Source organism: Pteropus alecto, unplaced genomic scaffold (genome assembly GCF_000325575.1).
Source record: "Pteropus alecto unplaced genomic scaffold, ASM32557v1 scaffold103, whole genome shotgun sequence".
Taxonomy (NCBI): Eukaryota; Metazoa; Chordata; class Mammalia; order Chiroptera; family Pteropodidae; genus Pteropus; species Pteropus alecto.
In genome coordinates, this window is record NW_006436288.1 from 876,287 (window position 1) to 948,143 (window position 71,857).

Below are 71,857 nucleotides of genomic sequence, written 5' to 3' on the forward strand. Positions count from 1 at the left end.
GGGCATATGAAGTCTTTGGACCATCAGAACAGCTATTGATCACAACCGATATATTTCAGGTTTGAAGGAGGAGTCAAGCAAGCACCAGGCTGGGTGTCTATCTGCAGATGGGCGGGGCTGAACAAGCCGGTCTCACCACGTCTGCTCCTCCTCACCACCGGTTTTAGCTTGCAACCTCTTTGCATTGTCATAATGAGCCGATTGCTTGTGTCATTTTAGGAGCAGCCCATGTTTTGCCCTTTGCCCGCACAGCTGATGTGAATCTTCTAAGCAAGTGAACAGCTTAGGGATGAAAACTGAATCATTTTCTTCAAAATAGCTCAGCATTTTAGTCTTCATTTTTACTGAGCAACTGGATTTATTGGTCACGAACACTTTGGCCAAAGGATTAACTATTTATTTGGTTTTGGGAAGAGACTTCAGAAGAGGGATAATAAAAATAACCCACAGGGATTTTTTTTTAAATTGAAGATTAGTAAAAGAGCGACCTCTGCTGGGTACAGTGGTATAACGACCTAGAGTTGGTCTGTGACCCAACCAGAAGCTGTCCTTTAAGTTAGCAAATCGATTGCTCACTGTTCATTTCCTCACCTACCAACTCATATTCTTTAGAGCTAATCTAAGTGACCTGTAATTCCCAAGCCTAATGGCAGTTGTTTCTGTCTTTAGGAAATGTCTTAGTTTTTCATATTTCTCGAAAATTATAACTCTAAATTATTAGCCTCGGCCCAAACAAGACCTGAAATAACTCTTGCATTTTATTTTCTTTGTTTCTTTTCTCTCTTCTGCCCTTCACCTCCCCTTCACCAGTAAAAGCAAATAAAACAAATCTTCACTCAAAAGAGAGTACTGCTGATAGAAAGGAAGGAGAGAATTTAGCGCTTATCTCTAGCATCTCCTCAAATGGATATCCAGGCTTGGGGCCCAGGGTTGGGGTCATATACCTGAGAAGAGCTATAAATTATATTAATCTTAATGATTAGTACAGCCATGGGAATGTGGGTGCACAATAGTAGAGTGAGAGTCGGTGAACGGGAGACTGAATGCTTGAGAATGTAGAGGGTGGTTAGGTAGGAAGAGAAAGGAGAAAGTCTCCTTGTGACCTTATGTTTGTCAACGGCGATGATGATGAGTGTCTACCATGTGCCAGGACCTGGGCCAAGCACTTTATATACTTTTCTTCTGCTTCTTGCTTTGCCTCTCACTTCACAATCTTAAGAACATCTTTGGGAAAAAGTGAACGTATGGTAAGAACTGAGAGCAAGGCCTGCATAAAAATAATGGTTATAAAATAATAGTTCACTATTTTATGATATTTTTTACTCTGGAGCATGCTCAACTCCTACACGTGAGAAGAGGCCTTCCCCAGGCTTGCTACAGTTAAGTCCTAAACTTCTAAAGCACAAGTCCTGGCCCTCTGGAGCAGAGCAGCAGAGAAGCCACTTTGGTTTGGCACATTGTTTCTGCACAATGGCTCCAACGTCCTGCCTTCCTGTGTCTAACGGACTCTTCTTAAATGTTCATTCTCATATTTGCAACAACCTCTTCTGGACTGGCTAAAGCTTGAGCTATTAGTATCAAGCGATGATCTTTTTAATACTGTTAAGAAACTTGAAATCTTAAACCCCTCCTTTAAGAAAATAGGCCCAGAGAAGTTAGTGGCCCAAGGTTACCCACCTAGGGGGCTGCTGAGGCAGGACTGGAACCTGGAGCTCCTGGATTTTTGATGTAGCACCTTCTGTATGGCATGCATACTGTCCTTGGTCTGCATTGTGCAACCAAGTACAAGATGGTTTTTACTTGTACTTCCTGCCCTTCTTGGGTTGCCTGTCACCTCCCTTTTCTAAGCCCTCTATCCCTTCCTGCTGTGCACAGGTAACCTGGGCCCATTAGTACAGCCGCCAGGCAGCTTCTCTGACCAGCCCGAGCAGCTTTTCCTCCCTCTCCTAAACTTATTTATTCTGTTTGGGCCTTGTTAGGGCACTAATAAATCACTTGACTCACAAATTTACTAAAAGATGTTCATAGACTTCTATCCTCTGAAATGACTGTCGATCTTGGCATTTCTGTGCTGTTTAATTGTGTTGAGTATTTTCGTGTATGCTTTAAGTTTGTATATGCCTTATACTTACTTGAACTCTCCCCATTCCCTCAGCATAATACAGTGCCTTTTTACTGGAAATAGTTTCTTAACCCAACAGAATAAATCTCTAACTCTGGGAATTTCTGGCACTATGGCAAGCTGATTATATAGATATTTTAAAGCAGGATGTCCTTTAAGAGTTTCAGATTATATCTTATAGTTTCTTATATGGCACTGTGGGTATATTATTAAAATTTACTAAAGTTTTATGGATGATAAATCACCCTACTTCAGTAAGGCCACAGAATTAATTCGTTCATGGATCCAGCAGTTATTTAAGGAGTGCTCATGAAGTATGCTGGACTGCGTTGGGCCTTGAAGGCATTGGCAAAGAAGTTTGACATCTGCCTGTCTGTCCCCTTCTGGCTCCCTAGAAGGTAGATAAGATGGATGCAACTTGAGGAGACAGCCTTTGTTCCTAAGGATAGACAGTGCATTGTGGAGCAGAAAGATACAGGAACTATAGGCGATGCCACATCAGCTCTGCATTGCTTATCTCCAGAATTCTTTTACAGAAAAGAAAAATAAACTTTTATCTTGCTCAAGCCACTATTATTTCTGGGCTCTGTTACTAGCTGCCAAATGCAAATCTTAACTGATATAGAAGTCCTTGAGGATTTTTGAGCAAGGCAGGGATTCTGATTGGTAGCTTTGCAAGAGACGGAGTCAGAGAGGGGGGTGTTCCGGGGCATACAAAGAGATAAAGTTGGCTTGGCAGGTGGGGACAGATAGTGTGGGGAGACTTTGAGTGAGAAGAATGTACATCTTGCACAGGGTCATCGATTTCAGATTTTTTTCCCAGGACACTTCTGCTAAACTCCTATTATACAGTGGTTATTTAACTATGTAGTTATCGAGTAATTTGCATTCTGCTATTGTCAAGTGACATGAAAGCTAGGTAGTTTGAGAAAATGAGTACTCTTTGTGTCTTAAAAAGAAGCAGGCAAAAGCTGGAAGAGAAGAGTATCACTATTACAGGAAAGTGAAGTTGTTATGTGTTCTGAACTCTTGCAGACATTTTCAAGGAGAGGAATTTTTGTCACATGAGATTGTCTAATCAAGATACATTTGAAATGTATCTTTTACTGGATAGCAACTGTAAATAATATTTTTAAAATATATCTTGGAGTAACTTGAAGGGTAAAAATTTCTAAAGGGAAAAAATCTATTTTATTAGCTTATACTAAGCTTCATGTAATCGGATTGAGTAATAGCTGTCTCTTCATGATGAACTTTTTTTCTTGAGATAGGGCAGGTAATTTCACACCTCTTAGAAGACATTTAATTATTTACATGTGTTATAAAACATGATAATATCGCTATAATATAGCACAGCTTTCCTCTGAACTAGATGTGCTAACTCAATATGTCAGTCTCTCTGTGTCCTTAAGAATGGGTTGGCATTTCCAAAGTTCCTTCCACGCCTGTCTCAAACAGGTCATTAGAAGCCTTAACATGGCTACAAATTTCAAGGTCCCTTAAAGCAGTGGCCTTCAGCCTTTCTTCCCCCTGCACATGGAAGGGCAAATGTACCCAGTATTTCCTGAAAAATTCTCACTCAATAATTAGGTCTCCCCACTCTTCCCCTCATTTGGAAAAAAATATATTAGAATATAAGCAACTGAACATTAGGTCATAACCTGGCCTATCTGTTGCAAGCTTCCATACCTTTCATACCAATTCCATTTTAATAGTCACATATAATTGTCCTCAATCATAGTGGGAAGAAACATTTTTTAAAAAATGATTCCAAATATTAGGTTTTTAAAAAAATTACACCTCCCTGAAGTGCCAAGGTGGCATTTTCCTACAGTCTGCACAGAGGGGGAAAAAAAAACTCACTAGTCTGATAAGCAGAAGTTCTCTTTCTACAGTTAAACAATAACAATAGCCAACATTTATGGAGCACTCACTCAGTGTTTGCTAAGTCACTTATCTTCATTATTTCTTTTCATCTTGAAGCAAATTCTGAGAAGTTGCTATATCGATGAGGAAACTGAGCCTTGGAACTATTGCTGAAGGTCACAGTAAACCGCGGAACAAGGGCTTGGATTTAGGTCTTGCTGACTCCTAGCCTGGGTTTAGAGCCTGTCCTGTTATTGTAAATAATCTCAATGAGAACAAGGCCAACTGGCTCAGTTTGACACTGGATCCCAAATCATTCTCTTTCACTTTCTGCCAAATTGGAAGACAGTATAGTGATTAAATATTTGTGGTCAGCAATATCTTGCCGTTTATGGAAAAGTGATACCCCCAATCTTTAATAATTGTTTCATTAAGAACAAAAACAAAGCCCCTGGGAAACTTTGACAGAAGTACAGGAAAATCTCTGTATTGTGCACCTTCGTCTCCTCAGGGAAGATAGAAAGAACAGTACCACTTTCGAAGTTGCTTTGGGAAGGAGACAAACAGTAGATTACAAACAGTATGATTAGTAGACATTTTTTTTTTTGTGGCAGACTGCAGCTAACATTTTAAGGTTAGGAAACCCCTTCTTAAGAGATGAAGGCCATTTTATGGTAAGAGAAACTTGGAAGGCCCGAGGAAGGAGTTTTTAAAAATATGAGCTTGCTTCTGAACTTCTTTTTATGTGTTTTAGTTCCATGTAGATTCAGGTGTTTCTCAAAAGCCACCTTCATGCAAGGTAGGTGAGAGGGCCTGCTCAAAAGCTTTATATTTACTAAATTTGTGTTGGTTTTCTACCTTCTATATCACTTGCTTGGGATGGGTGACCCAGCTTACTTTGGGGAAGATATAGGTAGATCAAAGCCAAATGATGTTTGCCAATTTGTTTTGGTGAGGGGTCTCATTAAAAAGGTCATTTCCTTTGTGCGATTAAAGAGCTCCCAGGGAAGTTTTCTCATTTATCTGTTTTTCAGTTCCTATTTTGGAGGCAATTCTGTAAAGAACATTTGGGCTCTAGCCTTCTTTTCAGCCATCATTTAGGCCCTGGAAAGGCCAGTTGCTTTTCTGGTGGAAATATACCCATAGTTGGGGGTGGGTGGGAAGATGGTGGATCTGATTAGTTGAAATCAAAGGCAGGCTTCCTCAGTGCGACATCTCCAATGTCTCCATCAGCTGAGCCATAACAAACTTGTAGGTTGGGTTATTATTTTTGTGTAGGATGCAACCCTAACCTCTCTAAACTATGAGGGAAAAGAATAACCTCCTAACAGGTTGTCATAATCAACTGAAATAATGTATCCGAAAGTGCTTTATAAATATATTATTATAATGTATGAAAATGGTGGGTAATGGAAGTGCTACAGAATGTCAGCTATTAATAATAGAAGTGCAAGTCAATGTTACACCTGATTTTACACACGTTCTTTTCCTACCTGTTCACTGATATTCTTCAGCATCCATTCCCATCACTCCCTGTTCTCTGTTAATTTTCATAATATATTCATATAAACATTCTTCCATTCAGTTTTAGCAGCTGGAGCATTGTATTTGTTTTCCTTGGTTGTTCTGTTCTGTGCAAAGTGAACCCTGACTACACATTATTCTTTACTTCAGGAACACTGAGAACAATTCAAAGCCAAGGGCATGTGGTAACACTACTTAATAATCTGATGTAATTTGGCCCATGCTGGGAATAATAGGTATGTTTTCTTCAGAGCTGGTGTATTTGACCTGCTTCCTATGGCCTGTGCCTCATTCCTAAGCACAATTTATCTTAATTAATCAAATGAGAATCAGGCCATGTAGGTATGGTCAGAGAATTGTGGCACAATTCTCTGTTCATCTGGCCAAGTCATTAGGATAGCTATGTGGCTCTCGTTATACCTGGTTTGAGGAAGAATTATGTAACTAAGTAACTATGTGGCTCTCGTTATACCTGGTGTGAGGAAGAATTACATAATGTAGCTTTGAGGATGCACATTTGCACAAAGTTCAGGCAAATATCTATCTGGGATGGAGTTCTGAGTCAGTCAGTTTTCTTTTTTCCTTCTCTCCTTCCTTCCAATAAATATGTATTGAGCTCTTACTATATGTTAAGTATTAGGTATGAAAAATATTATTCTTGCCCTCAAGGAGCTCAGAAGTATGTATACATGTTCATGTGCATGCGTGTGTGTGTGTGTGTGTGTGTGTGTGTGAGAGTGTGTACCCTTATGATAATACTTAGGAAGAAAGTATATGACACTGACAGATCGCAGTACAATGAGTTATGAACAATAAAATAGGTTTGAACAACCTTCCGTGAGAGAGTATACACAGGAAAAACAGTTTTGGGAAGGCTTTTCTGAAAAGAAGTGATTTTAAGTATTGAAGGATAAATAGAAATTTGCCCCGCTGAAAACCAACAAACAAAAATACAGAAGGTGGGTCATCTTAAATGAACAGAATCAGTTAAGGCGCTAATGAGTTATGAACAATAAAATAGATTTGAACAACCTTCCATGAGAGAGTATACACAGGAAAGACAGTTTTGGGAAGGCTTTTCTGAAAAGAAGTGATTTTAAGTATTGAAGGATAAATAGAAATTTGCCCCGCTGAAAACCAACAAACAAAAATACAGAAGGTGGGTCATCTTAAATGAACAGAATCAGTTAAGGCGCTGAGGTATGAGGTACGATCTATGGTCTGGCATTACTACCGCCTGGATGCATGTTCACAGAATTAGACATTTTGTGGATGTGCTGAGTTTTCTCTATGGCTGTGGATGTGCTGAGTTTTCTCTATGGCTGTGGTAACCATCTGCTAAAATCTGCTTTTTGTAGGCCAAAATTATTTTGTTTTATCTCGTAGTGTGGAATTTTACAGGCTTAGTAGAACTCTTCTGAGTCAATTCTCTGTTTGGAGACAGACATGAGTGAAACTCTGAACCCTTGAAATCACTGCTAGATGCCAACTGCCACTAAATGGGAAATATGCAGAGAGCATACTCCAGGCAAAATCACTTTATATCATTTGAGTTTTCTGTTTTGGTAAGTAATGCTGGATTTCAAGAGTCACACCAACTCCTTTTACTTAGATTAGAGTAGGTCCTCAGTGGTTTTCTGTGTCTCTTTTCTCCTGTATTTCAAGGTATTTCCTACTGACTGCCTAGAATAGAACCCTCCCCATAAATGAAAGCAGCCTCTGGACCATTTTACTGTGGGTTTGAAAGGATACACAGATGGGAAGTGCAAAAAGTAAGAGATCTAAGATGAGAAAAGCCAAGATGGAGTAAGTCACATTGAAAGAACAGCCAGAGGCGTCTCATGGCTCTCAGGTATTGTCTTGCCTTAGTGTCACTGTTGCACTTGCATACCTGTTAGGAGCGGCCTCTGGAAGCATGGTCTTAGCACAAACTCAGTGATGGAGTGCAGGTGACTTGCGGACTCCCCAAGGCCCTTGCTGAACTTTCTCTAGAACTACATTGCATTCTAAGATGCTTTCACTCCATCTTCCTTCCTTCCTTCCCTCTCTCTTTCACTCAAGGTCAGACCTGCATGTGGTCTGATGGCTATCCCAACCTTCCTTTGCGCCTCTTCATTTTCTGTGTAGACATTTTATCTAATAAATTTCTTACATGTCCAATTTCATCTTGGCGGCTGCTTTTTGGAGGACTTGGAATAATTTTTATTATTCCAAGGATGGAAAAGGCAAAAGAATGTGCCCTGTAAGAAGAAGATGCAGATCCTGGAAGAAAGGAGAAGTGCTGGGGAAACAAAACGAGTAATGTTCACCACCATGCCCGCCATTCCTGTCTGGCCAGTCCCTGTAACTGCTCTTTCACATAGGTGCTGCTAACATATTATTTTTATAATTGAGAAAATTGAGGTTAAAAGAGATTATATAACTTGCTGAGAATGACACATCTTGAGTAATGGAGATTTCTTAAATAATAGATTTATCTTTTCAATAAAGCAACAGTAATCAAGAAAGTGGTATTTATAAAGATAGACGCAAAGATCAATGGTACAGAATACAGAGTCCAGAAATAGATCTACCCATATATTATCAACCCATTTTTGACAAAAGTGCAAAATCATTTCAATGTAGGAAGGATAGTCTTTTCAATAAATGGCATTGGAACAAATAACCATATACAAAACAAAAACAAAACAAAAAGAAAGAGAACCTCAACTTATACCTTTTATCTTACACAAAAATCACCTCAAAATAGATAGTAGACATGAATACAAAATGCAAAACTTTAAAACTTCTAGAACATAGGAAAAAAATCTTTGTGATCCTGGATGAGGTAAAGAGTTCTTCAAGATGACAATGAAAGCATGATCCATGAAAGAAAAAAATTGATGTTAGACTTCATCAAAATTATAAAATTTTGCGTTCGTGTGAAAGACACTGTTAAGCACATGAAAAGATAAGCCACAGACTAGGAGAAATATTTTCAAATCACATATTTGACAAAGGACTTATATGCAAAATATATAAGAACTTTCAAAACTTACCGATAAGAAAACAAACAACCCAATTATAAATAGGCAAAAGATTTTGAACAAATACTTCATGAAAGAAGATATATGGATGGCAAATAAGCACATGAAAATCTACTCATCATTACTAATTAGGGAATTGTGATTTTAATTCACAATGAGATAATATCAAATACCTATTAGAATGGCTTAAAATCCAAACCAAACCGAAGCAAACCTAACCAAAACAAAACAAAAACTGTCAATACTAAATGCTAGGAACTGGAACACTCATACATTGCTTGTAGCAATGCAAAATGGTACAGCCACTTTTAAAGAGAGTTTGGCAGTTTCTTATAAAGATAAACATACACTTACCATATGACCCAGTAATCCTAGATATTTACCCAAGAGAAGTGAAAACTTTGTTCACACAAAAAACTGCATATGAATGTTCATTGCCACTTTATCCATAATCACCAAAAGCTGGAAACCCAAATATCCATCAATAATAGAATGGATAAACTGTGGTACATCCATGCAATGGAATACTACTCAGCAATAAAAAGGGAAGAGCTACTGATACACACAACATGGGTGAATCTCAAGTGCATTTTGCTCAGTGAAGGAAGCCAGATCTAAAAGACTATATACCATATGATTCCATTTATATGCCGTTCTCAGAAAGGAAAAAGTAAAAGGATGGAGACAAGATCAGTGGTTGCCAGGGTCTTTGGGTGAGGAGATGTGTTGGTTACATAGAGACAACACTAGAGACAACACTTGGGTTGATGTAACTATTGTATATTGATGGTGGTGGTGGCATCATATTGCTGCTTCACTTCCTAATCAAAAGAAGAATAAAGATGCACATATTTTTTCAGTCTAGGGAGCTAATAGCGAAAAATCTTAACCGGCTTTCTGACTAAATTGAAATAATCATATCTAAGTTGAATTCTCTGCAAGGGGTTTTGACAGAGAACCAGTTGGAAATTTCAGTCATTGACAAGCTTAGGTGCCTAGAAAATTCAATCATAGACAAGATGTGGTATGCAGGATAATGGCTCCCCAAAGATGGCTACACCCTAATCACTGGAACCTGTGAATGTATTACCTTCAGTGGCAAAAGAGTCTTTACAGATGTAATTAGTGTTAAGAACCTTGAGATGGGGAGAATAGTTCAGATTATCCAGGTAGGCCCAATCTAATCAAATGGATCCTTAAAAGGTTCTCCTTAAAAGAGAGCTTTTCCAGCTGTGGCCAGAGGGAGACATGACCATGGAGGAATAGTCCCTCTTTCTCCCCAACCCCTGCTTTGTTTTTCTCCATAGTACTTATCACCATCTGATAGGCAGAATACTGGCTTCCCAAAGGTACACACATTCTAATCCCCAGAATCTGTGGATATGTTATATCACATGGCAGAGGAGAGTTAAGGTTGCAGATGTAATCAAGTTTGCTTGTTTGCTGACCTTCAAACAGGAAGATTATTTTGCATTATCTCAGTGGACCTCATGTGATCACAATGGTCTTGAAAAGTAGAGGAGGAAGGCAGAATAGGTCAGTGAAGTGATGAGAGGACTCAACCTGCTCTTGTTAGCTGAGAAGATGGAGGAAGGGGCCATAAGCCAAGGAAAGAACATGTCCTGTAGAAGCTGGAAAGGGCCGGGGAAAAGATTCTCCCCTGGAGCCTTGAGAAAGGAATGCATCCCTGCCAACTCCTTGATGTCAGCCCAGTCAGACCCATGTTGGACTTCCAGCCCACAGAACTGTAGGATACTAAGTGTGTGTTGTTTCAGGCCACTAAGTTTGTGGCAATTTGTCACAGCAGCAGTAGAAAACTAATCTATGAGGAGGATGTATTATTCTTAAGTGTGAGGGGAAAATAGTAGGAGTAGGGAACTACTCGCTTTCCTGGGTCCTTAACCCTGGACACCAGGCAGGTGATCTGTCTGCTTTCAGAATCAGTCTCATTGCCACGGGGATCAGCTCTGATCCCGGCGGGAAACTTGTGAGGTTGTTTATTGAGTGTATATTCACTGAATATTAAACTGCACTCCTCTTGCCCGTGCCCAGTGTTCCTGCAAACCCTTTTCCAGCTCCTGGTCTTCTCTTGCACAGGTGATCTGGCTTCATTTGAACCCAGTTTTATGTAGTGTCTGCCCCTGCCTCAAGATCCATGTTCCCGGTCTGCTTTTCCTTCACCAGATATCATTCCAAACTTGTGCTTCTCTAGATCCTGTACTTGCTTCATCCTGACATGGCTTTTTCTTTCCTCTCCCTTCTTGTCTGCTTGGGATTTTGTTTTATGCCTGTGTGACAGAGGGAAAATGTATTAAAATGATGTACTGGCAATACCTCCCTTCTTTTCTACAGGGAAGAATGAACGCTTTGTGTATTCAGCTCACTAGAGGGCCTTTGTTGAATTAAGCAGGGTACTGGCAGTGAGGAGAATTAAAATGCCAACAGGGGACCAAATTGCTCTACCCACCACAGAATGAGGGCGATACTTGGAAGAAATTTTTGTGAGAAGATTGAAGAGAAGGGAAAGTAAAGATGGGTGAGCTATGAGCCGTAGAACCTTTAAGGAAAGAGAAAACTCAAAGAATATTTAAAAGGAAGGTTTCCTATATAATGTGTAATGTAATATTCGATTTGCCTCCCTGTGGATTTGTGGGAGATTGGGTGCATTAATTGCTGAGGTTGGCTTCAAGGCGAGAACAAGATGACCCCCACTCAGACAGTTTCAGGTGGTAAGAATGAGGGAAAGGAGAGGGAAGGATGCAAAGTTGGCTTTCCAAGAGCAGGTGTTTCAGCAGGTTTGCTCAGCACTCAAGATTTCTTCAGAAAAGTTGCGGGAAGAAGCTACACTTCGAAATAATCCAAAAAAGAAAGAGGAGGGCATTTATCTGCCTTTTCTCTGCTGTCTCCTTTCCCTTGGCCAAGGTTTATCCTACGTAGAGCTAAATCCCCTGAACTCCCAGGTGGTGTCATCTCGCTACTCTGTGACCATTCAGATTAACTTCACACTTTGCGGTGTGGCCATTTCATTCAAGTCTGGAAGTGGGGAGTGGCTCCCATGGGTGGGGCAGTGACAAAAAGAAGGAACGGAAGGGGCAACAGAAAGCATCTGAGAAGGCTGGAAACATTTGTCTCTGTGGTTGAGAAAAATTGTTATTTAAATCTTGCTCCAAATTTTGAGTCACGTTTTTTAAGTGCATGGCTAAAAAAAGTATGAAATTAAGTGTGGGTTTTTTTTTTTTTTTTAATAAAGACCTATGGAAAACTATTTAAAAGAGTAGGAAATCATTCCCTAATGCTAATTGATAATGCCTGAGAAATCTTATCTTTAGACCTCTAGATTATAACCATAGCACAGCAGTCTCATGGGGTAGCAGCTACCATCTTGGTTTTACAAAAATCAAGTTATTTAATTACCCAAATAATACCTACATATATTTTACTTGAAACAAACAAACAAACAAACAAACACTGACCTTTCAGGTGAAGGGTGTTACATTCAAGTAATACCTGCTTTTTCTCTGCCCTTCCTTAACTCTGCCCTGATCTGAGGAGGGCATGATTTAATTGGCAAATTTGGGGAAAATAAAATGAGCATGCTCAGCTCATTCCTGTCCCCTTTCCTCTTTGGAATCTCGCCAGTACAAGGTCTGCTCTAGGGGCAGGCTGACTCTCTCAGCCCCAACAAGGCAAGTCGACTTCGGACGAGAATCGTTGCATTTTATTCTGCAGCTTAGTGTTGGAAAATTCTTCTGACTCATTATTGCATCCTGCAATCCAGCTTTATCAGGAATTCATTAATTATTTGGCCTTCTTCTATTCCTTAATCTTATTTCTTAATTTGTTTGGGCTCAGAAAAGGAGGAAGGGTGCTTTTTATTGGATGCCCCTTCAATGTTCCAACACTTGATGCATTTGGCCAGAAAATTAATATGTAAGAAATAAGGAGCACAATTAGGGAGAAGCAGATGAATACACATGGAGTGATTGAGGTTTCTGGAGTGGCAGGGATTGGCCTTGGCCTTGGAGTCTTGTTCTTTAGTGTGTGTACAGGACATTTCAATCTTGGGAATTTGTGTAGGTTTATATTGAACCAGGTAGGTTTTTTTGGTAGTGCAGTTGGCTCTTAACAGCTGTAGTCTGGGGAAAAAGACCTTGGAAAAGCCACTCAGAGGCTGTTAAGAGGGCCTTGGCACAGGCACAGGGGCCATGAGAGGGCTTTAGCAGGGGCTAGCAGGCTGAAGAGGACTTAATAAGCCGTTAGAGCTGAGGCAAGGATTCAATTATAGGGAGAAAGAAATAGCCTTTTCATATACTGTCCTTTTAGATATTAAAGGAGTGGAAAAATATTTGCTGTTTTTAAACTGTGGGGCAGCTGGGTTCTCTCTGGACCACAGAGCATTAGTGAGAGATTAGTTCTCAGTGTGCTAGTCCTAGGTGTAGGTGGGCATTGTAAACAAACAGCCCTAATTTCAATTCCTCTTTTAAGTTATTTTGAACTTACTTGAAGGGTAAACGAGGGCAGGGTGGATGGACGAAGTTTGCATTCATATGGCTCAAGGATCATTTCCTCTGCTTGTCCTTGAAACTGGTTATTTAAATATGATAGAGAAATCCTCCCCAGGTGATGGTTTTCCTAGACCTAAGGAATTCCACAGAAAGAGGCAGTGAAAAAAAGCCACCGCAGCTCAGGAGTAATAATGCTCACCAGTTATTGTGAGAGCTCTGTTACTAGACAGAGCGCACCTTCATCACAGCACTGCATTGCGGGCACCAAAAGTTCAAAGGGGACATGGGAATGGAGAGGTTTCGAATATCTGGGTGGGAAAGAACAGCCCCTCAAATAAGGTCTGATGACTATTGCCATTGCACATTTCTAAACTTTGCAGGAAGGCCACACCCCCTCAAATGCTTGGCCCGAGAGAGGAGACAGTACTCAGAGGTAGAGCTTCCTGGAAATGGTAAATACAAGGTGCCATAGTGCAGAAATTAACCTGTAGCTAGCTTTCTCCTAACTGGGTTTTAATTCACCGGCCACAGATTCTGGACTCTTCGTATCAGTCAACTGGCATCTTTGTGAAGCTGCGGTCTCTACAATAGCTTTTGGCCACCCAAAGTACTGTTAGCAACCCAAAGTACTAATTCTGGTATGCATTTTGCTTGGGATATCTGCTAGGAATTGGCTTGCTTTCTAAATATGGTGGGTGTAGAGCTAGTGCTAGGATCATTTTACATGTTCTAAATCTATAGACTCCTTAGCAAAAAAAAAAAAAAGTATGTTACAGACTTGCTGGTATTATTATTTTCTAACTTGGAACTCCTGTGGAAACTGTCCCCATTCCATGAGATACGGCTTAAGCTGTGGTTGCTAAAAGATCTCAGACTCTACCCAGGCATGGAAATCCCCTCCAGCTGAGACAAAGCAGAATAAGAAGTTGGGGAAGATGAATTTTGACCTTTAATTTCTTTGAATTCTAACCCACAAAAACAAGATAATTTTATTTTGAACTTTAGTTTTTTTGAACTGTAATATCTCATGATTTTGATTTCATTTCTTGGACATTAATTTCTGCCTAGATATTTGATAAAAGAAAGAGGTTTATGTTTTAAAAATTTTTTTGGACATTACTAGCATTTTGTTATTGAAGTTTAATGTGCATATTATTATTGGAATAGTGTACTTTTGTCATTTAATCTCGGTGCTGATTCTCTGATACGCTACGTGGACAATATGGATAGGCATAATAAAAGTGAATAATAAGAAAATTAATGTAATTTCAGCCTTGGTTACAAGATGGCATTGAATGATTTGATTAATGCATTAGAGGAAACTATTTTAGGACCTTTCACGAGCCAAATTTTTCTTGCCTACCAGTGTTCCTGGGGTGAGTACAAAGTTGGTTGATATAAGAGGGAAGGGTAGCCTCATGAAGATGGGGTGGGACTGTTCTGACAGGCTGCTGAGATCCTCTTCGAGGATGTCAGACACACCTCTGCTTAATGGCTAAATCACTGGTGTAAGAAAACAAGAATCAAGGGAATATCAGTGGGAATCATTCTTAACCAATTCTTGATATTACTTTCTGTGATAGGCTGAGTAATGGTTCCCCAAATATGTGCACACCCTAATCCCCAGAACCTATGAATATGTTACCTACATGGCAAAAAAAAAAAAAGACTTTGTAAATGTGATCAAGTTAAGGATCCTGAGGTGGGAGGTTATCTTGGATTATCCAGTTGGCCTGATATAATCACAAAGGTCCTTATAAGAGGGCCACAGGAGGAGTCAGAGTCACAGGAGGAGGTGAGGTGAAGACAGAAGTGGTGATGGGAGTGATGAGCCTTGGCGATGGAAGAAGGAGCCAGAAGTCAAGAAATACAGGTGGCCACTAGAAGCTGAAAAAGGCAAGGATGCAGATTCTCCCTTAGAGGCTCCAGAAGGAACCAGTGCTGCCAACACCTTGACTTTAGCTTGGTGAAATGAATTTCGGACGTCTGACCTACAGAACTATTAGAGAATAAATTTGTGTTGTTTTAAGTAACTGTGTTTGTGGTAATTTGTTACAGTGGCAACAGGAAATGACTACATCTTCCATGTGAAGGAACTCGATTTAGTATATCTCCTGTGTTCTTGGAGTAGGAAATTAATCCAATTGGTGAATTTGAAATAATAAACTGAGCACGATTGACTTGGTTTCATTCTCTTCCTCTTTGGGAGCCAGTCAGCCCCAGAAAGCACAAGTTCTACTTCTTGCAGGGTGAGATGCTACCCATATGATGAGACCTGCCCCAGTCAGTGCTACTAGGCCTGGATGGTTATGTTTATATAATTCTGTGGTTCAGTATTAGTAAGCTCATTTGGCTTTCATGCTAAGCCAATTCTCCAGTGGCTTTTATCAGAATAAGTTGATATTTCGGCCTGCACAGACCACTTCTTTGTCTTACGTCTCTCTTTGTACATAACTCAAGCATGGAAAAGGGTACATTTGCAGATACAGTAGTACCCCTTATCTGTGGTTTCACTTTTGTGGTTTCAGTTACCTGCTGTCAACTGCAGTCTGAAAAATACTAGATAGAAAATTCCAGAAATAACAATTATTATTATTTTTTTTAGGCGAGGCAACCCTTGGTTGACCTCACAGATTGCAAAGAACTTGTCAGCTTACAGTCTCTTATTTTTTTTAGTTTTTACACCTACAGCACCTGGTCTTCCTGGATGGTCTCCCATCCAAGCACTAAACAGGCCTGACCCTGCTTAGCTTCCGGGATCAGATGGGATCAGGCTTGTTCAGGGTGGCATGGCTGTAGACTAAAAATTCTTTTCATAATGAATAAGCAAAAAGTTTTAAATTGAGTAGTGTGATAAAATCTCAAGCCATCCTACTTTGCATCCTGCCCGAGATGTGACTCATCCCTTTGTCCAACATGTCCACACTTTATGTACTACGGTCACTGAGTAGCTGTCTAGGTTATCAGATAGACTGTTGCAGTATCCCAGTGCTCATGTTCAAGTAACCCTAATTTTACTTAATGCTACATTCACATCATTTTTACTACAGTAGATTGTCATAATTGTTCTATTTATTTGTATTGTCATTAATCTCTTACTGTACCTAATTTATAAATTAAACATTATCATAGTTATGTATTGGGGAAAAGATAGTATATTTAGGGTTCGGTACTATCTGTGGTTTCAAGTATCCACTTGGGGGTCTTGGGACATATTCCCTGATGTTGTGGGGGCCTGCAGTAGTCAAGGAACAGAGAATTCCTATGCTACCCAAGCCATTCTAGAGCACAAAATAAAATGGAAAGATATGCAATTCATTTTATAAGCCTGGCTTATCTCTGATACTGAGGACAAGGACAGCACAAGAAAAGAAAGTGGCCCAATCCCATATAGAAACAGGGAAGAATCAATCACTCAATAAGTAAATTTAATTTAGATGTATTCTGAAAAAATAATGCATCACAATGAGTTAGAATTTATCTTATAATGCAAGAATAGTCTAAAATAAAATTATTCCTAACTGGCTACATTAACAGATTCATTCAGCAAATGTTTATTGAGCTCCTATTACATGCCAGGCACTCTTCTGGGAGATAGGTAAACTCAAAATTAAAAAAAAAGTTTAAATCAACTTTATTTATGAAACATTATCATAAGAATCATAATTCCATAAATCTTCCATTTAAGAAAAAATATAATCTCTTAAGTAATAGCAATTTCCTAAACTAAAAATGAGCAACAATTCAAAATTTATTTTGGAAATAAATTTTAAAAAAATCTCTTGTTCAGTTGCAGGTTTGATTGAAAATTGAATCAACCCTGAAGAGAACCCAGTATATCAAGATATAGTGGATAGTGGAATGAAATAGTACATGGGAGAATAAATGGAGGCAAACATTTTGGTGGATGGATATTTCTCATTACTGCTGAAGGATGTGGTAGGCTCGGGAAAAATTCTTTGGAGAGGATTCTGGAATGGTCCATATATGCTTTCTGGAGAGGCAAGAGGGAGAAGAGATCCCCTTGGATCCACCAACAAAGAACCATGAACTGGAGAATGAGGTACGTGATGTTAATTTCATGTGTCACCTTGGCTAGGCTATGGTGCCCAGTTGTTTGCTCAAATACCAGTCTAGATGTTGCTATGACGATATTTTAAAAACGTAATCTACATTTAAATCAATAGACTTTGAGTAAAGCAGATTATTCTCCATAATGTGGATGAGTCTCATCCAATCAGTTGATGGCCTTGAAAGCAAAGACTGAAGTTTTCCAAAGAAGAGGCAAATCTGTCTCAAGATTGCAGTGTCTACTCAATTTCAGCGTCTACTGAATTTTCAGCCTGCAAAATGCATGTGCAAAATTGCAACATCAACTCTTCTCTGAATTTCTAGGCTTCCAGCCTGCTCTACAAATTCCAGACTTGCCAGCCCCACAATCGTCTGAGCCAATTCTTTAAAAGAAATCTTTCTCTCTATACTTATATCCTATTGGTTCTTTTTCTCTGGAGAATCCTAACTAATTCAAGGCAGAAGAACAAAGTCTGAGAGTGAAGAAGAGACTCTGAATGGAGAAGAGTGAAAGATCTACTCTCAGATGAAGCTGACCTATGGTGAAGAGCTATGTTGCAGAATATGCTGCCAGATGAAAAAGTCCAAGTGAGTACATGGATTTTGATTTATATTCTAGTGCTTTTGTCTGTCTTATAATTCCAGCAATCATTTTTCCAGATTCCTCCTTTTCAGTTTTTTTCTATCAAATCCATTTTACCACAGAATACAAAACTGGATCTGTATGGCTCCTTATCAGTAGCCACATTTGCTACTCCCCATGACTCTTTATGAAGGCTGGCATCTTTTCAGAATAACTCTAGACCCTCTTAATTTCTTAATATGGTTAACCTTTTCAAGAATTTTACATTTTCCTTCAATTAGTTTGTTAAATCATAGAGTGAGCTTTCCCTTCTTCCTCTATACTTGTTTCCTATTCAGTTTTCAGGCATTTTTTTATCGTGGTAATATACACATAACATAAAATTTAGCATTTTAACCATTTTTAAGTGTACAGTTCAGTGGCATTAACTATACTAACAATATTGTACAATATTTTATAAGTGTGGCTTAACGCTGATACCAGTGAGGACAAGGACAGCCCAAGAAAAGGAACAAGAAAGTTTGTAGAGCAGGTTGGCAGGCTAGAAATTCAGAGAAGAGTTGATGCTGTAATTTTGAGTGTGAAATCTGAAGGCTGGAAACTCAAGCAGGAGTGGACACTGCAATCTTGAAGCAGATTTGCCTCCTTAGAAAACTTTAGTCTCTGCTTTTAAGGTCCTCAACTGACTAGATGAGACCCACCTACATTATGTAGAATAATCTGCTTTGCTCAATGTCTATTGTTTGAAATGTAAATTATAATGACATCCATCCATTTTCATAACTTTTTCATTATTCCAAACAGAAGCTCTGTACCCATTAACCAAAAGCTTTCTCTTTCCCCCTTTCAACAGTCCCTGGTAACTTTTATTCTACTTTCCTTCTCTATGAATTTACCTAGTCTAGATACCTCCTATAAGTGGAATTGTACAGCATTTGTCCTTTCTACAGTTGCTTTTTAACTGAGTAAAAACTTCTCCAAAACAAGATAACTATAAAAAATATCCAGGAATTGTTGCCCACACCATTATCTCCAAAGAAATTTGGAAAAATTGGAACCTGAGCTCATGTTTTCAGGCAACGAGGCCACAGTCTTGCAAGCTTCTTCAGGAGAAGCCTGAAGCTCAGTTTTGAGGCAGTCTACAGCCCCCTTGTGGAGTCCACATCTACCACAGACCTGAGTCTGGAGGCCATTAACCCACTGAACCACAATAGACTTCCTAGAACACCCCACAATCTTTAGCTGAAGCCAAACCTGCACTGCTGTCTGAGACAGCCTGTCAGTGGGGCGGGCCCACAGCTCAGAGAGGCACACTGAAAAATTAGCCCTGTGTTCCCTCTTTAAACCCATGCTTTCAACATTAACTATTTCACTTAACTTTTTACTGAAAAATAAAACACAAATTAGAAAACTGCACAAAACAAATGATTATAATGAGAACATGTTTCTAACCACCACCCAGGTCAAGAAATAGAACCTAATCAGCTACCCCAGAAACCCCTCTATGTGTCCAATCCCTGTCTCAAACCCCTCCTTTCCCCCAAAGTAACTACTTTCTTGACTTTCTTGAACTACTTTATAGAGATATAATCACATACCACACAATTCACTTATTTAATGAGTATAACTCAATAGTTTTAGTGTATTCGCAGAGTTGTACAAACATTTCCTATTATAGCTCTTGCTTGCATCCAGCATACAGTTCATATAGGAAAGGCAGAATAAATGCTTGTCCTGTCTTTTTATTTACCTGTTTTGGGGATATTGAATTAGTTTTCTTCTATCCTCCAAAGGTGACCAGTTAGTTGGGGTTTTTTATTTTTGTTTTTGTTTTCTAGATTTTTTATACCATTATGAACTCATGATTCCAAATGTTTGATGAGTTTCAATTCATTGCAATTATTGCCCTTAGTGATGCTCAAATTGTCCCATCGTGGCCAAAACTGCCTCCCAGGTCCCTAATTGTCTTTGATAGCCTCTTCACTATCTGATATGATGAGCTGCTATAATGCATATCACAGACTTTGGTAATTTAAACAATACGATATGGATATAAGAATGAATAAATTAATAGAAATATGGGGACTTCGTAAGTCATAAGATTGTGCAGTAGACATCCTTTTTTTTTTTTCTGCCAGCCTTTATTGCACTTTCTACTGGGAATAGTTTCCCAAAAGCCATTTTGAATATCATTCCTCATTCACTCAGCTTTATTAAAGTGTGTTGTGAGGAACTGACCCCATTTTTGGCTCCCGTTGCTGCCTTGATTGACTTAAGCCCATCAGCATATCCAGTCACCCTGTCCACAGTAACTAGTTTAGAGATGGATGTAACCAAAGTCCATGAAAGACAAGAAGATGGGGCTTCTAGGAAAGATGTTGGGATAGTTAGTTTTCCATTTGAAAGAAGATATTAGATTTCTACTTCTTACCATTCACAGATATTAATGGAAGTGATATTAAGAAGCTAGAAGACTCTATTATTATTATTATTAGAAGACAGAAAAATGCAAAAACGTATATTGATAGATTGATAATTTGGTTACATGATGTTAGGACTACAAAGCACCATAAGTAAAATTAAAGCAAATGGTAGGAAATATTTGCTTTAATTTTACTTATGGTGCTTTGAATGGTAGGAAATATTTGCTACATACATAACAAGAATTAGTATCCATATCATAGTAACCCATCTAAATGTGGATAAGAAAAAAGGCAATACAGTAGGAATGTAGGCAAAGATATGAGCAGATAATCCATATAGGAGGATATGGGCAAAAAAGGGACTCCCCTCCCCCCGCCACAAACCACTGTAAACATGAAAAGTGCTCAACTTCACTATTAATCAAGGAAGCGCATTTTAAAACTGCAGCATAGTATTCCATAGTATGGATATACTACAGTTTAACTAGCCATTTCCCTACTGATGGAAATTTAGATTATTAATTTATTATATACAGTTCTCAATGAACATCTCTGTCTTGCCTCCTTGAACCTATCTCTGTTTTTGAGATATTAAACCTTATAAACTTAAACCTAGAATATGAGAAAAAACATCTTGGTATCTGGGCCCCAAATTGAAGTTGTATATTATGTGAATGTACTCTGAAACTTACCATCAGAATGTTCTTGGGATTTTATTCTTAATCATGTGCTTAATCTAATGCACTTAGAGGCTACTGGAACTTTTTCTGGTCAGATTAGTTGAAACAGTCAGAAATTGTTCTCTTTCCTTGAAATAAAGCTGATTGAAGGATTACATTGTCTGAATAGCTGTAGGATTCAGAAACTCTTTTATAAAGACTTATTTTTAAGTTAAAAAGATCCATGATTTCTTTTGGATTAATGGTTTAACATGCATGTTTTACTAGAGCCTTACTTTTTCATTTATCGTAGCAATAGCTTGTTTGTTGCTCATTAGATGTAAGTATATTCTAGGGAGAATAAATTGTTGACTCTCTGCGCAGGAGGGAGAGAAAATATTTATCAAATTCAACCTACATATGCCTTTTGTTCCAGCAATTCCAATTTTAAGACTCTCTCCTAAAGCAATACTTCCCAAGTATATACACACACATACACATACCCACATATAAGGATGTTCACTGCACCATATTTCAACAATTCAGTTGAAATATGATAAATGCCCATCAATAAAGGAATTGATAAATAAATCGAGATCTGTCAATATGTTGTGACAGCTACGAGTCTCACCTTGGAAAAATGTGTATAAGAGAAGGTCCTGGCAGGGAAAAGAGCTCTCTCCAGATGTTTCAAGTAAAGAGATCTTAAGGAAAAGTTTACTTACAAGGGGTTGAGCGGTGTTATGCCAACAAAGAAGAAATGGGGAAATGCCTACAGATCAGCAAAGGAGGAAAGCTATTACCGTTCCTAGGGTTGAAGGACATACATTAAGGGAGAGGACATACATTAACTGGAGCCTAGTGAAACTTGGAACCACAGAATCAGGGCCACTCAGTGGAGCTGTAGTCAAAGAGGGATACAGTTACTGCAAAAGACGGAGCTGAAGTGGGGAAAGCAGGGAAGGAATACACTGACTTCTGTCCTCATGCTCTGATCTCTTGCTGGTCTCTCCCATCAGCTGAACACAATCCGAGCAAGGGAGCCTGAGTGAGGCAGTCCGTAAGAGTCAGCCCGCTGGAGCACAGAGCAGGCCAGAGAGAAAAAGCAAAAAATGATCTATGGGAATAAGGAATGACAATGTTTATGTTCTATTTTTAAGTGGAAAAAAACCTTGCAATTCATACAAGAATATGCTACTTTTGTAAAAGAAACTCACAACCACATAAATGTATGATCATAAACATTATGTAAGAACACAGAGCAAACTATAAACCTCTATATTACTTTAGAGGGCGAAAACAGATGGAGAGAGGAAACTTTCTCTTTTTCTAACTTTCTACATTTTTATATTATATAAATTTGTTAAGTATTTATTTTGTGGTTAGAAAAATAAACTCTATTTTCCATGAAAAGAAAACATTGTTACACCTAAGGTGAAGACAAAGATAGAAGAAACCCCTAAATGGTTGTTAAAGAGTTAATTTACTTAAGGGCACTACATAGAGAAACACCTTTAAAAAGCCTGTAATTCTTTTAACATTAAAAGCAAAGAGTAAGTCTCATATGCTGTAGTGGTGGTTAGGTTCTCTGTTGCAAAGATCAGAAATCAAATCAATATCACTCAAAGAAAAAGGAGAATTAAAAAAATAAGGATATAGAATGGATTATAGAACAGAGGGATAGCAAGAAATAAAAATTAAGACTATCTCTTTTTGTCTCTCTCAGATTTTTGTCTCTGAGAAGACTAATTTCAAAATCCTAGAAGAAAGAATCTGAATGGCCACGCTTGGTTCAGATGTTCACCTCTGGTCCAACTGGGTATAGTCAGTGGAGCAGGATCATGTAATGTGATATTGACAGATCCTTTGGATGGAGATAAAGAGATATTGTTAGATCAAGGGTAGGACATATGTTTCCAAGCTACTTACTAGAATTTAAAATTTAAAAGGGAGAGAACATTATTAACTGATAAGCTAAAAATCACTTTCGAATTGCCCTATAGCTGACAAATAAAAAAGATATTTCTGAGGGCCCCATAGAAATGCAGTAGTACACACTGATATAAATAAAATCAGCTGGTTAATCAAATAATATACTATCAGAATAATACAATACAGATGCTGAACTATTTAAAAAGCTACAGATCACCAGAAATCATAGTCACTGGCTTGAAAAAAAAAATCCTAGTAATATATTTCTACAACATTTTATAGGTCTCAAAAGGATTCCATGTTCACTTTCTTAATCAAGAAAACCCTGTAAAGGCAATTGAGGCTCAGAGAGGTTAAGTGATTTGCCCAAAGTCACATAGGAACTGCAGACTCGGGACTCAAGACCTGTGTTTTCACTCAGAGAGGTCTACCTCATAGAATCTGCTTTGTTATTTTTCCAAAGGTTGTTTAAACTTTTTTTTAATATAGAAAGTAAGGCAGAAATAATTCTTAAAGTGCTAAATTTTTAGAGAAAGAGTGGATTACGAAAGTTATTTTCTCATCTAATTCTAAAGCAAATAGATTTGAAAACCCACTAAAGAAATCATTTGTTTTTTTAAAAAGCAAATAACTAGAACGATAACAATCAACTTTCAGGGTGTTGGAAGATATACTTTTGCTTCACTATAATGTTTAATGTGAAATGACTGAATTCTTCTATTAAAAATAACCTTTAAACAAAGTTTTAAAAAAACAATATTCGACATTTTCTCGCCTGTAAGAGACATGCTAAAAATGAAACTATTCAAGTTGTCTAAAAGTTGAGGAGAGCTTAAGATTTATTATGGCTCTGTACGTACAAAACAAGCAGATGTTATAATCTAGGCTGCAGTGATTGTCGTATATATCTGAGAACTCGAGAGATAATGACTAAGCCTGGGAAAGGGAGAGACAAAGGTAATATTTTCCTGGTGTCCTGGTAGATAAAAGAATCTTTCTGGCTACTGTAGGGGTGTGGACTCAGCTGCAGCCTTTCTGGCACCAGAGGAAAAGGCATGTGGTAAAGAAGATATGTTGTAACAGGGCCCATGGGGCAAACGCTTCTATATTAATGATGTGATGTATATTTTACCCACATGATCCCAGGTGTTCTGTGCAGGTGTGCACACCTGTGGAGGAGGAAGTGGAACAAACTTAAATGGACTTCAGTTGATCGCATTAGGGAGATTGGGACAATTAAAGGACTCCCAGTGTCAGTTTTGTCTAAAAGAATAAACAAGTAGGATGATATTTTTTTCCAGAAAAAAGGCAAATGATGATAGAACCTTCCCTTAAAAATCCTATTATGAAGCAGTGATTTTTAAAATCATATGGAGTTAAAAACAGGTAAATAGAAGAGTGAAGTAGAAAAAGTCTTTTGAAGTAGATGTAAACAATGGTAACTAATCAATATGACAAAGACAGTAATAACACATCTATAAAAAAGCATATTACTATTTTATAAAAGTGGTCAATCTGGAAAAAAGTTAGCTTAACTTACACTGTGCACTATAATAAACTTCAGGTGGGTCAAATTAGATTTAAAACTATGTTGCGGATGTTTTCTTTTTCTTTTTTTCCCCGCTAAGCGTCAGTTTTCCTCTCCCTAATACATCACCGCCACCATAATGAAATTTCCTTCACCATATGAAATTTCCTCTCCTTGATTATATTTAGTGTTGGTGGGAGGTGTTAAGTTCTGTTACCATCTTTCATTTGGAAGCTGAAGGTGATTCACCCTTCCTTTCTCTAGCCAGTACAGGCAGGGGATAGGCATTTGACCTAAATTTGGCCAAATTAGTGGTCACTCCTAGAACTTTGATCCTTAAGCTGATGCAAGGACAAGAACAGTGGTTGGTCAGTGGCATCCAAACAGGCTCTTCTAACTAGAAAACAGCTGCTATCCTTCTAGCTTTGGTTCTTCAGAGTTCCTTGGCCCCTTCCTGTTCTCAAGCATGTTCTCCCAGACTCATAGTAATAGGTTGCTTATACTAGCCAGAGTGAGATTCTTTCTATGTCCACGTGGAGACTGCAATTCCAAAGAAATAACTGAAGAGGAAGAGAGTATATGAGATGGTTGGTAGTTTCATAGTTCACTTTAGAATATCTCCTCTATAAGGAAAGCATCCTGATAGGTAGTCTGATGGTTTGCATTCCTTCCTCTTACCTCCCCCTATAGGAGGAGTATACATCTCTTATCCCACTGATGTTGGCTTGGCCATGTGACTTGATTGACCAACAGACTGTAAGTGGATATGATAGGTATCATGTCTGAGCAGAAACTTTAAGTATGACTTGCCAATTTTTCTCCCAACATATATATTTTACTTTATCCATTTCATTCTTCTATCAACATTGTCCAAATCCATGATAGTCTTGTTCATTTACTTCAATAGCCTATTAACTCTTCTCCTGGCTTTTAGCTGTGTACCTCTGAAGTCTATCCTTTATACAACTGTCATTGATGTCAACTCTCACCCCATAAGCCACAGATTAAAAAGCCTTCAACGGCTCCCTCTCCCCTACCTGGCATTTGAGAGCCATCATGACTTGCCTCCTACATACTCCTCTGCCTCATTCCCTGGGCATTCCTAGCTCCCTACTTTATGCTCAGCAATACTATACTGCCTGAAGCATCCTGAACACTCCACCGTGCCTTTGTCCATCCTGTTCTGGTCACTTACCTTTCTCTCCCTTCTAATTTTTGTCCAAATAATTTCTGTTCAACTCTCAAGGTTCAGCTCATTATTAGTGCTTCCAGAAAGTCTTCCCCAGTACTTCATAGATATGTACTTTCCCTGTGTCTCCTTGATGCACACACCTCTGGCACCTTCCATACTGATTTTAAATGATTTGTTCTGTATCTTTCTCTCCAATGGATTGGCATCTTCTGGAGGACAGGGATGGTATCTTATTTAGCTTTGTATCCTCAGAATGTAGGATAACATCTGGCACACACAGCTATTCCATACACATTTGTGGAACTGAAATAAACCAACAAATTAACCATTAATAATAAGAAAACTTTGAGCAGTCGGATAGTCTCTAGCTGGGATTCTTACAAAGCTAATGGCATTATGAACTGGTTCTTCTGGAAAGAAATATAGGAATGTGGAACAAAAACCATGAAAATGTTCATTCTTCACCTGGTATTTTTCCCGTTTGTGAATATTCTCCAAAGAAGTAATCCAAAGGGGGGAAATTTATACAGATGTTCCTGGCAACTCTAGTTATAATAGTGAAAAAACTGGAAGCAATCCAAGTGTCTAATAGGGAAATGACTAAGCAAACAATGGGATTATTACATAGCTATTAAAAATGACAAGAGGTGAGGACTATGTCAACATAAAGTGTGTATCTGCAGGAACGCTAAGTGGAAAAAAGAACACAGAGCAGTGTTCAAACACTAGTGGTTAAGGAGGTGTGTGTACATTAACAAAGATCATAGGCCAATTTGGAGAAAAGAAATGGCTGGACTTCAGTGTTCACTGGGCCTTATTTTACCTGCGCAATTCCATGAGTTTATGACAATAATAGTTGAAATGTCATGCAACATAGATATCCTGAAAGTCCTCTGCAGAATAAGGGCTCTAAGTTATCTACCACATTATATATTCCAAGAGATAATTCCATGCTAAATTCTCATCAAATTATTATGGACATAATGCATTTCTTCAAGAGAACAAAATACTTTTCTTTAGTTTAATGCAACGAGCAATTTTGAGAGCTTAAGTATGTGCTAGAGCATTTATAGTCTCATGAAATTTCCAGAATACATGGGCAAAATCCTAAGGTGGATATGTGTTATATTTTGACTTACTTTTATTTATTTGAGTGACTTTACATATTAGGGCCTAGAACAAAGAAAAGTCTGAAAGACTTTTGGCCTAAACCTCATATTTACAAATTGCCTCAATTTTATACTTTTGATGTTGTCTCCTAAAGGGATTTTATGTATAGTCACTGAGGTATACTGATAAACATTAAAAGGAAAAAGTCATCATCATATAACTCTAAACTTGTATCACATTGCCATTGTAGTGCACTACAAATTAATATTTTATAAATCCTGTTATTATCTTGTGAATAGCAATATATTGACATTGTAAGATATTACAATTAAAAGAAATAAGTCACAATTTTTTATATCTTGTTTTAGAATTTCTTCATTTTTATTATTCACCAAGAGCCTCAAAAAGTGGATATGGCCCAGACCTCTCTAGATCTCTGGGAGACCCTGATCATAATGATTACTTCATCTCTAAAATGTAATAGTTTTAACTAGGGGCACAAAACGAATGGGTTATTAGCAACTTAACTGTGTAAACACCTAACTAACAAACTGCTGTCTACTAGCACTGTTCCTGCTGCCATGTAACTAGTGGTCAAAAAATTCACAGCTTCTGCAGCAATGGTTCACAACCCTGGCTGCAGATCAGAATCACCTACATTAGCCCAGACACCACTCCAGACCTCCTGATTCAGACTCTCCAGGGCTGGAATCTGGAGATGCCTGTGCTTAAGAAGCTTTCTTCCTCTAGTCTTTCTCATACCGTAATTCCTGTGGATCCAGGACTTAGAATCCCAGCTAGTATTGTTAACGGTACAGTTTAGCTGCATCAATAGATCCGAAGACTAGTCTGAGGATCAACCACAATTTTCAATGTAGTCTTTCTGAGGTGATGTGTTACGAGTGCCACAAAAACAATTTAGAAAAGAAGTATGAGGATGCAATCCACAGATTTTTGGGGGGGAGGGGGTATGGAGAACTGCCCACATAAAATTTTTGATTAAATTATTTTTAATTATTCTTCATATTTCTTATTATGTTTAAATATATGAAAGTAAGTAAATGCTGTCAAAAGTGTTATGGTCACGTGTCTGTTCCTGTAAATAATGTGAAGTACCAAGTTTTTACAGATGGTAAAAGTTCAACTAGCCCATCCTGTAAAGTGACTGGATTCTTTTTACTCCAGAGAGAAACAAGTATGAAGCAAATTAGTTTACAACAAATTTCTCAGGATATGGGCTGAGATCAGCATACATGCTGTCCATTCTCATATATCTTCTATTTTTTCATCCTAGTTCTGTACTATGATTACTAATGCTCTCAAGATAGTGACCCTCTCTGTATCTCAGCAAAATTCCTCATCCATGAAATAAAGATTTAATTTAGTTCAGCTAAACCCAATACATATACACACATGTGTCTGTGCACACACACACACACGCAAAGTTGGAGAAGCATATGGGAACTAAAGAATCAGGATATGGTCCTTCCTTGCTCATAGCCTTCCCACCCTCAATTCGCCTTGGCCTACATCCCACTTGGATTATGTTTATGGGGACAGACAAAGAGATCTTCCCTCTTGCTCATAGCCTTCCCACCCTCAATTCACTTTGGCTTACATCCCACTTGGATTGATTATGTTTATGGGGACAGACAAAGAGATCTTCCCACCTCTTACGTCAAAAGCACAGGTAGATACTGAAAGCATATAAAACTAAGGTTATATTTATCCTTTGAGGAGCTATAACCAGAATATTTAGACATGGACCAAATTCAGAAAAATCAAGTTCAAAAGGACCATGGTTGTGAGTAATAGCAAATGGCCTTGTGCTGATAAATACAAAGTATAGTTGTCAAGATGGGGAATTTAATTGTGTTCCAGAAAGAGATGACTGTTAAGACTTTCCAGATGAACCAGAGAGTTGAGACAATAATAATTTCAGTGAGAATCCAATTTGACCTTCCTCATTTGAAGGTGAGAGTGTTAGAAGAAGGATGACATATTTGTATATGGAGCTCTGTGGTTAAAAGCTTTTGCCTGAGCTCCAACCACCTATCTAAATAGCCCAGAAAGCATCCACAGATGCTATATTCCTTTTCCCCTCCTGAATTATTCAGATAACTGCCCTCAGCCCATGCTTCACTAACTTAGGGATAGAATCCATTTATTTAACTACTGCATGGGCTACAATTGCTACCTCAAATGAAAACCCAGGAAGCTGAATCTTCGCTGCTGTTGAGAGTATATAATTAGCTCCTTGTGCAGCCTGACCCCACGGATTTTTCTGACGCATTTGGCCTGCAACGTGCCCTTTCCGAGACCTCTAATATCTTCGCAGCTGGAGATGCCCAAAACTGCACGCAGGACTTCCTGTGGGTGTGACCTTGCATTTTTTTAAAGGCTTGTTGATTGGATCACATGTTTCCACTACTCACAGATTCACAATGCTTTTTAAAATACAGAAGTGGACCGTAAGTGGCTATATCAAATGTAAGAGTTGCCCTCCCATTTTCTTTTTAAAAATTGATTTTGTAATGGTGGCGTCTCAAGAAACATTATAATTGGTCAGCCTGGGGTGCCTTTGATGTCCTCTCAGATAACGTCATTAGCTATTCTCAGGAGAGGAAAGGCAGGGTATACCCCCTGGGAAAATGACAACACTTGTTTCAAGTTGGGGAAGAGCCTGCAGTTCTTTTCCTGCGTTTGGGGGAAAGCGAACACACAATGTTCATTTCCTAAATACGGGATGTGCTGTGAGGTTGGCAGGTCATTTTCCACCATGTCACATCCTTCTGGATGAAGGCAGTGGGGGCCAGGACAGGAAATGGCAATTCTCAGAATGAGACAAGGCTTTCCCAGGGCAATCATTGGCTCTCTGGAACTATAAAACATGCTCATCCAGAAACAGCCTCAGATTTTTCTTTCCTGGAGATAGCCAGAAGTGAATGGTAAGTGGGGAGCCTAGAGGGATACCGTCTGAAAAATAGCCACTGGACTTGTAATATTATATCCTTGGCCCATTATATATTTTGAGTGACTTTTTCTCATTTTGCTAAGAGATGTCTTTACTTGGAAATGTATCACTGGTGGGTGGAATTATGGAGGCATGCAAGTAAAACGAAGACCTAGGAGTCAGGAGACCAAGATTCTAGACTGGGCTCTGTGAAGAATCAGCAGCATCTAGAACCTGTCTGTGTTTCAATTTCCTCATCTTTCAAATGAGAATAATTTCTGCTGTAATATCTCAAAGGATTGAAATGCTGTTTCTATGCCTTTCTATCTCTTCTTATTTGCCACTTTTAAGAAGTTCCTAATAACAATGAGTACAGTGGATATAAAAGTGGGAATTTTGGGCAACTAAGAAGGACATATTTTTACCCCAGGATGACAGTTCTGTTTGTTAGACATCTGCAATTGGCTTCAATTGAACATGGTACAAGGGAGCCCTCAGTGAGTTGTTAAACAAAAAATTGGGGCCACTTTATTTTCTTCAACTATTACTCATTTTTAAAAGGAAGCTTTCATAGTAAAGAGACAGTGGTATTAATTTAATATAATTTAGTTTTTATTAAGTACTCATCAAAGAGTGAGACCTGATGAGCGATAGTTAAGTAGCACAAACCATATCTTCGGTTTAATTCTAAAATAATAAGCTGGAAGAGTAACAAGCAGAGAAATTGCTTCAGGCAAGCATCTAACTTAGATTTGTTTCTTACATTTGATAGACATCATAATTTTTGAGTTTTTATCTTTTTCACTCATCAGAGAGAAAAAAACTGTATTGCAAAAATGCTGGGATCCAAGTCTTCATGCGTCAAAAGGACTTTGTAAATAGGTACAACCTATCACTTGTCAAGTGCTCTCTCTCTCAGAGCAGAGGCCTGAGTATTTGCAGTAGACTTCTAACACCACGACTCTCTCCTCACTGAACCTACATCTCATTTAACAGATAGATAGTTAATAAAGTCCATCCTTAGCGTTCCCTGGGAGGAAAGCAGAGGATAGCATTAATCCTATTTGCATATGTGGATTTAAGGTCCTGAGAACTTGTGAGACTTGTCCCAGATAACAGACCGGATCTTTGAGAACTTTACACATGACTCACTGGAAAATGACCCGTTTCCCCTTGCGTGGCAGTAGCCGTTAGGTTTAACTTCTGCCAGTTCCCGGCTTGCGTATGGGAACCGCCCGCGGGAACCGCCGTGAGGCACGGACACTCGGGCTAACTGCGTGACTGTGTCCCCGCAGGGCATGGAGGGGCCAGCGGCCCGGGAGCTGCAGGGCGCAGAAGCACTGCGGCGCTTCCAGGGTCTGCTGCTGGACCGCCGGGGCCGACTGCACAGCCAGCTGCTGCGCCTCCGCGAGGTGGCCCGGCGCCTCGAGCGCCTCCGCAGGCGCTCCCTGGCGGCCAACGTGGCGGGCAGCTCACTGAGCGCCGCGGGCGCCGTCACCGCCATCGTGGGGCTCTCGCTCAGCCCAGTCACCCTGGGGGTCTCGCTCGTGGCGTCGGCCGTGGGGCTGGGGGTGGCCACCGCCGGAGGGGCCGTCACCATCACGTCCGACCTCTCCCTGATCTTCTGCAACTCTCGGGAGGTGCGGAGGGTGCAGGAGATCGCGGCCACCTGCCAGGACCAGATGCGCGAGATCCTGAGCTGCCTGGAGTTCTTCTGCCGCTGGCAGGGCCGCGGGGACCGCCAGCTGCTGCAGTGTGGCAGGAACGCCTCCATGGCCCTGTACAACTCCGTCTACTTCATCGTCTTCTTCGGCTCACGTGGCTTCCTCATCCCCAGGCGGGCCGAAGGGGCCACCAAGGTTAGCCAGGCTGTGCTGAAGGCCAAGATTCAGAAACTGGCGGAAAGCCTGGAGTCCTGCACGGGGGCTCTGGACGAACTCAGTGAGCAGCTGGAGTCCAGAGTGCAGCTCTGCACGAAGTCCAGCCGTGGCCACCACCTCAAGATCTCTGCTGACCAGCCCTCAGCGCTGTTTTTCTGAGAACATCCTTTCCCCGAATGACGGAGGCCAGAACTCGTCCCCTTGGGATTCTCCAGATTTGTAGCTCCCTCACGAAAACACCAGGCTGTGTTAGGAGCTGAACGCAAAGGATGAGAAAAACCGTTTCTGAAGTGTATGTGTGTGTCTGTGGCGGGCGGGGGTGGGGGTGTGGGTCCTCACAGCTTTTTTTTTCCCCATCACTGTGACATCCCGCCTGGGGTTGAGTGCTAGGGACTGGTATACGTGACCTCAAAACTATTTTTCCTGTATCAAAACTATTCAGTCTTCACATCACTGGCACGCCTGTTTTAAGTAGTTGTGTGGTCCCTGCCCGCCTGGTTTGAGCCGAGGCTGGGGGAGAGTGGGGTGGGGAGGGCAGAACTGCCACCCTATGGGTCATCTTCAAGCCCTACTAGGCTTTGAGGTCCTTAGATTGCCTGTGAAAGGAGACACCAGCTTTAACAACTCTCTTCCAGAGTTTCTGAGCCCACTTAAGATTTCCAGAATCCAGAGCAAACAGACCCCCTCTGAACAGTGTAGGAGGGTTCAGGACCGAAGAGAGGCCTATGCCATCCCTTCCCCTCTCACAGATCAGCCTGGGGATAGAGTGGACCTTCCTGCTTCATATTCAGACTTCTAAGTACTCTGAAAGGGGAACAACCAGTCATCTACATGCTGCTCCCTGCAGAAAGATGCTAAGGCCAGGGAAGATGACGTGACCATCAGCTTCATTTACTGACATTACATTGTAGAGAAGAGAGCAATGAGTTTGAGTTAGACAGTCCTGGGGTTATTACAGACTCTGTCACTACTGTGTTATCTTGGCCACTTAATCTCTCTGAGAGTTAGTTGGCTTCCTGGTCTGTAAAACAGAGATACTGAAACCTCACCCTGTTGTGAATATTAAGTGAGATAAAATGCCTAGCACAGTGTCTGGCTTACAAAGTATGGCTCCTGGACGGGCAGCATCAGCATTTCCTGGGAACTTGTTAGAAAGGCAAATTTCACCATTCAACCCCTGATTTCTGGAATCAGAAGCTCTGGAGGTGGAGGCCAGCAACCCATGTTTAAACGAGCCCTCGGGGTGGTTCTAATGCCACTAAAGTTGGAAAACCACTGCAACAAATGTTAGTTTCTGATCCCTTCAATGAGCTTTTACGTCTCATGGCCTCTTTAGGAGCTCCATGTTCTTCAGAGTCATTCACTGAAGGTCAAGGACAGACTGTCCCAGAAGTAAACAAAGAATGTGTGTGGGCACTGGTTAATACATTCTGGGGCACTTTCTAACCATGTGAACTAAAGGATGTAACATAATAAGCCCTTTAGAGGGCAGTGTTGCCCACTCATTGTAGAAACTGGTACAGAAAGGAATGTGAATTTACTGGCAATTGACCTTTTATTACCTTCTCTGAAAATCGCCAGACCATGTATTTTTTAATTTATTTTAAGTTTTTTTAATTTAATTACTGTTTATTATTTGCATTTAATTTTATTTAATCATCACATTTAGAAAATAATAGGAATGGCAAGTTTCTGAATGAGAGACTCCCAAGGCTCTTTTCAGGTGATGAGGTTGAGTTTGACTTTCTGAGACTGGGCATGAGCTGGAAATAGCATCCCTCTCCTAGAATAAGTCTCTCTCCTTTCCACATGAAGTAAATATGGGGAGTTCTGAATAGAGAGATCAGGAGCTGAGTTTAAGCTTATAAATGGAGGCTTGACTTGGGGGATAGAGAAATGGTGCAAGTATATTTAACCCGAAGGTACTTTGTCAGCAGATAACTCATGACCTGATGAGAGAAACTATTTAGTTCAGGAGGAAAAAAATACCCAATTAGAGGCATGTGACAGAAGCACTTAAATCTTGGAAGCCTGATATCCTGTGAAGTTATGTCTTATGGATGATAGACAAAATAGCTTGCGTTATTTTGGTAATGGGTCGTATTTTCACTTGGGGGGAGGGAGTTGTAATAAATTTGTAACCTGTTTCTAAGAAAGTACTTATAATTTCTTCAATTTCCATTCCTAAAACTGTAATGTTGAAAAATACATTGAAAAATCTTTGTGACCAAACACACACAAAACTTGGCTGTATTATTTAATTCTTTAAAATGCTTTAAACTTACCCAGTTTCCTCCATGCTTACCAATGATGGCAGAGTGTCTGAGAAAGTATAATTTCAGTGCTAGGGGGAAGGGTTAGTGGTTTTATATTTTAATTTTTCCTATAAATTGCAATTGATCTATATCCTGGTTTATTTTGAAGTTGATACTGTTGTTGTTTTTAAACTGGTGTCATTTCCTAGACTACCTTGCACAGATGCTAGTATTTTGGATCACTAGAATGTACTTCACATTGTCATTTGAGTTATGTCATAAAGGTACAACCACTCTCTAACTCCATCTTTTATTAATGCTTAAATATGAATTATATTCTTCCAATGCCTGATCTGTTCCATAGACATAAACTGGGCACTTTTGACCGCAGCAGCAGCAACAGCAAACATTTTCTATCATTAGGATATTTTGAGTGCATCAAAGTCCTAAACTCCTGAAGTTATCTATTCAGTGGCCCATTTTACATCTAATGAAGAGTGTCTACTTTGGGACAACACTTTGCACATAATAGGAGCTCAATAAATGCATTTGAATAATTTAACGAACTGCTTAGCTACATTAATAGGAATTTGTTGATAAGGAAAGAACGTCCATCCTCTAATGCGTCTGTTATAAAGATTGGAAACTCTACCAGGATCTAGTCAAGTTCAGTTAAATGGATCCTATAGACAAATATTTATTTATTTCTTTTGTGGGAATGTGAATAAGGCTTTTTCTTAAGGCCGTCATTCTATAAACAAACAGAGCGAGAATGGTATGTTGTAAAGAAAAGGGAGAGGGGTATTTAGATCACAAATATACTTAAGAAAACTGTCCAGAGTTTGAAAAATAAATATGTTTGTACTAAAGGTTTAAGTGCTTCTGTTAGTTTCTGTGGTGTACAATCGTTTGGATTGTTTTCTTTCACAATAAAGGAGATTCATTTGGTTCTGCATGTTGAGGATTCAATGAAACTACATTGTGCTTATTTAAACAGTAATCCTTAGCAAAAGGTTCTGATCCTAATTACTTTGATGCATTTGCCCTCAGGCACCTGTCATTTCCAGTACGGAAAATGTCAAAGTCAAAAGTATTTACTGGGAGAAAAAAGAGAAAGAGAGGAGTGGTGTGGAAACCACTCTAGATCAGATATGTCAAACAATCAATCAACTCGATATATTTCTCATTCAATACCTTGGTATGAAAAGAACGTGCAGGGAATTGAGACATTGAGATACAGGCATTGTACAAAGATAAATAGGGATATAGTTAAATGCAGCAATTTTTGAATTCCACATTTTTTCCCACTGTAGCAAAATTAGTTATTTCCCTTTATTGAAATAAATTGCCCATTCCTCAAACTTTTTGACCTTTCTGTAATTAATTACCTAATCTCATGTTTGCCTGTATATTAATTAGTAACTTTGAAAAAGGGCAGATGTTTAATCATTTTCACTTATAATATTCAGTATCAAACTGTATAAATCAATTTTTAAGAAGCAATCAACTCATATACAGGAATATTCTTATTACCTAGAAATCAGACTTCCAGCAGTTTCAAAACCTCTGAACATAATTACAACATGGGAAGTAATCACAAGGAAATCAGCCAAATTAGCCTTCACAAAACCTAGAGATAGGCAGAAAGGGAGGATGAGGGGCAGCATCTATATTAGGAAAGAAAAATTTCCCAGAAACCTACAGGGAACTTTTTTTGCAACTCGCTGTTCTTGACCATGCAAGGCAGGCTGGGAAATGTATCGATATTTAACTTAGAATTGGCTTTTGCCAGTATACCTAGGGTTCTGTCTGTAATGAAGGAAAGGAAGGTGGACATTGGGTAGGGAGTCCAAAAACCCATACAAAGAGACTGTAGTTGTTGCTATTGTCGGTTAAAAACTACTGCCCTGGAGGTGATCTCCCTATCTGAGTACCCGCCTCAGAGTTTCCACCTTGGAAACCTCCCTGGATCTGGATGTTGCACTGCTAATGAATGTGCAACCAAAAAAAAAAAAAAAGCCTGTGTTGGCAGGCCCCTGATTGTTTGCAAAGGTCAGACACAAGCTGGGATCCTATTTTTGTTGAAGCATATGTATTCCTGTCATAACAAGTGTCCTTTTAGTTAACTGCAGTAAATCTCTCCTTGTTGAATTGACAGGAGGTTAGGATGTTACTTTTTGCCCCTGGCGAACTCATAAGAAAGACGGTAAACCCTGCTGTGGTCTGGAATAGGATAAAGAGTGAGTCCTAAGATCTGGAAATAATCCCTTAGCAACCAGAGAGTTGTTAGGAGAAGGGAAATCAGGCTGATGAAGTAAGACCCCTCTGGGGGCCAGGAAGGACTTTAGGGACCCTCAGCATCCCCATTAATATTAGTTTGCAGAAACAGGGCCCTCCAATGTGGTCTTGAATGCGCAGGTAAAGCTTGTCTATACGAAGATACATCTGCAGAGAATGGTGCTTGATCCCAGTTTATATTTCCAATGTATCCCCAGGGGTGAAAGTGCAGGCAGGCATGCGACGCGATTTGCCCGGAACTTTAGCGATGAGTCACAACCAAGGCCTCTGCCTCCCAGACACTCAGGAGTAGTCATAGCTTGGCTTGTTCCAGCATTGCTTCGCAAACAGTTGCCAAGTTTACCAACACACTTGTTACTGGGAGAAGCTCTTTGTGTAGATGGAGTTGGGAAGGGGTGGTGATATCTAAAATCTTTCTTTTAGGTTCAAAATTTCTTTTTCCAGGCTCCCCGATGGACATGCAGACATCTGTTCTGCCCTCACCTTGTTAAAACTGCACAGTTAAAATGTCATTGAAGAACAATACTTAGTTCAGTGCTTAAATAAAATGACATTTAGATAAACATAGAAAAATAAATGTGGATGTTTAGTAATAATAATAATAGTTACATTTATCAAAAACTTACTAAGTACTGTTCTAAGTATGATTTGACATGTAGTATCACATTTACAAAAATCTCATGAGGGGACTCTATAATTACTCCATATTATTAGATGAAGAGAGTTAGGAACTGAGAGGTCACACAGCTAGCAAGAGCTGCCCTAGGATTTGAATTCTGGTGTCCTGACTCCAGAGCTATGCTCTTAGCTCTTGAGAGAATAAGTATTTTTCTAATATAAAATAATAGCTCATGATAGTGATGACATTAATAACAAATTGAGAGATTCATTCATTCATTCAGAAAACATTTATTAAGTATTCACTCACCTTGTCCCACCTACTGTCACTTGTGAGCATTGCAGGTAAGGTTTTAGATTTTATGGTACGAACAATCTGGTAATCTAGGTAGGGTAATCAGTAGATTAACCAATTAGAAATTAAAATATATAATTTTGCAAATGGCTAGTATTTACAAAAAACAATGTGAGTGCAATTTGAAAGTGATTAAACTCCAGCTTTGGTCATAAAAACCTGTGCACAGATATTTTGCAGTGCTGCCCAGATGCCCTAAACGTGGCAAGATTCTTGTGAACAAAACACCTGAAGTGGAAGGACTGATTAACAAGAACTGTTTGCTAACTGCTGATATGTTGGGACTGAAGGTATCGACAGAAACTGCACAGATGTGAATAAGGAGGGTTACTGGTTCAACAGGCCTTTCCAGATCTTGTATAAAAATTATGAAAATGAAGCTTCTTAGGATCATTCCATTGAAACTACCACTGAAACTACTTTCTTCAGTTTTCTTCCTGATAGGGGCGTGTACTCAATTTCAGTATGACAGCTATGGACTAAAACCGCTGTTGACTTGTGAGTGAGATCAGTGTGAGTAGGAATAAGAATTTAGGTATCATAAAACTATTCAAAATAATAATGCTTTGTCTGTGCATGATTTGTTTTTAACATTGTTCCCTGAGCTGCTGCATTCTTAACACTATGAATCGTTGGTCTTTTTATTCTTTCTAACTTCTCTGTAGCATTTGACATTGTCGACTCCTCAATTCTGAAAACAGTTTTTTTCTCTTGAATTTCGTGACATCGACCTTTCTTATTGGTCTCTCTCGATGGCTTTTCTTTCTCCTCCATTTCTAAATGTCAGACGTCCCCTGAGCCTCAGTCCCAGGTTGCTTTCCCTCTCACCTTCTTCATAGAGTCCTTTGGCGTGTCCCTCGTGTCCATCCCCAGGGTTTCAGCAGTCCTGGGCCGAATGTCGACATGGATGAAACCAGTACTAAGGGATTCTCTTAGGTCAATTTGAATTTGTTGGGTACGAGATGAGATGAAAATAAACATGAAGATCATTGGCTAAGTAAAACAGATTGCAGGGAGCGGGTCCTGAAAAGAAAGTCCTAGCTGTGTTCCTTCTCCCCCTTCCTCCTCGCTGGAGTGCTGCACTTTGATTCCAGCCGGATGTGGTCTTGCTTTTATCTGAATGGATATGGGCAATCTGTTTGTGTCTCTTGTACAGATTTGACACACGATACCTTTTATTAGAGATGTTTGTGCCTACCCCAAGGCTCTTAAGGACAGAAACAATATCTCAGTCATCATTAAGCCTCCCCACAGTATCTCTCCAGCTCCTGCCACAGGAGATGCTCCGTGAATGAAAGAACAAATGAACAAGCTCTCTCTTTCCTCATGGATGTACTGGCATTGCTTCCCAGTACATCTAAAGCTACAGGTGTGCTCTTTCTCCTCTGCAAAACCAGTCCCGTCTCAGAACTTTTCTGCCTCTGCCAGGTGACATCAGTATCCCAGTTGCCTACCTTGAAAACTCATTGTCATCTGCAAATCCTTCCCTTCCTTCTTTCTCTTATAAAGCTTTGCCAAGGTATATCCTTGCCGTTAAATATCTCTCCCATGCCATTCTACTGTTACCACAACCCATCCAGGTTTTTATTCCCTAACACCTGCAACAACCATCAAGCTGATTTTCCCAATTCCAGGTTATTTTCGCTCAAATTCATGTTATAGTCCAACCCTTGATTCACTTACATAAATCATGGATTTCTCCATATCCAGTCTAATGGATTGTAACCTTACCTAAAACTGGATTCTGAATTTGAGTACATACTCCAGAAAGGTGTTGAGTTCTTGTGGTGTTTGTGATATTTTAGCAGTGTGTTATAATGGGCTATATTGTGAAGGGTTAAGATGAACTTAATTCTGTGGTTTTAATGAAAAAGCAATGATGTAGTTCAGAAAGTTTACAAGAAGGGCTGAGTCAGGAAGAAAATGTCCAAGCGTGGAGGTGGGGAGCTTTGGGAGGGGAAGGAAAGAGGAAAGCCAAGGGAGAACAGCCAGAAAAGATAAAATCAGGCCATCACTAGGTAGGTATCCTCCATGAAATCACAGATGTATTGGTTTTGAATGATCAGGAGTGAAAAACCAGACATCACACACCACCAAAGCAAACTATTTGCAGGGTCTTTAATGGCCAGAAACAGAAGCAGAGAGGAAAGGTGATTCTTTGTTGAACCTGATGTCTCACCTCCACAGGCTCTTAAACATATGGAGTTGGCATAAAACACACAAGCCCAGCCCCAGGTCAACACTAGCTTCCTTGCTAAAGCCATTGGGTTTTGTGGCCAAATCATAAATCTGTGATGCTGACAATAAACTTCCTGATCTCTGAAAGCTTTCCTCCCCAGAGTGGACTCTCTTGTCAGGGGTATTATCCAGAGAGGGAAAGACTTCAGAGTGATCTGGGGTAGCATTTCCCACCTCCTCAGGATGACCAGTTCTGCAAGCTTTCTCATGAAGCTAGTCATTATCATTTGCCTCTCAGAATAGGCCAGGAGGACACCATTTCCTTCAGTGTGCAGAAGCTATTAAGAGAGACTTTTCTTTTGCATACCACAGTCAAGTCGGACCTTGTCCCCACGCCAGTGACTTACATATGAAAAGCTCTTGGGCTTCTTCTGTCCTTACCAAGCATGAGCAAACTTGGCCCAGAATAATAACCTGTCTCCAGAAGCTCAATTTAGTTGACTACTTCCCTTATACCCAAACATGTGACCTGCTGCTTCATCTATCCTTTCTTCATCCCCTGTCAAACGCACTACACACTTACAGACACACAGATATTTATTCATTCAACAAAATATTCATTGAGTGCCTACTATATGCTGGGTGTATTTCTAGGCACTGAGCATAGAGTAATAAACAAACAGGTCAAATATCTCTGGTATCATGGAGTTTGTAGTCTAGTGATGATAGGGAATACAGACATAAAGAAAGAAGTCAATAGCCAGTTTGTGAGATGGCCTTTGTTTGTTTCCTACTGCTGCTGTAACATGTCACTGCCAATCATGTGGCTTAAACAACATAAATTTATTTTCTCACAGTCAGAAGTCTGATGCGGATCTCACTGGGCTAAAATAACAGAGTTGTCAGGGCTGTGTTCTTTCCTGGAGGCTCTAGAGGAGAATCTGTTTTCTTGCCTTTTCCACCTCTAGAGGCTGCTGCATTCTTTGGTCCCTGATTCTTTTTACCCCTGTTCAAAGCCTGCAGTGACGGGGTGAGTGCTTCTCCCATTGCATCACTCTGACCACCTTTTCTGCTGTCTCTTCCACTTTCAGGACTCTCGTGATTACATTGGACCCGCCCATCCAATCCAAGATATTCTCCCTGTTTTAAGGTCAGTTGATCAGCAACCTTAATTCTGTCTGCAACCCAATTCTCCTTTGCCATGGAATATAACAGGTTCATAGATTCTGTTGCTTTGGATGTGCACATCTTCAGGGGCCACATTCTGCTTACTATGTAAGTGCCATGGAGAAAAACAAAGCAGAGATGGGAGAGAGTGCTGCTGGGAGGGGTCCCAAGGCCTCAATGACAAGGTGACATTTGAGCGAAGACCTGAAGTTGGTGTGGTCAGGAGCCATGAGTTCAGAGAGGTGTTGGGGCCTGAACGTGTAGGGCTGTGTAGACTGTTGTAAGAACTTGACTTTTACTCCGGGTGAGATGGAAAGTCATTGGAAGAGTTTGAGCAGAGGAAAGATCTGATCGGACTTCTATTTCAAAAGGATCCCTTTGCTGCTAGGGGGTAAGAGTGTAGCATGAAGACTAGTGAGGAGGCGAATGCAGTAAATCCAGGTGAGAGATGTCGGCAGCTGAGAGTGGAGAAAAGTCGTCAGATTCCTGACGTGTTATGAAGGCAGAACAGCAGAGGGGTGGAAGAGCGAGTTTCGGGTTTCTAGTTAGGAAAAAGGACTTGTACTGGAGGAACTTTGCCAATCACTGGAAAACTGTTCGAAAGATGTTGGACTATCACCAAGCGTGAGAAATATCCAGGATAGAAGTTAATGTTTTGTTTATTTCAAACATTTAGGCAGCAAACTCCATATATGCAAATTCACATGCTTCTATTTAAAAGTGTGACCAGAAACTTATTATACTTATTATGTGTATTATACTTATTTCAAAGTGACAGTGGTATCTGAGTTGCCAAGCAGTTTTATATAAACATCTCCATTTCTAATATTTTTTCTGTGGACATTATTTTATTTTATTTTTGTCCATGAAGTGATAGATTTTTTAGAAATTGTGTTTTTTTTTTAAAAAAAAATGTATATACATTAAAAAAAAAACTACTCATATGAAAAGAATACAAAACCGCCAGGAAACCAGGAAATAATCAAAGCTGCCTTTGCTTTATTACCCGCAGCACAGTATGACGTGACCATAAAATTCTAGCCTTTGTGGTTTTCTGCATAAGGATTATAATGTAACATTTGAATTTCCTGCATGTTGTTGACTTCAGTTAAACCCATTCCTTACATGTTTTATTTACGTCTAGAACATCTTTGTCTTCTTTACTGTAATTCTCGGTCTGAGGCACCAGATTTTTTTCAGATACTGGACGTAAATATCTCTTATCCTAAAGACCCAAGGGTGGTAGTGGACCAAGGGGCTCTGGCTAATGTTTAAGGGGCCAAATGGCAGGTGTGGTAGAGAAGGTGGCTTTATAATCACACTGAGCTGCTCCCAGCCATGGCCTATGGAGTGACATTGACCATGGCCCTAATTACTCAGGTCTCTCCCTATACATTCAGCTTCATCATAAATCACCACTTTATAATCTCTGTGAGCTTCATTTTATTTTTTCTGCCATAGGGCCTAATCTGGAAGGTTTTTTTTCTGTCTATAAACCCCTCTTTACTCACTACGTAGCTAGTAAGAGCTGTTTATCTTTCAGGTCTCAGTTTAAAGTCACTTCCACCCAGAGAATGTCCATGATTCACAGAGAAGGTTTAGAGCATCCCACTGCACATTGCTCTAGCATCTTGCTTGTCTTCTCAGTACCACTCGTCTCACTTGTGATTATTTTGTTGGGTCTGTCTGTCCCACTTGATTGTGAGGATTTACTTATTTATTATTATTTTTTAAATAGGGTGTCTCCCCCACTGGAGCATAGGAGTCATGCTTACTTCTGGATCCTAACATTGGCCTGTGGTCTGCCATCGTGCTTGAGAATATTTGTTGAATAAAAAAAGGAACAAATACAGATTTTATTTTTTTTTATTTTTTATTTTTTTAGGCAAGGCAACCTTTGGTTGACCTTACAGATTGCAAGGACCTTGTCAGCTTACAATCCCTTATTTTTTAGTTTTTACGCCTACGGCACTCTGGTCTTCCTAGGTGGTCTCCCATCCAAGTACTAACCAGGCCCGACCCTGCTTGGCTTCTGAGATCAGACAGGATCAGGCTTGTTCAGGGTGGCATGGCTGTAGACAGATTTTATGTATGTTAAGAAAACTTTTAAACCAAAGCAAAAAGAAAAGGAAATCAATAAATAACCAGGACTAGTTATCTTTTTTCCCTAGACCCAAATTGGGATAACTAAATTAATTTGTGATTCATAAGTTAAAGATAATTTTCTGAGTGACTAAAATTTGCACTTTGTTATAAGTGAACTTTCTCCAAAACAGACCGGAGGGTATGCAATTTCTGAGAGGATTTTGAGCAGAAGCTGATTAATAACCGATTCTTGTTTGAATCCCCCACAGAACTGTTGTCCCTAAGTTTGGAAAGCTCATTTTACTTTTGGTCCAGGAGCCACTGCTATCCTAACATGCTCACACCGCACACACAGCAGCCCAGTATCATTGGCCCTGTGAAGGCTTCACCACGGTCCTTGTGCCTTTTCCTTATCAACTAGGCACAGGAGCCACAGTGCCTAGAACTCACTCATGCTTTTAAAAGCCTGCAAAAAAAGTTTTAATTTCTTTTAAAACTCAAAGGAAAAAATGAACTTTTAAACCAAAGAAAATATTTAATAAATAATATTAACGTATTTGTCTTTATACTGATGTAGCCATAAATTATAATTGTTAATATTTTTGTGTGTGTGTGTGGAGGAAGAGCACTGTGAAAACCTTTCAGAGGAAGGTGGGGTTAGTCACTTTGGCCTCTCCTTCTGGAGCCAGTATATTGTTTCAGGCTCGTTTCTCTCCCCATCTCCCCGCCGGCCCCCGCCTCTACTCTCCACCCCTTATCATTTTGAGTGTTTATTTGGATTTCCTCTTTAACCTTCCTCATTGTTCTAAAAGTACAGGATATGACACAGCTCAGTTACTAGAATGGACCGCTATTGTTTCCATGACGAGAATGTAAATATCCAAACTACTCTAAATCTGGTAGGAACAGGCAAAAGCAGGCGATCCTCTCAGTTTATGCAGGCTTTTCTCTCTGGACTCCACCTGTGGTCACCCTGTAGGTCTGATATGAATCCTTTCTCCGAGGTGGTGCTGGTTAAGGGCCAAACCTGGCGGGAGCCTGGACCAAGGAACTGAGTGACGCTGCCGCCGCCGTCATTGCACGCCACATCCTCTTGGCGTCGGGTGGCGGGCGCCTCAGGGACACTGCCACTCGAGGAAGTTTTAAAAATAGCCGATGTCTGAATTATCCAAGAACAAACAAACGGAAAAGGTTTTTGCTTGGCTAAAATGGACAAGAGTTTTGTATTATAATAGCAGTTGAGTGATTTAAATCATTTCCCCTTTAGAGCAGCACCAGACCTCCAGAAATCTTATGTGTGACCTTTTTTTTTTGTTCCTGTAACACATTTTAACAAAACTTGGGTAACTTTAGACCCTATATTACATAAAGTTTTATAGTCCTTCCGATGGGTCCCACCTGGGTCCCTGTTTCAGCCTCTTAGCTCTGCTTCCCCTCTCTCCTCAGTCATGTCTTTCACCTCTCAGCACTTTTCATTTCCCATTCCGCTCTCCTAGATGAAATTGGAGAATGAGTCTAAATGAAGCAAAATAAATACTTTAGCTGCTTCTCTGTTTTTACAGAAAAATCTGTGTGGCTGAGGAATTCTGAGTATAAGTGAGCAGGAGGCAGCTGCTTATCATCATGTAAAGCGATGTTCTCTTCGGTAAAAGCATTGCTTTGGGCTCATGAGGCTTGGATTCTCGTCTTGTCTCTGCGACCTTGTTGTGTGACATGTCTTTATTCTCTGGGACTCAGGTTCCTCATTGGTTTAACAGGAGCACAAATCTCCCAGCAGATTTTCAAAGCACACTACTGGAAGAGGAAGAGCCAGAGTTAGTTTGGTAGACTTTCCTTGGGATAAGCCAACTTCCCCTTATCTCAAAGCCTGTTATCCACTTTGGACATCCTCTAAAGTGGCTTAAGTCTCAGTCCTAGGAAAATGGAGAGGGTAGCCATAAGGGACAGCTAAACAGAAGGCCAAAGAGCCTTAGACTACATTGGCCCAAGCATATACTAGTGACAGCCTAATGGAATCAATTCCAAAGTGACCTCTTGATTTATACAATGTGTATCTTCTGTTCCTTTTACTTGGGGTAGATGGATATAAAAAGACCACAGGCCCCAGCTCACCCTGCAGGATGTAGTCTCAAAGATGGAAAAGACTTCACTCTCTGAAGAAACAACCAGTGAAGTCCTTCCTGGTCTGTCACTGAACGTGGTCCCAACACTTTGCTGAGTTGTAATTCATCCAGGCAGCATTTATTGAGCACCCATTTTGGGGTCAGGCTTTGTGCTTAGAGCTGGGGGCTTGAAGACCAACTCATGCTTCCTAGATGGTCTTTCTTTTTCACCTTTTCTCCCTGTAATCTATCTTCATATAGAGTCAGAGTGATATTTTAAATACCTAGATCATGTCACTTCCCTGCTCAAAACCCTCCAGTGGCTTCCTTTTGTAATTAGGATAACATCTAAGCCCCATACCTTTTAGTATAGGGCCCTGCAAGGTCTGCGCTGAGCTTTCTTCTCTGACCTCACCCTACCTGATTTTGTTGTTGCAGACACCACTGGTTCCTAAATCAGGGCCTTTTTTGGCATGGTGGTGGGAAGGCCCTCAGGTAAGTTGATTTTTAAATTATTTTTATTTTTCTTACTTTTCATTTATAGTTGACATTCAATATTATATCCGTTTCAGGTATATAGCATAGTGGTTAGACATTTATATAACTTACAAAGTGATCCCCTCGATAAGTCAAGCATATTGAATTCAGTTGACAATGCTCAGGTCAAGGCACGTTATCATCACAAGTGCCATGCATGTGTTCCAGCAGAAAATGATACCTCGTGCATGTATATTTTAAATGTACACAATATATTTTATACTTTTCTTACTCAGCACTAGGTTTTTGAGATATAGCCATATTGTTATGGGCATGTTCGTTCACGCCATTTACACATTTTACCTATTCACTCTTTCAGTGATGGATACCAGATTGCTTCTCCACTTCCAGAACACCGCTGCAGTGAACACCCTGGCACCATGTGAGAACCTGCATGCTGGCCCACAAGAGTGCACTTGCTGGGCACAGGGTAGACAACATATTTAACCTGCCTCAGTAGTGACAGATTGCTTTCCAGAACAGCCTCACCAGCTGTACTGTCTCAGGGCCTTTGCACTTGCTTTTCCCTGTGTCTGAAATAATTATCCCCCGGGCTCTTGAAGATATTTTCTTCTGCTCATCAGTGAGGTCTCAGCTCAAATATCAGTGCCTCAGAGAGGCCCTCCCCAATCTTGCTGTTCCCCACAAACCCACATCCCCAGGTTAGTCTCCATCAGTTTTATTTCTGTTTGTTACATCATAGCACTTTTCACAGTTTGAAAGGAACTGTGATCACTTATTATTCGTCATCTTCACGAGCGCAGGGAACATTTCCTGGTCACTAGGCATCTAGCATAATTCTAGCATGTGGTAGGCACTCAACAAATATTTGAATAAATGAATGAAATTATAATTATAATAAATAGTACTGTGATGTTAACCTGTTTAAAACTCTAAGGTTAGGAAAGCGAGGAACATAATAGGTGTGTGAGAAAAGCTTTTTAAAAGGGGCCTAAAGGGCAGATTGGAGGCCCTGGTGATCTGCTCAGTTCCACAAGCATCCACCCTTACATCCTTTCCTAACTTTTTCATCAGATTTCGTAAAGGCCCACCCTCCTGGGAGGCTGGTGTAAAGCTCGGCAAGCCCACACGGGGGCGCCCAGAACACACAGTCTAGGGAGAACTACAACTACATTTACCAGCATCCCGCGCGCCGCGGACTTACTTCCGGAGCCCGCGGACGACATGGCGGCGCCCGAGGAGCACGATTCCCCAACTGAAGCGCCCCAGCCGGCTGTGGGGGAGGAGGAAACTAAAACATTTAAAGACCTGGTGAGTGTGGATGACGCTGACTCCTTTTTGTCCTGCTGGCGCCAGGCTCAGGTAGAGACCGGTTGCCTTTGAATCCAGCTGATGGAGTACAGAAGTAGCTGGGGCCTAGCTTAGATTTCCCCAGAATTTCCCGAACTCGAACGTGGCTTTGTCCCTAGTAAGTAGAAAGCGTTCGTTAAGTCTTGAGCTACTGTCTCATGGTACTCAGTTAAGAGCAAACTGAGTAGGTGCACTAGATAGCGTTTGAATCAAAGTGTAAGGGATGCACATGTAACCAGTATGGTGGCTCTGACGGTTATTAGGAGGGAGGTGAGTGTGTGTTCTTTGCTAACGGGTGTTTTTCTGAATTCTAAGGGTGTGACAGATGTGTTGTGTGAAGCTTGTGACCAGTTGGGATGGACAAAACCCACCAAGATCCAGATTGAAGCTATTCCTTTGGCCTTACAAGGTAAATTGAAATTGAATTTGTGCCCTGGTACAGATTCAGTATGAAGTTATTCTCAAATACATGTTGCTTTGAGAGCATTGCTTGCAGACTTCAGTGAAATAAAAGTATGGTCACTAAAGACAGAAACTTTGGTCTATTGGCTTTTGAAAAAGTACTCCATTTTTACTCAGCCTACTTTCTAAAAGGGGATTTCGTATCCTTAGCAGATGCTGACTTTAAAGAAGCATTGGATTAAAGTGTATTAATGAGAAACTTGTTAGAAATTATGAATCAATAAGTGCAGATTTATGTAAGGGTGTCTGGAATCTCTGTTAGTCTCTAGAGATTTGAGAGCTCTTGCTGTGAGACATGTTTATCAGATTTGCAGAAGAGTGTTTAAAGTGTTGGCTGATGACTAGTGGGACTGAAACTAACAGGATGAACTTTAATAAGAGTAGAGGTAAAGTCTTGTTCTTAGATTCCCCAAATTCAAATTTACGGGATTAGGGTGAGCAGTAGAAGAGACCCAGAAGTGTTAACTGAAATTTATTAAAATCCTCAGAGAGAGTATAATCTTAGCTACATTACTGTTAGGGGTGGGTGATTTTGGTTTTTTTTTATCCCTTTGAGAATCAAATAAAAATATAATATTTTTGTCTACGGCCATGCAACCCTGAATGTGCTCGATCCTGTCTGATCTCAGAAGCTGAGCAGAGTTGAGCCTGGTTAGTACTTAGATGGGAGACCACTTACGAGGACCAGGTGCTGTAGACATTAAAAATAATAATAATAAGATTTTTCTCCCCAGAAAAAAAATGTATAAGTATATCTACACATAAAATTTACCTCTTGCCCTGAATTCCTCTCCCACAAATCCCAGGTTAAGAACTCCTGAACTAGCTCTAGTAAGAGACTAGTGCTTTGTTTTGCACTGTTTAGAACACACCTACAATACTAAGTTTTGGGGACCAGTTTTATGGACCAGCATTGAGTGTGGTGTAGTATCGAGAATAGTCACAAATTGTTAAAGGAACTAAGTGTATTTGATCTGGAGAAGAGTAGGGTTAAGGGGTGGGATATAATTGTCTGTCTTTATTTGAAGAGCTGTCATGCAGAAAAAGAATTAGACTTGTAAAATTCCATTTGCTCCTTCCATAAAGAGTCACTAAGTATCTGATACAAGTATAAAGTACTGAGAGTTAAGATTCTGCCCTCTACAAGAGCTTACAGTCTAGTAGGAGACATAAATTAATTACAAGGTGAACAAGGACCTAAGAAAGTAACATTTAAAGTGCACTTAGTAGAATAGATTACTTCTCATTGGAATGGATTAAATTTGTTTCATTTTTTTGTTTTGGTTAGGGAGATTGGAAAGACAATTGAGCCAGACCTCGAAGACTGAATAGTATTTAGACATTTAGATTTGATGGGAGGGAGGACTTTCTAGGGATAGGGAACAACATAAAAAAAAGTCAAGATGGCTGGAAAACCTGGGCATGTGTGGAGATCTGCAAGAATTTAACAGAGTGGTGGGGAAGAATAGTAAGGTGATTGGGGCCAGATCATGAAAGACTTGAATGCTAGTTAAAGGAATTTGGTCTTTGTTTCACAGCAAGGGGAGCAGCTTTGGAGATTATTTTTTAGCAGAGGTATGAAATCCTTAGAGTTGTAGTCTCGAAACATCTCAGTGTGTAAGACAGTTTAAAGATGAGAGACTGGAGGCTGGGAGGTAAATTAGGAGGCCAATGCAATAATTTTGGCAATAAATAATGGGCAGGGTAGTGGTAGTGAGAATGAAAAAGAGAAAATGATAGAAGAATTCTAATTTTGTAACCAGTTTGTTGATATGGAAGGCAAGGAGAGGGGAAATCTCAAATTATTGCAAGGTTTCTAGCCTATGTGTTTAGAACATATTATTCACATCACTGATATAGAAAGCAAACACAGGAGGAAAAGTAATTTCAGTAAAGATGAGTTCATTTAGATATAATTGCAAATATCGGAGAGATTGAGTTGACTAATACACAGTTGGAATAGATATATGTAATGCTGGAGCCCCACGCCTGGAACTTGCACCTGGGTTTGGATATTTCGGAAGAAACACTAGGAGGACTAGAGGGGTGAGAACTGCCGTTTGTTACTCACAAGGCAGGGAAGCTACAGCAGAGGCTGGTTGAAGCTGCAGGAATAAAGCTCCTGACCAGGAGCAAGCAGAGTTTTTTATGCACATAAGCAGAGGGAGGGGTTGTCTCATTGGGGAAGCAATGAGCCTTCTATGAACGATGGGAGCAAGATGTGCTGCTTGCTTACAAGAGCAGATAATGTCCATGGGAGCAGCAGAAAATGTCCTGGGAGTAGGCTCTGCTGAAAGCCCTCTGTGTATTGCCTTCCTCGACTGCTGGCTGGGCAGCTATCAGTCTTCTGAGTATTTGGAGGGGCTATGTTCTGAGTTAACCCTACAAGCGATTAGAGCTTGATTAAGAGGACAGAGCTGGTTATAGACCCCATGTCCAAAGAGGCTGTAGGCTGAAACTGTGAAAATGGGTGAGGTTGCCTGACAAGGCCAAGAGATGATAAGAGAAATGAAGGCTTAGTAAAGTGTTGAAAATCAGAATACAATTTCACACAAATTAGGTAGGGATATTGTTTCAAGGAGAAGATAGTAAACTTTCAACTTGTTTAGAGAAGCTAGAAAGATAAGGACTGTATAAAGGCCGTTAGGGGGAAGAAGTCTCAGCAGTCAGCAGTGTCAGAGTTCCTTTTAAATAACAAAAAGTAGGATTGGTATATTCTGACTTTTTCTTAACCTGCGACACAGGAAGAAAGACTCAAAATTAGGTGGTGGTAATAAGTTTAAAATTATTCACAACGTTTTCAGTCAAAAGTTAGTATTTAATGCAGAGAAAATAGAAGTCAATAAAAGATTACTGGGAGCTGAGTAACATGACTGACATAATCACCATGGAAAATGTGTTTATTCTTATACTTGAGCTCGTCTCACTTTAATGAGCAGTTTGCAAATTTTTCATTTGACTCTCTAGATTCTGGTTCTAAGCAAACGATGTAAGTATATCTAACAAAGTTTTTTTTTATTTTCTTCTATTAAATTAACTTTAAAATTTTAATGTAAGTAGTAATGATGGTGTCAGTTTCTAAGAAGTTACCGAGTCCTGGGTACATCCATTGTTCTTCAGCCTTATAACAATCCCAAAGGTAGAAATGATAATTGGTGAAATTGAGACTAAATGCCTTGGCTAGAGTCACGCAGCTAATTAATGCTGGAGCTGGAATTTAAAAGTATAGGATCTCTTAGTTGAAAAGCCTATGTTCTTGGCCCTATATCACAGTGTTATTATGGTGACCAAAATCTCTTGATGGTTTTTAAGCATGCTTTCCTTCTTATCTGTTTGCTGTATTAAGTTTATTTCTATTTCAGAGATCACTCAGAGTCCTCTAGGAATTTCAGACATTTTTTGAATAGCTGCCATACACTAGCACTTGTGTTAGGTGCTGACAGAGTGGCAGGCGAATATGAATTTACTCGGCTCTTACAGAGTTTATGTATTCTAGTGTATTCTACACATACTACCACTGAACAGGCTTCGGAGTTGTGTGAAGAAGAAAGGAGATGATAGAGGAAAAATTACCAATTTTACAAACAGTATTGGGGGATTATTAAAAAACCCTGAAAGCAGTACAGGCCTCACTGGTGGCAGTGGGCATTGCTCACAGCCACATGATTGAGCGACTTAAGCTCTTTTCCTTTCCCAGATCTTTTTTCTTTATCCTTTCTTCTGAAATTTTAAGAATTCTCTTGACAAAAAAGGACAGACAGTGTTTTGTTTTATTTTGTTTTTTCCTTTTCCTGAAGTCATGTTGTGGTACGCAGGCAAGGAGGGTAGAATCCCCAAAGAGTTGGGGAATAAAAAGCTTCGGAAGTTCTTAGCTGCACATAGGTGGATGCTGTTGGAATTCATTGTTACCTACCCTACAATCAAGGGGAACCTTAAAATTCATACATGAGTGTGAAATTTGTTTCTGGAACCTTCACAAGATTAGTCCATTGTCTGGTCTAACTTATAATTCACACCTCTTGTGTGGAAAACCTTTTGTGTGGAAAACACTGGTATTAATGGCTTGGGGGCTAAAGGGTAGAACTCACTAGAATATACTGTTGTTTGACCTGGCGGATCCTAGCTTAAGAGATTGATGTCTAAGAGATGGATGTTGAAAAGTGCATTCTAATTGGTATTAACCACTCCTCTTTCTTGAAACTCTCTTCCTCTTTAACTTTAGGTCAGTATTGTCTTCTTGTGTCTCTCTAGCTGTTCTTTCTCAGTTTTTGTTGTTGTTGTTGTTGTTGTTGTTGTTAATTCTATCAGCATCCTTCCCTGCCCCCCAAAACACTGTTAAAATTTCTCATCCAGTCCTGAAGCTCTAACACTATCTGCATCAGTGAGTCTCAGCTAGTGCTCATTAGAATCACCAGTGAAAGCTTTAAAACAATAGCGATTTCTGGGCTTCAGCCTAAATCTAGTGAATTAGAATTTCCAAGTGTGGGTCCCAGGCATGTATAGTTACAACAGTCTCATAGATTATTCTGATGCGTCTGCCCTGAAGGAGAACCACTGGTAACTAGTAGGATGTTCATGGCTCCCATGTCTGAATTTCTAGCCCACACTTTTCTGTTGAGCTCCAAACCAGTATCTCCAGTTGGTTTTCAGATATTTCTCTCTGAGCTTCCATAGGAACTATGCCCAAACCAGAGTCATTATTTCCTCACCAGAACTTATTTTCTTGTAGCTCCTGTCTCAGTTTATGGCCTTTGACTTTCTCAAGCTAGAAACCTGTATGTCAACCACATTTCCTTTTGTTACTTTCTAAATCTCACTTGTTCATATCCTCACTGCCTTGACTCAGTTCAAGCCACCATCATAACTCCCCTGGTATCTTAATTGAGCTCTCATTTTCCTGTGTGTTCCCCATGGTTGTTTAGGTAGGTGCTTTTAGAGTGGAAGAAACAGTCATGTTCAGATTACTTCGGGGAAAAGGGATTTATTTTAGGGTTAATGTCTAGGTAACCTCATCAGTTATACAATTAAGGAACAATGCAGGCATCAACTGTGGCGATCATCGCTCAGTAAGCATTCCCATTGGGCACTGTTCTAGTGTTTTGGCTTGGGAGTTAATTTCCACATCTCATCAATAATGGTTTGATTGGTGATAACAGACCATGGAGACCTATTCTTAAGGAATTACTTATGTCATTCTTCCCTCAGAAGGAGCATTGTGAATGGCCTGCACTGTTAAAACTCCTCAGCTGCTCCGTATGCCATCAGTTCTAGTTTATCTTCCTAAAGAATAACATTGGTCACTATGTTCTCTGCTTCAAATTCTTCAGTTCCTCTCTCTTATAGGAATATATCAAAACTCTTTACCATGGCTTATGAGTTCCTTTTTTAAAGCCTCATTCTTCTCCCTTCCCCCCCTTAAGACTTCTGTGTTCTAGACATTGTACTTCTCACTCTCCCTATGTATGCTATGTTCTTTAAAGTCTCCATCTTCTCATTATACAGGAACATCCTTTCTTTCCTTCTTTGCTTAACTTCCAGATTTAATTTACCTATCACCTCTGTTAGCCTTTCCTGACTCCTTAGGGCAGTAAGTTACTCCTTCCATTGTGTTCTCACTGTATTTCACAGGGCTTATGTTAAAGCACTTATTACATTATAATGTATTTGTGTATTTGTATCTCATCTTTGGATTTTGATCTTATCTAGAACAGAGACCATGTCTTATGTCTATGCAACCTCCCTCTCTCTATAATTTATCAAATATTTATTCAGTGTCTGCTTTGTGCCCAGCATTTTGTTGTACAAAATGTGGGGAAAATGCAGAGAAAATTTCTTTGCCATTAGACGTTTTCTTTTTCTTCTAGGTCGTGATATCATTGGGTTGGCGGAAACTGGCTCTGGAAAAACAGGGGCCTTTGCTTTGCCCATTCTGAATGCGCTGCTGGAGACGCCCCAGCGTTTGTTTGCCTTAGTTCTCACCCCCACCCGGGAGCTGGCCTTTCAGATTTCAGAACAGTTTGAAGCCCTGGGGTCTTCTATTGGAGTACAGAGTGGTAAGTGTCTGAGTGGAAGGAGTCTTAAGAGTTTCTTCATGAGTTGAGAATGAGTGTGAAAGGAGAATGGAAGGAAGTATTATTAGGATAAGTTTATTGAACTAAAGAGCTGATTTGGTTTTTTGGCTTGGGGGAAAGTTGTACATTTAAGGGAGGAACATGTTTAAGTAGAAATCTACTATTGGCTTTAAAAGTTGTTCAGTGAACTGTGGGAAAAAATTAAGGATCTCTTTTCTATGTTTGTTTGTTTGTTTTTTCCCTGTAGCTGTGATTGTAGGTGGAATTGATTCAATGTCCCAGTCTCTGGCCCTGGCAAAAAAACCACATATAGTAATAGGTGAGTAATTGACAAAGGTAAGACACTGACAGTGATGAATTGGAGAAAATCTGCTAATGTTGGGTATAACTTACTTGTGTGGAAAGACTCTGAAGAAGAGATTTTTGTAACCCTGTTTATTTTTTTAATTTCTAAAATTGACGGGGGAGGGAGGGGGGATTGAGGAGGGGCTTGGTAATATTCTTTCCTTTTTTCTTCCTTCCTAAACATTGCTCTTTCTCCTCAACCTTTCTTGGTAGCAACTCCTGGTCGATTGATTGACCACTTGGAAAATACAAAAGGTTTCAATTTAAGAGCTCTCAAATACTTGGTCATGGATGAAGCAGACCGAATATTGAATATGGATTTTGAGACAGAGGTAAGCTCTCAATTTCTTTCCTCCTTTTAGAGCATCTCAAGTGCCCTGTTTAAAAATTTGGTTCATTGTACACCTGCTTTATGTGGAACACTGCATCATGATCAGCTAATCTGAACGTCTCTGCTGTCATTTTTCACTCTTGGTCCTCTTTGCATTGTCAGTGCCTCAGCATCTTCTTTAGAATATAATTTGACTCCAATTTCAGAGATGAGAAATACCAAAATGAGATTTTATTTTCTACTTCATTTGATTCGGACCTTTTTCATACACCTTGAAATATCTGTTTTCTATGATGACTCATCATAGCCTATTTAGTTGATTAATACTTATTCTTGACTTTTCTCTTAGGTTAATTCTAATCTACTAACTTAAATTGTTCTTTTTCTCTGAATCACATTTTTTTTTATAGCATCTGGTATGGTGTCAAATAGCAAATACTCAGTAAATTTTAGCTGAATTGAATTGAATTTTTTGAGTCCCCGGATCCTCACAATGATGTATTTAGTTCATCATTCTATTCTCTATCTCCTTCACAAAGACGATTTGCAGGTGTCCAGTCTAATGTTAAATTGGTTCCTTTCCTCTTTGTGCCTTAGGTTGACAAGATCCTTAAAGTGATTCCCCGAGATCGGAAAACATTACTCTTCTCTGCTACCATGACCAAGAAGGTGAGATTTTTCTAGGACTTCTTTTTTATAAGAATTGATAAATGAAAACAATAGTAACAACAGTAATAAAAATAGAGCGTTGGGAAATCGGTGTACTAATCTAGGTTTTTTCCCTCAGGTACAAAAACTTCAGCGAGCGGCGCTGAAGAATCCTGTGAAATGTGCTGTTTCCTCTAAATACCAGACGGTTGAGAAATTACAACAATATTATCTTTTTATTCCCTCTAAATTCAAGGTAAAGTATTCGCTTTGATCATTCTTGCCTCTCCCTCTCCCTCACCAAAGCATCTGAAAATGCGTCAAATCTTGATTAGCTAAGAGCTGTGCTACAGAGTGGAGTCCTTTTTGTTTGTTTTAGAGAGCATGATGTACTTATAGTTATCGCTGATAAAGTCAGATATTCTGGGAATTCCCAAATTAAATAAACCACTGTAATGAAGTCATTATATAATTCTTTCCCAGCCCCATCCTTGAGGTTGTTTTTCTTTTGTGTGCTTATTATGTGGCTTTTTTGTAGTCAAGGGACCCTTGTTTTGTGCTTTGTTTTAAGGACTTCTGGTTGCTGAGTACAGATTTCCTTGTGCTTGGCTTTAGGCTATATGTAGAATTCATGGTTCACAGAGATGACAATGCTAGTTAAGGAGTGCAAAGCTTACAGCTGGGGGTCTGGATGGTTGAGAAGCAACAATAGGCTTAGTCTTTTGTGTAATTTATATGCCCAGGATTCCAACCTTTTCTTCCAGGTTCAATTACATATATTGTTTTGGGTTTGTAACTTAGGATACTTACCTGGTTTATATTCTAAATGAGTTGGCTGGAAACTCCTTTATGATATTCTGCAGCACCTGTAATAATACTCAGAGAACAGCTTTGCTACTCCGAAATCTTGGATTCACTGCCATCCCCCTCCATGGACAGATGAGTCAGGTAAAGATTCTTTGGCATCATTAGTGGTGAACTGGTAGCATGAGAAAGAGAAAGCTTATAGTAGTGGGTTTGTTTAGTAACAACACATGACATTTATGCATATTTTCCCATAATTGTTCTGATTTTTTGGGCTTTGAAGTGTTGCTCTGGATGCTTACTTCCTCCTTTTAGGATAGCAGGAGACTCAGGTTAGGATATTCTATAGGTAGTTGCTGGTACGGAAGCTTTTGAGTTGATTTATTCAGTCCTAGTGGTAATAGTGGTCACTAAGGACTTTTAATTATTTCCCAATTATCTTTCTATCACATTAAACAGTTCCTATTTCATGTTAGTAATTTCTAGCCTGAGTTTTGAATATTTTTCCGTTTCTTCCATGTTTCCTTTTGACCTGTGAAGTTTAGTCTGGACTTAGGGGGAAACATTGTTTTAAAAACTTCTGTCTCTTGTATTTCAGTGTGTCTAGTTCGTATGTCTTGGATTCCAAGATTCCTTAAATTATTTTCATTTCTGTTTTTCATTATCTCAGAGTAAGCGCCTAGGATCCCTTAATAAGTTTAAGGCAAAGGCTCGTTCAATTCTTCTAGCAACTGATGTTGCAAGCCGAGGTTTGGACATACCTCACGTGGATGTAGTTGTCAACTTTGACATTCCTACCCATTCCAAGGTGAGTCCTGTTGCTGACCTGACTTTGTAATCCTAAATTTACTTCTTTTTTTTCCACCAAGGTGTAATTGACATATAACATTATATTAGTTTCAGGTATACAACATAATGATTCAATATTTGTATGTATTGCAAAATGATCATTACAGTAAGTCAGGTTAACATCTGTCACCTCACATAGTTACAATTTTTTTTTCATGTGTTAGGAATTTTTAAGATCTACTCTCTTAGCAACTTTCAAGTATGCAGTACAGTATCGGTATTATTAACTACAGTCACCATGTTATTATGTTACGTGCCCAGGACTTATTTATTTTATAACTGGAAATTTGTACCTTTTGAGCCCCTTCACCCATTTCACCCTTCTCTGGCAGCCACCAAATCTCTTCTCTATAGCTATGAGCTCAGTTTTTTGTTTTTGTTTCTAGATTCTATACATAAGTGAGATATGGTATTTATTTTTCTCTCACTTATTTCACTTAGCGTGATACCCTCAGGTCCCATCCATGTTATCACAAATTGCAAGATTTAATTCTTGTTTTATGGCTGAATAATATTCCATTTTGTCCAGAGTATTTCTTAGTGAAATGTTTTTTGTCTTTCTTTAGTTATAACTTTTTTTTTGGTCCTTGATTTAGTTAAGTATCAAAGTTTGTTTTGTTTTTCTTTTGTCCTGATTTATTCCTTCTCATCATTTCACACGTGCCTGCAGGTATAATCTTTCATTTTTAATTTTAATAAATGTGTTTTATTTAACCCAATATAGCCAGAATAGCCCCCCGTGGATAGAATCTTAATACATGTGGATAAAGGTAGCCAGGGAGTGGTATTAGATGCTCACAGTCAGAGGGGCTGACCTTTGTCTGTCTCATTTCTTTCAAAGTGACAGCTTGTGGTTCGTAGTGAATTTCAGGGTTTTTCAATCTTGGCATTGTTAACACTTGGGGCCAGTGGATTCTTTGTTGTGGGGACTGTCCTTTGCATTGTAGGATGCTTAGCAGCATTCCTGGCCTCTGCCCACAGCTGACATTGTGACAACCAGATATGTTTCCAGACTTTTCCAAATGTTCCCTAGGGAGAATAAAGTCGTCTCTGGTTGAGAACAACTGGTATCTCTTGGTTTTGTATTTAACTGCTGTGGACAAGGTGCTGTTTCGTTTGATTTCCACAATAACTGCACATTTGGGCATGTGTTCCTATCCCTGTTTTATAGATAGAAACAGGTTCAGAGAGGTTATGTGACTTGTAGACAGTTGTGTAGCTGGTAAAATGAGAGCTTTGACTCAGGTCTGTCTCTAGACCCAGTGCTGCTTTTCTCTACACCATGTTGGCTGTAACCAGGTAGATATGCTCTGTAGATTTGTCTTTCTATAAAAGAAAGGAAAAAATGAGATCAATTTTGTGCTGTGAGGAGAATAAAAAAGATGAAGTAGATTTATCTCAACAAAGTGCCCAATCCATTTTTTTATGTTCCAACGCAAGTCTCTTTTTCCTTCAAAGGTTTGCAGTAAGACTTTACATACATAGTTTATTATTTATATTCCATATAATTCCAATTATTTACCCTTTTGTTTCAGGATTACATCCATCGAGTAGGTCGAACAGCTCGAGCCGGGCGCTCTGGAAAGGCTATTACCTTTGTCACACAGTAAGTAAATCGGCTGTAGGGGCAGAACAGTGTCAAGAGCAGAACTTTAGAGCAGACTGACTTGGAACCTGATTCTACCATTTACTGTAAATGTTACTTAACTTCTGTCATCTCATTTTCATCTTTTATAAAATGAAAATAATAATGCCTACCTAGCAGGGTTTTAATGAATATTGGAGATATATATGTTTAAAAGGATCTAGCATAATATTTGGCATATAGAAGAAAAAAAAAACCACTATTATTTCTTTCAATCGCTAGAGCCGGAGAGCAGTGAACTTTCCGTCAATGCAAAGAATTAGAGGTACTATTCTTAATTCTGTTTTTAAAGGAACATATTTTATGTACCCAAGGCTCTTGGAGTAAAGACTATGTCGAGTGGTTTTCTAATGGGCTCCATACAGAAGATTACATTTAATCAGTATTCTGAAAAGGAACAATAGATTTAATATTGTTTGAAATTGTCGCTTCTTTTGCATCATATAATATAGAGTTCTGGAATGACTAGACATTTACATTGTCAGTCAGCCAAATCTGTGCCAATTTTCCTTAGATACGATGTGGAACTCTTCCAGCGCATAGAACACTTAATTGGGAAGAAACTGCCTGTCTTTCCAACAGAGGATGATGAGGTTATGATGCTGACAGAACGTGTGACTGAAGCCCAAAGATTTGCTCGAATGGTAGGCAACTTATTTTTCACTAATTTCTATGCAAATGGTATTAACTATGGTGCTAGACACTGTATTGTATTAATCCTCATAATAAACTGCAGGAACTGAGTACTATTTTATTCCAAATTTAAGATGAGCATGCTAACACATACAGATGGTCAGTCCTCCATTAGACCTTATAGTTAAGTGGTTGAATCCAGGTTTGGACTCAGTCTGACCATGATGAGCACATTCTTAGCTACTGCTCATGTTTTACATGTGGCAAGGAAACCTTTGGACTTGATATCAAAAGACCCAGCTGTAAACTTGGACAATGTGCCGGACCTCTCAGAATCAGTTCCTCACCTGTCAATTGGGAATAATACCTTGAATACCTTACAGGGTTTTATGCACACCAGATAAGCTAATATAAAGCATAGTTGCTAGTAGTAGCAGTAACAGTAGTAGTGGAGATGAGAAGATTCTGAAGGAAAATCCTTGCAAGTGTTCTCTGCTCCCTGGAGTTCTGGTCTGAGGAATGGAGAAACTTTAACCGTGGGGAACCTCCCGAGTAGCTAAAGTGTGGACATGTTTTTGTTTTTCTTCCAACATGGAATTCTTTGTTGGATATTTTTGTGTATGAAAGTATTACATGTGCATTGGAGGGAAAATTCAGAAAATACAGAAAAGATTAAAATAGTAAATGAAATATGTAAGCCACCCCCCACAGAAAACCATTGGTAATCTTTGGCTATTTTTCTTGAGTCATAATTAGACTTTATCTAATCGTATATAATTAACATTTTTTGACTTCAACAAATATAGATCCATGCTATCATTTCTTAATGGTTACAAAGAATTGCATTATGAGTGTAACATTTACATTGATATGTATTTATGCTTTTTTCAATTTTTAATATTTTAACTAGTACTGGGTTGAACATCCTATTACGTACAGCTTTGCAGGCTTGTCTTGTTTCCTTAGAATAAATTCCTAAAAGTAGAATTGTCGGGCCGAGGAGTATACACAGTTAAAATTCGAATTCATATAGAATGCTACATTGCCCCTCTAGAGAAGCTATAGCAGTTTACATTGTCAGCGACAGTATATGTGATTGTCCTCACACCTTGATTAATACTAGGTATTACCATTCTCTTAAATCTGAAAATAATAGCTTATTGTGCCATGTGAAAATAATAGCTTATTGTTTTAATTTTCATGTCTCCGATTACTAATAAGGTTAATATGTTTGTACATTGGTCTTACTCCTTTGCTAATGTGAGGTGTTAAGGAGTTGCTCAGTGTTTGATTTTAAGGAGGGAAGACAGGATGTGTTACCTCAATGACGGTAATTCATTTTCAAGCCTATCCTTTCTGTTTTTATCAGGAGTTAAGGGAGCACGGTGAAAAGAAGAAACGTACACGGGAGGATGCTGGGGACAATGACGATACAGAGGGTGCTATTGGTGTCAGGAACAAGGTGGCTGGAGGAAAAATGAAGAAACGGAAAGGCCATTAATCTCATTTATAAAGACTTGATTTATGCTTTCTGTTCTGTTAAAGTCCTTTTGAAGAAAAGAAAGAAACCTCCAACAGAGTCCTTCAGACCAAGATGTCAGAATTACATTCAGAACCTGCTCAGCTAATTCAGTACTTATTCCCCTTTCTATGTGTTGGAGTATCATTACTGCAGAATGTTTTTTACAGTGCTGATGAGAAGATTATTTCTGTTCAACTTTGATTTCTTGCTCATGACATGAGTAGGATGTGTTCTATTACTTCACACAGACATTTCATTTTTTTCAGCTGCAAGTCAAGGACTAGGTTGATGAAGCACTTGACCTGTAATTGTAAAGGAAAGAAGCTTCTACATGTATAAAATGGTGATACTTAAGCAGTCTCAGCTTGTGCTTCATTAGACCTAATATGAAATAATAAATTTAAACATCATTTTTAAAAGATTTAAACTTCTTGAAGACCTTTATAGGTTAAAGGACTTTATAGATTTAAGTAAGATCTTGCTCATAGTTAAGAAACTGACAGTGCCAGTTACATGGTAAATTTATTATCCTTAATTTATGATAAACATGACTTTAAATCAACAAAGGAACAAGATGATGGATGGCTTTGAAAGGAAGCTCTGCTTAAAAGGATATTGGTTATTTTTCTTGGGGATAGAGCAAAGTCTTTAAGTAAGACTACAGCATCTCTTAAATCCTTACACAGATTACTTCCTTAGCTTCTTGAATTAAGCAGGTGGTTAGGAAGACTAGTTTCTTATATAGATTCTTATCCTCCTGGTACCTTAGAGTAAAATAAGGAAGCATCAGAAATACACGGGAATTCCAAGACCTAATTTCACTCACTGTCATTGGTGTCCATTGAACACTATTTCTTTTGTCTCCATCTGTTGATTGATTTAATTCAGGAGATATAAGGCTGGGACGTCACCTGGGGAGGAAGTAGATATTAGCCATGTGGGGACTGGGGTGGGCAGGGGAGAGTTGATGAAAATCAGAAACAACTTTAAACTTTGTAGTTGTGTACATTTGTGTGCTCTGAGGGCTTTTACACATTTAAGATGCCTGATTATTTTTGTAGAAAATAATTTTATTAGAAGAGAGTGTGTCTGGAGCAGCAGAACCAGGGTAAAGTGATTCCAGTAGATTCTGAGATTTAAGTTTTGGCAGAAGAGAAACTTTCTACATTCATCTTAATGGAAAGCACACGTTTCAGAGATTGTGTGACTTAGAGTCAAAGTGTCTGGTGAGAAGTGAAAAGTAGATGTCAGAAAAATTCTCTGGTAGTTAGATGTAAACTGTTGATTGCAAGAAGATCTTTGTAAATATAGGGGGTAGGGTGCATTCTGCTACAAATGTATCCTAAGATGAGTGCCTATGGATAAGGCATTTAAAGTTAGTTGGAATCTAACACATGGCTTATTTTATCAACACCAAATTTCTTTGCTGTTCATTATGGTGCATTTGTGTGAAGGATAAGTGAGAGGAGTAAAGAGGCAAAAAAAAAAAAAAAGGGTAGAAGAAAAGGAGAGGCAGATATTTGAGTGGAGCCATACTTGTGACTGTTATGTGTCTACCACTGGAGACTGATTCTCCATTAATGTTGTATTTTCTTAATGGGACTCTCCAGGGTGGCTTAGGATAATGGCAGCTCTTTCTCTCTGAGCCAGTGGGTAAAAAATAGATTGTTGAATAGATTGTTGCTGTTTCAACTCAATGGAGGGCTGTAGAATCAAGTGGAAATTGAATTGGAGTATGGATGGTTGGTTAGGGGATAGGGAGGAGATATTGGAATTATCCTGAAGGAGTCTGAATTTTCTAAGTAGAGGTCTCTAACCTAGGGTCTGTGGATACATGGGGGCATATGCATATTTTGGAGGAGACTTAAACAGTAAAAACTACTGCTCTAAAGCTTAACTAATTATGCTTTGCTAGGCTGGGAAGTGGGACACTAAGGGAAGCAATATGAATGGTGTGTTAGAGCATATTAGTGGGTACCTCCAGACCATAAACTGGAGTCCCAAATAGAACAATTAAAGATGTCATTGTGAAGGGCAAGAGGCACAGAAATAAATGAATGTGATCCATTAGTAAATGAGGACATGGCCATGAGTTTGTGCCATTATTTAGGGCTGTTTTTTATGCTCTCTTGTCCTCTAAGGCAAAGTTGCGAAATCTTGCTTCTGAAACCCTTATTGAGATGTGTATTAGTTTCCCAGGGCTGCTATAACAAAGTACCACCAACCGAGTGGCTTAAAACAACAGAAATTTATTGTCTGAGTTTGGGAGGCTAGAAGTCCAAGATCAAGGTATCTGCAGGGCCATACTCCATCTGAAACCTCTAGAGAAGAATCCTTCCTCACCTCTTCCTGGCTTCTGATGCTTGCCAACAATTGTTGGTATTCCTTGGCTTGTGGCAACATAACCCCAACCTCTGCCTCCATCTTCAGATGAACTTTGTGTGTATCTGTTTTCTCATGGCCTTATAAGGATACCAGTCATTGAATTTGGGGCACTCCCTACCCAGTATGATCTCATTAACTATAGTTGACTCTTGAACAACATAGTTTGAACTGCATGGGTCCACTTATATTTCTTTTTTTTCCCCCCAATAAATTAATAGTTGAACCTCCATATCCCCAGGTTTTGCATCCATGGATTCAACCAACCATGGATTGAAAACTATTTTTGAATCATGGGAATCCATGGAGGTGGAGGGCCAACTATGCATTATTCTACAAAATTTTATGTAAGAGTTGTTCAAGGGTCAACTGTATATCCACAAAGACCCTATTTCCAAATAAGGTCACATTCTGGGGTTCCGGGTAGGCACAAATTTGGGGTGTACAGTATTAATCTATTACAAACTGTCTTTCTGGACTGTTGTGTTCTTTGGTGTTTAAGATTGCATTGTGGAATAGAAGTAGAGTCGATTACAAAGGAAATGGAGAAAAGACAGGACGTAGGTCTTCAGAAATGGTGGGATGGGTAGAATTATCAACGTTTAAAATGACTTTCTCTTAAATATAAATTGTCTTTGTAGTCAGGATGCCAAAGGCTCTAGTTTAGGAGTGAGGATGGAGGTCTCTGGCCTTGCTTCTGTTCTCATCTTGGCATAATTTCGTAGTTCTTTTTTCCTGATTTAATAAACAGAGCTTCAACCAACCAACCAACCAACCTCTCCCTTTCCCCCGATTGCAAACAAACACACCTAACTTTTAAGACTTAATAAAGAGCGTAGCTCAACAGTCATGTAATGTTAGCCCATAAGAAGAAGAATTTCCCCTTATTTTTCATCTGAATCATAAAGCCACTTTATATAGTATTCGTTGTATCAAGGCTGTGTAATACTAGCTAGCCTGGTTTTAACTTCTTCGATACAGAGCTAAAATGAGATGAGGAAAACACATCTCTACCTGATGAAGGGGTCCTAGGATCCCAGGGAATGGGTTTCAAGTGAGTAGGCTATTCCAGGCTTAAAGCAGGCCCCAAATTCCAGGCAATCTGGTATTTAAGGGCACTTGAGATTCTAGTAGTTGCCAGGAGGGTTTTAGACTCAACTAGATCTGATGATTCTTAGTCCCTAAATACCATAATGAATATCTTAGAACTTGGCTGGCTCTATAAAGACATCTGGTTTATAGCCAGAGTGTTTTTCAGGTAGCTTCTTACCTGCAGATATATAAAAAAATCTAAATCACAAACTCTATCTTCCCAGGTCCCTCAAAGGCCAGACAGAACCACAAGCTGTGGTATTGGTTACAGAAAATGAAGGCTTCCAAATTATCAAAAGCAGATAACTAACATCAAGAAAGTATGTTCCAAAGACTTGAATATAAAATTAGAGAACTTAGAAGAAGTTTTAATCCACCTAGTTCTTAAAGTGAAATCTAACCTCAGGACAGTTAATAAATCAGGGTGAGTCACCCCTCTTTAGCTGGAATGACAAGAGACCCAGACCCTGACATGAGAGATTCAAGGGTTACCCACACCCACATTCCTTTTTATGCCTCACCTGCCTGAGGTATGTGGTAAAACTCCAGCTAAAAATAACTGCAGAAATTTGAACTCTGGGAAATAGCACCGAACAGTCTCATCTAAAGAGCTGATTTGTGCCAAGTGGAAGAGAGACAGGTAGAAAATGGGCTCATGTAGAGACCATGTAATCTCCAGGGTGTGGGCCCCAATGTCTGCTTATATTCTCGAAGTTTATATCTGCTCATAGCTATCCATCCATTTCATACCTACCAAAAAGTATTGCCCTTCATCAAGCATTTAAGGGCTGGAAGAAACCAGAGGGATGGGGGAATGCACCAAAGTGTGGAGAAAGTGTTAGTCAAGAGTCCTTTAACTCTGTCGTGTGATCTCGTGAGAGTTACTGAACCTCAATTTCTTTCATTTGTTAATACGGAAATAAGAGCATCTCTCCTATCTGACTCAGAGTCTTGAACCTAGTGTTATTTTATTTTTAAATTCTATTCCTTCTCTCCCTTCCTCCTGGTGTCTGCTATATCCTATCCACTGTGCCAGGTACTAGGAAGACAATTCAGAAGAGAAAAAAGGCAGATGCTGTCTTTGCTGAACTGGTTTTAGCTGAATTCGATCATTGCAGTGTATTGTGATAGTGCTCGCCTAGAGGGCAGGGACCATGGCTTATTCTTGGATGTAATGTTAAGATCTTGCAGGGCCTGACACACAGTGAATGTTCAGTGTCTGTCATTTTCTGAAACATACTGTGTCGGCAGTTTTACATGTGTTGCCTAGATCTAGTTCCTTGAACAGGCCTGAGAGGTGGTATCGCTGTTTGCATTATGAACTATGGAGAATAATATGCTCCTTACTAGCTGTGAGACCTTGGGCAAGTTATCAACCTTTTTGTATTTTAGTCTCCTTACCTTAAACACAGATCGTAATATACCTACTTTACAGGGTTGTGAGGTTTAAATGAACTACACTGTGGCTCATCATAATGATTAATAAGTGTTAGCCATTATAATTATCATTCTTATTACTATTATTATAGATGAAGAGTGGCTAAGTAGCTTGCCTAGGTTGTACAGCTGATAAAGGGGCTAAGTAAAAGTTTGAAGCCAAATTTGATTTCATGCCTCTACTCTATACTATATACACTGTTCATGTATGTATAATTTCATGTTATTCATTCAATGATTGAACTATCACGTATAATATATATGTTTTTCCTTTGGAAAAATGCCTTCCATATAACAAGTAAGTATTATACAAATGAGCTTTCACACTCCAACCTGTTTGCAAATCAGGAGCTGCCAGGTGAGAGAATATGACGTTTTCATTTCCACCAGTAGATGGCAGGAGGAAGAAAAGATACCCTGAATGGGAAGGCGTTTTCATTCTGAACAGTGATTAATAGTGAGCGGTGACTGAGACACAGTGGCTGATTAAAGGGGCTCTTTGTGTAGTGTTTTGCCCACAGTGAGGAAGGGCTGGGGGCCAGGGTGGGTATGAGAACTACCTACAAGTATTTGAAGGGTGTCAACCTTAAGAAGATTTACAGCTTTTAAGAAGGTTGACCCAGAAGATGGGGACTGGGCAACCGAAGTAAACTGAAATTCAGTCAGTGCCGCTGGTGTCACGGTATCATGCAAGAGTCCCAGGTGGAGTAAGAAGAACAAGTTGTATTCCATTGTCGTCTTTTCTTCACGGTCCCAGTCTCCGTTTCCTCCTTTTCTCCTACAAGCAGCTTTGTTCTTTTCAAAAGTCTGCCCTTCTGGGGTTTTGATGAAGTCACTGCCCTCTGTTTACGCCCTCCCCAACCCCCACCCCAATCTGTATCCTGGGAGTACTGCTAAATTCTCTTGAGTCATTCGTTAATCCCCTCCCGTAGTCTCTCTCCACCTAGTAAACTTTATCCATAGCCCTCACTGCTCTGTCAAATAAGCTTGGTGCTGGTCAACCGGGGAGCCATTTGTTTGTTCATTTTGTCCTAAAGACACATCTTTCAGCTCCAAGTGGTTCCTAAAGTGTGGCAGCAGTCAGGCATGGTGGTCAGAGATACTGGCTAATTCCACTCTGATTCCTGTCCTGGCTCTTTTCTCTCAGCATTCCTTTTGGGGAGGAGTCTACTCCTGCACAACACCTGACTTCTTAGAAACTCTAACCCAAACTGTTAGGTCCAGTGCCAACTTGCAACCAACTTCCTTGTTGTGTTTTCTGAATGGGTCAAGAGAGTGAGGATCATGAGAAGGTTTCTTATTTAATATATTTCTTTTTGGAGGAGGGGCTAGACGGGGGTGGGGATTTTAAATAATTTCTTCAATTTTAAAAAATAAATTAATCAAGAAAACAAATATGTTTCTCTTTGTACATCTGTAATGGTTTGTGATTCTTTATGATAAGGCTGTGGAGAGCCCGCTGTGCACTAGGCATTTAATAGGTACTTGTCATAATAGTATTTCATTTCCTGGAGTTATTTCTAGAGGAAACATTGAAAAACTTGTTTGTGGTATTTTAAAACCAGTCTGGTCATTCCATATTCAGTGTCTTCCATGATTTTGTAATTCTTCCATGGGTGTTCAGGAACTTTGCAGGGCGAACACCTGCTAACAAAATGAAGTAGAGATCTGGTCACATCATAGTTAATCTTATGGCTTCTGTTTCCAGTTCATTGATTTTGGTGGAATTCAAGTGGCTGGGGGTAAGGGAAGTGGGAAGGATGCTCAGCTCCACCAGAGTTTTATATTTGCACCAAGTATCTAGAAAATGAATAAGTTTGACATTTGGACTCTGCCATAATATTTATGTGAAAGCGCACACAAAATCAGAATTTGAGGGTTTGTGAGGACATCGGTGATCAACCAGATTGTTCATTTTTCCTTTGAGGATACTTAAATGAATTATATGTGTGTTTTATCAGTTTGTATGTGTTTTACAATGTAGGTTTATGTATGTTTTATAATATGCTCTCATGGTTATAGCTTTTTAAAGAGATACACTAAAGGAGATTCCTATTCTTCAAAAAAATTCTAGTGGAATTTTGTTTATAATACATGCCTAAGGAAGAAAATGCTTGCTTTTCAGAACTATCTTAAGACTAAAGTCTTCCTTTTGGGACTAGTGATGAAAGATGTTGAGGGACAAAAACGTATTTTTGATAACCCTGGTTAGCCTAATTTTTCTAATAAATGACAGTGTTCTAGGTGCTGTCTTAGGAGGAATATGGGTAAGTCATATTTCTTACCTCTTCAGCATCTTTGTCCAGGTGAACTCCAGTTTATGTGTGATTGCCAAGGGCAGCCTGGAAGGAGGCAAAAAGCCCCACTAGGACAAGGTTCAGGCTGAGGAGTTTATGTGAGAACCAGAGAGGAGCACCCCACCTCTATTGATCACCTGGGGAGGAAGGCGCAGGGAGAGAGATGTGTCACGTAAGATTTATAGCCCGTCCATAAACTTCAGAGTTTTATGTTACCTCCCAGCAGTATGGTGTCTCCTGCCCCTTCTCCGTTCCCCAAACTCCCTAAGTCACTCAGCAGCTAGGGCTCATTTCTCTTCCCTATGGCCTAGACTCTAGGGCCTAGTGGACACATGCTTCCAGTTCATTGGGGTGTAGAAGAAGATACAGAATTTTTATTTATGTTTACTTTAGCTCACCTTTTAATAATTTATATTTTGTATATATCTTATAATGTATATATTATTATAATACTTTGAAATAAATATACAAATATGGAAGTATGTTATATTAAAATAGGGGTGCACTATCAGGAAAGTTTGAGCCTAAAGCCCTAGGAAATTATTCTGACAGTAGTCCTTTAAAGTAATTACTTTAAAAAAAAAATTATTTTATGTTTCATTTTGAAGTTCAAATAAAATTCTGATACAGACATTTTTTTAAAGACTTAACTTTTTAGAGCAGATTTAGGTTCACTGCAAAATTGAGAGGCAGTTATAGAGGTTTCCCATACACCCCCCGCCCCACACATGCACAGCCTCCCGCATTATCAACATCCCCACCAGAGTGGTACATTCGTTAAAATCGGTGAACCTACATGACCCATCATAATCGCCCAAAGTCCTTAGTTTACCTTAGGGCTCACTCTTGATGTTGTACATTCTATAGGTTTCAACAAATGTATAATGACATGTATCTGCCATTATAGTATCATACAGAGTATTTTCACTGTCCTAAAAATCCTTTGTGCTCTGCCTATTCATCCCTCCATGTTCCACCAAACCCTGGCAACCACTGGTATTTTTATTGTCTCCATAGTTTTGTCTTTTCCAGAATGTCATGTAGTTGGAATCATGCAATATTAAGCCTTTTCAGATTGGCTTCTTTCACTTAGCAGTAACATGCATTTAAAATTCCTTCATGTCTTTCCATGGCTTGATAGCTCATTTCTTTTTAGCGCTGAATACTATTTCATTGTCTGGATGTATCAGTTTATCTACTTGCCTACTGAAGGACTTCTTGGTTGCTTCCAAGTTTTTGCAACTTTAAATAAAGCTTCTATAAACATTCATATGCAAAGTTTTTTTTTCCTTGGAAATAACATAAAACTTACCATCTTAACCATTCTTAAGTGTACAGTTCAGTGGGATTAAATACATTTCATGTTGCTGTGCAGCCACTACCACCATCCACCCCCAGAACGCTTTCATCTTTTAGAACTGAAGCTCTACCCCTTAAACAATAACTCTTCATTCTCCTTGCCCATTAGCCCCTGGCGATCACCATTACGCTTTCTGTTATGATTTAGACTAAGTACTTCATGTTCGTGGAATCAAACAGTATTATTTGTCTTTTTGTGACTGGCTTGTTTCACTTAGCATAATGTCCTCAAGGTTCATCTATGTTCTAGCACAGTGCAGAATTTCTTTTTTAAGGCTGGATAATTTTCCATTGTATATTATCATTGTTCTTTAGCAGATCATTTAAAGCAGATTTCTTATAGACAACATATTACTAGGTTTTGGTTTTTGGTCACTCTGACAGTCATATGTATTGACTATATTTTGTTTATCCATTCACACTTGGGTTGCTTTCACATTTTATCTATTGTGAATAAGGCTGCTATCAACATGGGTGTACAAATATCTCTTTGAGACCTTGCTTTTAATTCTTTTGGGTGTATACCCAGAAGTGGAATTGCTGGATCATATGATAATTCTATTTTTAATTTTTTGAGAAGCACCATAATTCTATAATGGCTATACCATATTACATCCTCACCAACAATGCACTGGGGTTCCAATTTCTCTACATGCTTGCCAACACTTGTTTTCTGTTTTTTTTTTTTTTTTTTTAAATAGCAGCTATCCTAATGGATGTAAGGTGGAAACTCATTGTATGCTTGGTTCTTTTTCTAGTTCCTTAAGTTATAAAGTTAGGTTGTTCATTTGAGATCTTTTTTTTTTTTTTTCCCTTCTTTATCAGATCATTTAAAGCAGATTTCTTACAGACAACATATTACTAGGTTTTGGTTTTTGACCACTCTGACAGTCACTGTCATTTCATTGGTGTGTTTAGATCATTTACATTTAAAGTGATTATGGATATAGTTAGGTAAATATTATGTCTGTTTTCTGATCATTACATTTATTCTTTGCTTCTCTTTTTATCTTCCCTTCTTTGGGCCTTTTCTTTTTTTAAAATGTATTTATAGCTATAAATTTCTCCCGTAACACCATTTTCTCTGCATCCCATAAGTTTTGGAAAGTTGTGTTTTCCATTTTCATTCATCTCTAAGTATTTTCTAATTTTCTTTATGAAGTCTTTGATTGACTGGTTGTTTAAAAAGTGTGGTGTTTCTACAATTTTATGAATTTTCCAATTTTCGTTTTGTTATTGATTTTTAACTTCTCCCAGTTGTGGTCAGAGATCATACTTTGTATGTATACTTTGTATGGTATCTGTTTTTTAAATCTATTGAGACTTAATTTGTGACCTGACATATGGTCTATCCTGGAAAATGTCCCATGTGCACTTAAGAAGAATGTGTATATTGTTGGGTAGAGTGCTCTGTGTATGTGTTAGGTCTAGTGGTTTATTGTGTTGTTTATGTCTTCTGTTTTCTTACTTTTGTCTGATTGTTCCATCCATTACTGTGAGTGGAATGTTGAAGTCTCCAACTACAATTGTAGAACTGTCTATTTCTCCCTTCAATTATGCCAGTTTTGGCTTCATATATTTTGATGGTCTGTTATTAGATACATAAATGTTTATAATTGTTATATTTTCTTGCTGTATTGAACTTTTTATTAATACATAATGTCTTTGTCTCTTGTAACTCTTTTTGATTAAAGTCTATTTTGTCTGATATTAGTATAGCAACCTCTGCTCTCTTTTGGTTACTATTTGCGTGGAATATCTTTTTTAATTCCTTCACTGACAGCCTGTTTGTGTCTTTGGATCTCAAGTGAATCTCTTGTAGATAGCATATAGTGGGATCATGTATTTTTATCCATTATGCCAATCTCTGTCTTTAGAGATTATCTTTGGAGGGTTTAATTCATTTACATTTAAAGTAATTACTGATAATTAGGGACTTCTGTCATTGCGCTATTTGTTTTCTACATGCCTTATGGCTTTTTTGTCTCTTATTTCTTTAGTTAATTTTTATAGTTTAACATAAATTCCTTTCTTTAGTTAATTTTTGTAGTTTAACATAAACTCCTTTCTTATTTCCTTTTGTCTCTTATTTCTTTAATTTTTGTACTTTAACATAAATTCCTTTCTTATTTCCTTTTGTGTATATTCTATAGCTATTTTTATTGCGATTACCGTGGAGATTAAAGTTATAAAACTCTAATTTGAATTTATACCAGCTTAACTTCAATAAAATACAAGCATTCTGCGCCTTTACAGCTCTGTCCCCACCACTTTGGTTGTTGATATCACAAAAGTACATCTTTATACAGTGTGTGTCCCAAAACATAAATTAATAATTTTTAAAAAATGTGTCAGTCTCTTAAATTATGTAGAAAACAAGATTTAGAGTTACAAACCAAAGTTATATCAGTACTAGCTTTTACACTAATATTTTTTTCCTTAAATGTATGTCTCTTAAATCATGTAGAAAACAAAAAGTACAGTTACAAACTGTTGTTACAATCATACTAGCTTCTATAATTGCCCATGTATTTACCCTTATTGAGATCTTTTTTTCTCCACGTGGCTTTGAGTTACTGTCTAGTGTCCTTTCATTTCACCTTTCAGGGCTCCCTTAAGTATTTCTTGCAGGGCAGGTATAGTGGTCATGAAGTCCCTTAGCTTTTATTTATCTGGGAATGTCTTAATTTCTCTCTCACTTTTGAAGGATGGTTTTGCTGCATATAGAATTCATGGCTGACAGGGTTTTTTAGCACTAAAATTGTTAGTTGACATACAATATTATATTAGTTTTAGGTGTACAACAGTAATTCAATATTTGTATACATTATGAAATGATCATGTTAAATCTGTCACCATACAAAATTATTATAATCTTATTGACTATATTCCCCATGCATATACTACATTCCTGTGAATTATTTTATAACTGAAAGTTTTTAACTCCTAAGATTGTTCACACTGAGCCTCCAGCAATTCAGCAATTACAATTCAGGTTTTCCTACCCCCCAGCACTGGTCTCCACAGTGGTTTCTGGCTTGTGAGTCTCTTCTCCAGGAACCTGGGACTTACTTCTGTATTCACCTCTGTCTCTCCAGTCTTGAGAGCAGCAGTTTGAAATGTATCCTCATATGTCTAAAAGATCCTAGAAGAGTTGTTGATTTTTCATTGTATTCAGCCTTTTACTTGTTCTTAGGGTGGAGTGGTGACCTCCAAACTCCCTGCATGTAGAACTGGAAACAGGAAACATAAACCCAGCTTTATATTTTCAGACTCATAGGTTGTTAGAACTGATTAACAACCTTGGCTTCCAAGTTCTGGTTTACAACCGGAGATTTTCTCCCACTTCCCTAAGAGCTTACGGAAGGTGTGTGAGCTATTTTCACTATTTCTAGAGCCTAATCAAAATCTTTTATTTACCCAAAATAAGACTACATAGGCCAAGTTAAAGTTCAAGTGCTTTGTGTTGGTTAGACTTATAAAGAATTTAGACACATTAAGAGTGGTCCTCTCATGCTGATCAGGAGATAGAGCTTATAGTTATGGATATGGAGTTGACATTTGCTGCTGTTTTGACTGCCTAGCCTCCCAATCCCCCTTCTATTTTGACAGAGTTCCTCAAGAGAATGAAGTGGGGGACACCATCCCCACATCATGATCCTGGACAGTGCTGAGTTTAGATCTGGGCTAGTGAGGCCCT

At 39.1% G+C, this 71,857-nt stretch overlaps 2 protein-coding genes and 3 pseudogenes across 5 annotated transcripts; 3 read left to right on the plus strand and 2 right to left on the minus strand.

Annotated features, from left to right (window-relative positions):
- Positions 1-15,725: 15,725 nt before the first annotated feature.
- LOC112480321 lies at positions 15,726-15,844 on the minus strand (annotated as a pseudogene).
- Positions 15,845-16,969: 1,125 nt separating this feature from the next.
- On the plus strand, positions 16,970-34,598 carry APOLD1 (apolipoprotein L domain containing 1). Of its 4 annotated transcripts, none has more exons than XM_025047349.1 (3): positions 16,976-17,106; positions 17,439-17,702; positions 30,790-34,598. In XM_025047349.1, the coding sequence occupies exons 2-3, from the start codon at positions 17,667-17,669 to the stop codon at positions 31,531-31,533; spliced, it is 780 nt and encodes a 259-aa protein (XP_024903117.1). In that variant the 5' UTR covers positions 16,976-17,106; positions 17,439-17,666; the 3' UTR covers positions 31,534-34,598. The 4 variants fall into 4 exon arrangements, with proteins under 4 accessions (XP_024903116.1, XP_024903117.1, XP_015445509.1 ...); XM_015590023.2 differs by having other exon boundaries at positions 16,988-17,106; positions 17,555-17,702; XM_025047347.1 differs by lacking the exon at positions 17,439-17,702 and adding an exon at positions 24,930-24,995 and having other exon boundaries at positions 16,998-17,106.
- DDX47 (DEAD-box helicase 47) lies at positions 16,976-60,011 on the plus strand. The gene is made up of 16 exons (XM_015590014.2): positions 16,976-17,106; positions 40,170-40,228; positions 44,871-44,927; positions 45,289-45,351; positions 46,005-46,241; positions 46,596-46,689; positions 52,607-52,795; positions 53,061-53,132; positions 53,372-53,490; positions 54,087-54,158; positions 54,277-54,393; positions 54,939-55,085; positions 55,612-55,749; positions 57,326-57,396; positions 57,950-58,079; positions 59,438-60,011. Exons 5-16 carry the CDS (start codon positions 46,155-46,157, stop codon positions 59,567-59,569), a joined length of 1,368 nt encoding a protein of 455 aa, XP_015445500.1. The 5' UTR covers positions 16,976-17,106; positions 40,170-40,228; positions 44,871-44,927; positions 45,289-45,351; positions 46,005-46,154; the 3' UTR covers positions 59,570-60,011.
- On the minus strand, positions 42,206-42,325 carry LOC112480422 (annotated as a pseudogene).
- LOC112480362 lies at positions 47,324-47,442 on the plus strand (annotated as a pseudogene).
- Positions 60,012-71,857: the final 11,846 nt, after the last annotated feature.

Bases quoted from the DNA above. Each gene is read 5' to 3' on its own strand.
- APOLD1 (XM_025047347.1), top strand. From the start codon at position 17,020: ATGGTCCATATATGCTTTCTGGAGAGGCAAGAGGGAGAAGAGATCCCC. The intron at 17,107-24,929 runs GTACGTGATGTT...CTCCCCCTATAG, and splicing joins ACCATGAACTGGAGAATGAG to GAGGAGTATACATCTCTTAT. The intron at 24,996-30,789 runs GTAAGTGGATAT...GTGTCCCCGCAG, and splicing joins ACTTGATTGACCAACAGACT to GGCATGGAGGGGCCAGCGGC.
- DDX47 (XM_015590014.2), top strand. From the start codon at position 46,155: ATGGCGGCGCCCGAGGAGCACGATTCCCCAACTGAAGCGCCCCAGCCG. The intron at 54,159-54,276 runs GTGAGATTTTTC...TTTTTCCCTCAG, and splicing joins CTGCTACCATGACCAAGAAG to GTACAAAAACTTCAGCGAGC. The intron at 55,750-57,325 runs GTGAGTCCTGTT...CTTTTGTTTCAG, and splicing joins ACATTCCTACCCATTCCAAG to GATTACATCCATCGAGTAGG.